This window comes from Ammodytes marinus (genome assembly GCF_949987685.1).
Source record: "Ammodytes marinus genome assembly, chromosome: 19".
NCBI lineage: Eukaryota > Metazoa > Chordata > Actinopteri > Uranoscopiformes > Ammodytidae > Ammodytes > Ammodytes marinus.
In genome coordinates, this window is record NC_137223.1 from 23,848,427 (window position 1) to 23,920,515 (window position 72,089).

A 72,089-nucleotide genomic window follows, 5' to 3' on the forward strand; every position below is an offset into this window, starting at 1 on the left:
ATTCACACATATAGTCTATGGTCAGATAAAGACATACACATTATGTTAGGTTGAGACCTTTCATATACAGTTTATGATAAAGACATGTTCTGTACATTCATGTTAGGGTGAGACCGAAATTTCAGTGTGCTGAATTTTCAGGATAAAAATAGCCAATATTTTATCGTAATCAATTCTGTATAATAGGTAGGTACACTTGAAAAAAAACAACCTTAATTTTAATTTATTGTTTTCTCCTGTGAGTTAAAAATTAAATGGTTAATTTTCTGTCATCTATGAACATGCCCCCGACTCCCCCTTGAGCACTTTATTGGCTTAAATATCAATTGAGGTCTCTTTACTTACTCAAAGTCCTTCAAGTCTCCATAACGTCTGTTTCTCTCTTTCAGCCCGAGTATAAGATAGCGGATCCCATCTGTACGTTCCTGTTCTCTGTGTTTGTCCTCTGCACCACCCTCACCATCCTGAAAGATGTCTTTAGGATACTCTTGGAAGGTACGAAACAGTTATCCCTTAAGATGTTTAGGTAAAGATCTAACAAGGGTGGAAATGTGATCTTCTGGTGGGATTTTGTTCATACTGACAGTGATACTTTGCCTGAGGGAAATGCAAAGATTAAAAAGTCCATAGCTTCCATTTAATCCCCAAAACAAAACTAGTTTCTAACTTGGGAAGAACAGAAACACAGAAGCACAGATATATGGTCAAATACTGGGGATCTCATTGTTTTTTTGGGACATGTATTTGTTCATTATTTAACTTGGATAAATGACTTGGAGGTAGCCTACCCTTTCAAAGAATTAAGTGACTACAAACACAAGATAATGGAATAAAGTTGTTATTTTTTAATCATTTTCATGCATTTCGAGCACACATTCTGGGATCTGTTGTGTGTATTAACCTGTGTCCCGTTGTTTTCCAGGCTCTCCTAAAGGAATAGACTTTAACTCGGTGAAGGAGGTTCTGCTGTCGGTGAAGGCTGTGAAGTCTATGCACGGTCTGCACCTCTGGGCTCTGACCCTGGGACAGTCACTGGTCTCTGTTCACCTGGCCATAGGTAACGTTACACACACATATATATTAACTACACTCACTAGAGTTTAGGGGTGGTAGAATGGCCTGCCCTGGAGGCAAAGAGGGGCCGACTGGTAACCATGAGGTCTCTGTTTGGACAGTTTGAACAGTAGTGATATAGTCTTATTATAAAAACTGACAGTATATATGGATAAAACGTTTAATAATTCAGCTCCGACTAACCTGTATTCTATATAAATTCAAAAGGCAGTGGATAAAAGTGAGTCTCTAGAAGCTTTCAACTGCATCAAAAATCACCTCCATTTGACACATTCTCCAGTCTGTCTGAGTATTCATTTCACACAGTTTGCCTCCTGCATTTCAGTTTCAATCTCTACCGGCAGTTAGTTCTGCTTGTGCGCTCAGGCAAGGAGAGAAGAATGTAGAAATTACATTCAAGATATTGCATATTTGTCATGTGCGCAACATTTACAGCAGCAGTTGGTGGCAATGCAATTCGTGTGAGTCTCAGGCTGCCTTCAACTATGCAATTTAAAAGAATAAAATGTATGAGAGAAACACACAAGTGAAGAGAGCAACCTGAGATCTAAATAAACACAAAATTAGTGCAAAGACAGAATGCAAATAAAATTTAAAGTCAGTGATTCGGGTCACCAAAATCACTTTGTCAAAATCTGTTGATTTCTCCAAACAATCCCGTTCCGTTCTGTGTGTTTTTTCATGTATCTTATATGTTATTTTGTATTGTATATTGCACAGCACTTTGGTCAACGGATGTTGTTTTTAAATGTGCTAAAGAAATAATTTTGACATTGACTTTTATAAATCAGACTGACTGTGTTGTGTGTTTCAGAGGAGGATGCCGACGCTCAGTCCGTTCTTCAAGAGGCGACTGATCTGCTAAACTCCAAGTTCGGTTTCTACAGCGTCACCATCCAGATAGAGAATTACTCTGAGGACATGAGCGTCTGTTCCCACTGCCAAGACCCCACCGACTGATAGTTACACTGGGACCAAAACCAGACCTAACTGTACCATACCGATCCGGACCCAATAGGACATGGATCGGCTTAGGCACATTCTCATTCTCTTTTTAAAGGTGAGCTGGACCAGTGAGCGCTAGTGTACTCACAAGGCAAGGCAAGTTTATTTAAATAGCACAATTCAGACACAAGGCCATTCACAGTGCAATGCAGTGTATTGCTAAATAGGAGTTTTTTTTGTTGGTAGATTTGTCGTATTTCGATAATAAAATCGCAAGTAATTCGACAGCGAGATCATCCATGTGTTGGTGGTAAGAGTGATGACGCTAGAGCTCCATGCTAACATGAAACGGACCAACTGAATTTGAAATTACTCTTTAAAAAAAGGGAGGGTGGTGTACTCCAGTCTAGTACAGAATTATTTTTTTTCTGAATATTGGGACAATTTTGCCAAAAGGTTGGTCTGGTGGTCTCAAAGAAATAATATGCAACAGAGCCATAAGACCTCTTCCATTTATTCTCTTCTCTTAAAATGTATAATGACTATCTATAGTGGTGAGCTAGTTGACAGTTTTTGCAAGGTTACAAACAAACCTGTTGCAGTTTAATCGATTGTAGATTGAGGGGAAAGCGTTTTACTTACACCTTTCTGGGTAAGAAGTTGCTGGCAAGAAGCTGCCATACAGTTTGCATTAATATAACCATGATTGATAGATGCAGGAGGTGCAGGAATAGGACATGGGGTTGTGGCAAGGAAAGGTATATGGTAACTGGATGATAGTATCCCACTAACACTATAGTACTGCATTGGATATAAAAGAATGTCAATGGTTTTCATCTCCTTCTTGATCTCAATAGTTAAAATAATCATGATAAAGGTTGACTTAATAAATGCAGCAAAGTTTATAATTATGCAACTTTTTCAGGAGACTTAAATAACACTGCCTGATTTATAGTATTTCCAGTAATTTATGGAAAACTGCCAGAAAAAGGACCACACTTTTTTTAGTTACTTTACAACCTGAAGGGCTACTCCCTGTATTCCAATCCACAGTAACTAATGTAGCATACAATCAGATAAAAAAATATGTGCTAATAAACCTAGCATGGAGCACCTGTTGGCTAATGCTCTACCAAATACACATGGATGACTTTTCTACCGCACACTCACTACCACAGCCCACTGCCATCTCTGTTCCATTGAGCTGCTTTCCACCCAAAGGCCAGACATTCAAGATTCACAGTGTTTATTGTCATATGCACAATAAGAAACATGTTCTCAGTCGTACAATGAAATTCTTCCTTTGTTTTCCACGGACTGAATGTCAAGAAAGAGATATGAAAATGTGCAATATACAAGTAAAATAGAAAAAAGCCGCAATGATAAACATGAATCTGATAAGACACCTCTCTCTAACATTTACCTGCAACGTTAGCTGGTCACATTAACGGACATTTTTTTTTAAAGGTTTTTACTTAACGAAAAAGTTTTTTTTCTACATAAAATCATCGTGATTATGGTAATATTTTTTCTCCACGCTGACAAAAGTCGTCTTTTGAGGATGATAAGCAGGAATAAAACCTCAGTAAAAAGAATATATGTATATATACTGTTGGTTGTTGCCTTAAGAGGATGACAGAGTGAGTGTGTAAGGGCTTTTAAAGCTGTGTATTGGTCAATGCCATGATAAACAAGTTAGAAAGCATGGTGAAGTATGGGATGATAGGCACTTTTTTAAGTCACTTCACAATTTGTTCCTAAATTGAACTAAAACAGTAGCCTTTTAAAAATTAAAAAACAATTGATAGTCAAGATATCTGGGTCCCTCACACCAGTCCTAAAACCTACATTTTCCTGACCTGAACTGTTCTAGTGAACTCCCTTTAAACATTATAATATATAATAAAACGGGTGGTTTAAATCAAGCGATCTGATTGGTTCCTGACTGTTGTATAATGGGCGTATACATAACTGCTATGACGTCCAATCATTTTGCAGAGTTCCATATCATATAACCTCGTTGCACCATGCTGGCTTAAGTGTCTGTGTTATATCTCATAATTCAAACACGTTTTGACTTGACCAATTGCTCTACTGTACTGTATTTTGTTTTATTTTATCACATCATGCCAAAGATTATAACATGTCTTACATTTAGTTAACGCTTTCATCCAAAATGACTTCCAATCAGTCGATGAGATGAGGTCATTTCTGTGTATATCTCAAATAGTAGTTTGACATAAACAGTATCAAGTTTGGAAGCCAATGGAAGTTCAGGAAAATGTAATGATTTCTACATTAGCGAACATCTAGATTTGAGCTTAAAAAAATGTAATGGAAAAATGATACCAATCAGCCTCAAAACTAATCAAGGGCTATTTTTCGATGGTACTTCGATGGTACCCGTCTCTAGTGTTTATCTTGGTGAGAAGTGTTTTACCCAGTAAGGCACTCTCTCTCTCTGTCTGTATTGATTGAGCCCAAGGTAAATGGTTAAGTGTCAGACTGAAGAAGCATTCGGCTATTTCCACTGTCAATGAGAATGAGAGCTGACATTCAGGTCTGAGGGCGAGAAAGGATTTAGTCCGGCAGTCGGACGATTAGTTTTAGCTTCAAGCCGTCATCCATTTCATCTATCTCTCATTTGTCCTGTAGCTTTATTGTTACACATCCATCCATCCATCCATCCATCCATCCATCCATCCATCCATCCATCCATCCATCCATCCATCCCTCCCTCCCTCCCTCCCTCCCTCCCTCCCTCCATCCCTCCATCCATCCACCTGAATGTCTGTCTGTAACACAAGCTTCTATCTATCTGTTTGCCCATCCATCCATCCATCCATCCCTCCCTCCCTCCCTCCATCCACAGCTCTGGAAAACGTTAAGGGACCACTCCAAACGATCAGTGTCTCTGGTTTTACTATTAATAGGTACTGTATGTCTTAGAGTTCATCGCGCTTTGTAAATAGATAACAACCCCTTAGATTTGATTTTAATTAATTTTTTTCCGATTGTGGTGCTAGGAGGAAGATCATGGTGTCATCATCCATATTTCTAGGGACCACGATTATCATTTCATTGAACTATATGGACAGTTTTGGTTGGTATTGGTTGAAGAGTAATTTTTTAAATAATTTTGCACCCATACGTTAAGCCAACAAACCAGCTGACATGCCTGTAATGTTTCGCCGACACCATTAAAATGTTGATGTTGCAATTTCTCTTTCAAAGAACTTAAGCCGAGTTGACATCCATTCTGATACAAATCCTTGCATGGTTGTTAGCTGTTATTCAATATCATATACGGTATGAATTCTCTTGTTCAACTGCCAATCATTATGTTGATGTACCAATGCGGAGGATAAAAAATAATAATAATAATTAAAAAAAAATCTTCTTTTAGAATTCTATATTTTCACTAATTTTTAAGGAGATCCTGTATATTTAAATACATTTCTTTCTTTAGAAATAATGCAAAAAAGAGAAAATATATAAAAAGAAAATATATGGGCCGGACGCTAAATCTGTGAAGTTAAAATAGAATGAATGTAATAAAAGACCAATGCATTTGACTGTACTAGTTCTGATATACATGAAGTTCTCCTATACATGTTAAACTGAAACCAAAATATGTATTTACAGTCTGATTAAAGATCTACTTCACCAGTGGGAATATGAAGGTGTATTGAACTCTGAGATCCTATGTAGTATAAATATGCAAACATTTTACATGTGATGTCACAACTGTGCAAAATGTAGGGTGAGACAGTGAGACCATAAAACACTCTTTCTGCCTTTTCTCAGGCTAGGATGAACCGATTTCTAAAATGTTTGCATATTTATACTACATAGGATCTTAAGAGTTCAATACACCTTCATTATTCCCACTGGTGAAGTAGGCATTTAAGGTAATTTCATGCGAGGAAAATGCGTTTTACCGTTCGTTCATTATGGAAGTGTAATGTTTGAGAATGCTCTGTATAGTGCTGTTGATGTCCGTTACCGATTCTACTTTGTGTGACTGTTGTAAATATGTCAAATATTGTGTATTTTCTGTGTATGAGTTTGTGTGTGTGTACATGACCGTGTGTAAATACATTTATCTCCCTTGTACAATCAAGTCTTTAAAAAAACAAAAGTCCTCTTTGTCTAAGTGTTCTGGTGATATTATCCACATGACAACATCTGTGGCATTTGATATTTCATTTGTATGTGTGGCAAGATGTTTTTTTAATGTGGAATAAATGATTGCTGAGGATGGAAAGAGTGTCTGCATTATTTTGGAGGTGTACATTGATGTGTACAACGTTTGCAGGTCAACTGTGTCAATGTATTGGTTTGGATTGGATTATTAATTGAATTGTTTTGAATTTTGATGATTTAAAAAATTTATTTATTGGAAAAACAATCCCACCAAATTGTCCATTAGTAGTTGTTCTTAGCCTTTCGATGCTATGAAGAATGAGTTTGCCTAGTTGACCTGGACTCGTACACATTAGAATGTTAAAACTCCGGTGGTGTAGTGGATAGAGTGCGTACCATATTGGCTCTGGCCTTCGTTGCAGTGGTTGCGGGTTCAAATCTGACCCATGGACCTTTACTGCAGGTCATCCCCCCTCTCTCTCTGTCTCCCCATTTCACCTATGTACTGTCTAATTAAGCTTGAAAATGCCAAAAAATTATCTTAAAAAGTTTTCTCAATACTTTGGCGAAAGTTTACAAAAGTGTTTAAACCCCATTAACTAAAGATGATCATGCGATATGAACGAAAGCTCCAGAACGTTTACTTACCTGTGATAAGATTATATTACAAAACTTTCAAACTTTACACAGTTATTAATTTTATTACAAAACATTTATTATATATAACATTTTCAAAAATATAAACAGAGAAAAACAAAACAAAAACACAGGTGCTGTACATTGTGAGGATTTGATGATAATTTGTCAGTTACGAAATATTCTTTTTATAACCGACAAAGCATTATCTTGGTATTTATTAAATATCATTCCAAAACTGTCAATGAGATTTTGTTTAAATTTCATAAAAAAAAATACTGAACACATTCGAAAACGGAAAACATGTCTTGAACAACCTCTAAAAATGTACACAGCTGCGTTTGTAAATAACTAACATATTATAATTTGTTTTGTAGACAGACACTTAAAGTTAAATCGAGTCATGTCACAGATCGCGGCTGTGTATAATGTAGAATTAAAATAAATGTATTAAATAATTAATCCAAACCTTTGAAGTAAGAGAATAACAACAGCAGGAAAAATAAGTTCAACAGATAAAGGAAAGAACATGGAAAAAAGACCTAAAATATTGTCATTCATACACATTACATCCGGCGGAATTACACTAAAAAAATTCAAGTATTTCCTCTCAGTAGTAGCCTGAGTTATTTGACATAATAGCAGAGAAAAAAATTTGCAATTACAAAAATACAGCAGCAAATATTTCGATACAATCTGATGTTTCCCGGCTTGCTTTTGATGTTTTGAAACTAACTACAGTTCACAGTTAAAATGAAAAAAAAAAAAATCAACAGCGCAACGGGAGTGTGTATTTTTTTTAAGGTATCTTTAAGGGTCTATAAAAAAAAAACGATATAAATAGCAAGTTGTCAAGAAAGCAACCATAGAGTACGTTTGATCGACCAACCGGCAAAGACATATTCGTGGCTGTACGCTCTTTGCTAATACAAATGTGAACGTAATCTAACGACAGAAACTCACATAAACTGCAGTGGAATGTCTTAAGTGATTATAAAATTAAACGTTAGACAAAATAATGTATTAGAAAGACTTTTTAAGGTTTTAGGTTTGACAAGTTTCCCCCCCCCCAAAATTTTTGCAACTCAGACTTTCATATCTCCCCATTTTGTGACCAGAAGCACTTTTTAATATGAATTTCTGCACAGACTACTAAAATATAGAACAATTCAAACTGAGGTCCGGGTTTGTAATGTATTGACAAAAGTGGGATTTTGAACAAATGCACTGTTTTAAAATAACTTAACACCATTCCTGTTGCAAGGTTTAGGTCTGTTTAACCGGCAAACACACCCATCAGTGTTGTGATAGCGTACTGTCACAACCTAAAGTTAGTTTCTGAATCACTATAGACAACTTTAACCACTCGAAGTCAGCAAAAAAACAAGATTTTTCAGCCGTTGTTATTGTTATTATCAACCATTTCAAATCGCCACATGTATTAATGACTATTCCTGAGAGTGCTTAGTTTTATAACATTCAATGCAACTGATTACTTTATATTTTTATTACTTTGGACTGCTGTCAAAAGTGGTTTTTCACTGCCATGTTTTAAGAGGCAAATAAAAGATTCTGGAGCAACTGATAAACTGGGCTGACCTCACTTGGAATCAATAACCATCAGGTGGAAACTGCTGAAGTGCTACGTTTAAAGCAAAAGGCACTTTAACTGCCAGCGGCTCAGACTTCTTGGCTGAAAATCAACTGTCACCGTTGGAACTTTTGATGATAATTCGGCGCAGTGACAACGAAACAGAAACATTTATTTTTCTATTTTGGGTGGGAAGTAAAATGGTGTTCAATATCTTTCTAGTTGTGGTTATAGTACGAAATGGTTGCGTAAGTTTTTCCCAAATAAAGTAAGATGTCCAAAGTTTATGAAAGAGTGAAATTGATGTTGAGAAAAATGCCACAAAACCTGCAAATCACTTTTTTACTGTAGATCGTTGCCGGCCTTTCCACACTTGAAACAGGATAAAAAACCCAACTGACAACCATCTAATTTATACAATACCCCTTCTGTACCATTGTAATATCAATATATCTCCTATAAATTCTTAAAAAAATACTATTTGCAAATATTTTTTTTTTGCATTTTTACACCCAAGTGTGATGCACCTTGTGATTGTGTAGTGGAGATCCTGCTATAGCTTCTTCCTCTGGTCAGTGGGTGAGTAGAGAGTGTTGAATTGTTCCTGGGTCTCACAGAGGATCTTGGTGGTTGTGGCGTTGACCAAACCCTTCAGACACATCAGTCTGACCAGACCCGACTGCCCACCGCACACAAACCACGTGTGGCAGCACATGTTGGGGTTGAAGCGCACCTGAGGAGAGGGAGGGATGGAGAGTTATTTTATTTTATTTTTTGGCATTTTCAAGCTTTTTTATTAGATAGTACAGAGTTGAAATGGGGAGACAGAGAGAGAGAGGGGGGGGGGGGGGTGACATGCAGTAAAGGTCCACGGGTTGGATTTGAACCCACGACCACTGCAACGAAGGCCGGAACCAATATGGTACACGCTCCATCCACTACACCACCGGAGCAGCACAAGGTAGGGGAGAGTATTAAAGAATGTTTGATATTTTGATTTGATATTTTTTTTTGTCTATCTCACATACTGGGTTTATTTAAATATATTTAAACAATACAGTGATTTATAAAAACAATGAAAATATACTTTGAACAGATAGGCTACCCATACTTTTTGTTATTTTCAGAGTTAATATTTTTTATCACGTACGTTTTTATTGAGTTTTCAACAAGATATAGACAAGACATAAAATAATAATATATTTTTTTACTTTATTTATCTTGTATGTTTCCTAATACTATATCAAGTGCGTCTATCTAATTTTCTTATGTCATTTTTCTCACAGTTTATAAGAGGACTCTATATTGAAAATCACTTTCAGCTGTCTTTCACGCGTCTTACGTTCCCATAAATTGTACCTTGGAATTAGTTTCTTTATGATATGACGTGTGAATAAACTAAACCAAAACTCAAGTTATTGTTACCATAACCTTATAGCACTTTTTATTCCAGTAGTAGTCTGTCTTACTCCAGCCTCTGTCAATGACTCAGCTGTAGCTCTCAGTGAGTGAATAGCATTGACTGACACACACACACACACACACACACACACACACACACACACACACACACACACACACACACACACACACACACACACACACACACACACACACACACACACACACACACACACACACACACACACACACACACACACACACACACACACACACACACACACACACACACACACACACACACACACACTCTGTTCATCACTATAAATCAACATAGTGTCCCTAGTCCCTCTTCTAGAATCACTGTCTTCCCCCTTTCTGATCCATTTATAGCCTTCAGCCAAATAAAACACACACACACACACACACACACACACACACACACAAACAGTGGGGTTTTGTTTTTGGAGATAATCCCATGATGTGCCCGTCCATCATGTCTTTCCTGAGGGCACATTGACACCCTCCACTTCTGCCTCACACACACACACACACACACACACACACACACACACACACACACACACACACACACACACACACACACACACACACACACACACACACACACACACACACACACACACACACACACACACACACACACACACACACACACACACACACACACACACACTCAAGAATTAAACACATCAAATCCTGGAATGGCCGCGTTCTATCTCCCCCTCCCTCACTACCGGTGATGGGTGACATTTTTCTAATTTTACACATCATTACATTGGGCTTGTCTTTATAGCTGCTCATCAGAGGAGGAGAAAGAGGGAGGGGAGAATAAGAGGCCATTCTTCCATAGCTCACTTCATTCTTTTCCATTCAGTCTAGTGTTTTTATCTATCTATTTTACTATTCTTTATGTTGGAGCTGTGGCAGGGACTGGTGTGTGTGTGTGTGTGTGTGTGCATTGGATAAGAGAGAGAGAGAGAGAGAGAGAGAGAGAGAGAGAGAGAGAGAGAGAGAGAGAGAGAGAGAGAGAGAGAGAGAGAGAGAAAACTTAAAGACTTAACTACTTAAATAGGATTATTTGAGGGTAAAGACTTGGTTTTAAGGTTCAGGTTGAAATTAGGTTTAGGTAATAGTGGAGAGTGTGTGTATACCTTGTGTAGTGCAGCCAGTGGCAAATCATCCATGCCGATCTCTGCGTTCAACTCTGTTCTTTGCATGCGCTTCCATGGAGTTCGCTTCATGTATCCTGTAAAGCTCCGCTGAAATTCAGAGGAGATGATTATTATATTTGTACATGTAGAATAAGGTGTGAGCTATTATTATTTTTTATTTTTTAACCTTAATTTATACAGGTAAATCCCATTGAGTCCGAAGACTCTTTTGCAAGGGAGACCTGTTCCCATTTACACGTTACCATTCACACACACATTCATACACCGATAGCAGCAGGCTAACTATCGACATTCACACGAGGCAAGGTGGGTGAAGGGTCATGCCCAAGGACACAACAACTATGACACAAGTGGCAGGGCGGGGATCGAACCTCCAACCCTTTGATCATCGGCCGACCCGCTCTACCAACCGAGCCACAGTCGCCCCAAAATAATATTAAATGACAGCTTGTTTTCATAAATCACTTAAGTCAATTCAGGGTTCCAACACTTTCTTAACCATCAAATTCAAAGACTTTGATTACTATGATAAGTTTGATTGGTCATTTAGGAGGAACTTTTATATATTTCTGAAACAGTCACATTTTTTCCTCCGATGATCATAAATGACATGTAACAGCAAAACGAGACCATCAGTGCAAAGAATGCTATTTTTCCTTAGTTTTTCCTAATGCCTTTGTCATGGGTATACGCTCACACAGGAACAAAGTAGTAAAAACACTACCGCTTTTGTCCAAAGGGGGCGCTAGAATGAACACAAGCTGAAAGTTCCTCAGAGCACCTATACATAAAACAACTCTTTTTTTTCTTGTGGGTGAAGCCATTAATAACTTGTGACAATTTTTATTTTTTTTGCCTGTACTCACCATATCACTGTCTACGTGTTGGAGGCTAGATGTCTTCGCCACCTCTTTGTATGTCTGTACCCGCAGAGCGATTCTTTTCTTCTTTCCACCCTTTCCTCCATTTATTCTGTTTTCGTTGATACCCTCATCCCCCGGTTCAGACGCAGCGTTGGGCGGTTGTTCTGTGTCTAGTCCGTCCTGCTCTTCAACAGCATCTCTCTCCTCCTCTTCTTTCTCTTCTTCCTCTCCTTCATTCTCTCCATTTTCAGCGTCACAAGGCCCCAGGTCTGTGAAGAAGACGGGCTGAAGATACAACAGAGCAAGGCAAGGAGAGTTTATTTCTATAGCACAATTTAGACATAAGGACATTCAAAGTGCTTTACAGGGGCATAAAATACATAAAAAATTAAGACATGCAGAAGACACATTTTTTAAATAAATTGCATTGCAAATTGCCAGCGGCCTCTTACCTACGACCGAATCACAGCAGTGCTGATATAGAGCGACAACATTCCTCCCTCTCATGTGATATTGCTTAATCACAGTTAACTATTAATATCTTAGAATAACCAGGAGTAAAACTGCAGGCTAAAACACAGTGGAAGCAAGAATAGAGAAAGAAAGTAAAAAGTAAAGAGTGAACTTACATAGCGCCTCTCTATGGTTCGTTTGAAGTATTGCGGAGTGTAGCAGACGTGAGGTAACAGCGCCAAGATGACCTCACCAAGGCTGTCTGATGTCATCACTCCATTCAACCAATCGGTGTACGATAAGGACTGTGCAATGAAACACAAAAATAAAATAAACATCAGTATTAAGATATCAGATTTCCTTCCTTCTTGAATTACTGACTTGTTTGGGACATATAATGCAAATGAAAGCACCATGTTTTATCAAGAAAAATTTAAATTAAAATGGGAAACTTTGATTCTTATGGCATTTATATTAGAAACAGATAGTAACTTAAAGATATAGTGCGTAACTTTTTCTTATAAATGAATGTCTGTTAGATTCAAGCCAGCGCCTAATGAGTCGACACACAGTTGAGTAAGCCTATCAGCTCCACAAAACTGTCTTTGTATTTCTCAGTATGGCAAACTGGACCATATACAAACTGGTGTCGCTGAAGGCTGGTCACACTCACCCACACGTTGCCCGTCCGAGGGATTGCGAAGATGGCGGTCATGCTGTGGTCAAAGTAGTGGACTCCATGGGAACCGTTCCTGAATTAAAACATTAAAAACAGATTTAACAGACAGGAAGGAAGGAAAATTATTTTACCCAAAATCCCCGATCTGTACATAATCTACAGTTTATGTAAGTATTAAGTATTAATATTGTCAATATTCTGAATAAAAAATTCAATATGAATGTATATTTAATTGAATCGGTATTATTGTGGTAAACAATCATTGTGTGGCAATAGCTACACTTTGAGTTAATAATAATAATAATAATAATAATAATAATAATAATAATAATAATAATAATAATAATAATAATAATAATAATAATAATAATAATGATAATAATAATAAGTACACTGAAAATACACATTACAGATTTCCTGAGATAGCGGTTTACTTCAAGGACATTTATGCCGATAAAGGGTTTTTTACTGGGAGTTTTTTCTCAGCCGAGCTAAGGGTCTAAGGGCAGATAGATAGATAGATAGATAGATAGATAGATAGATAGATAGATAGATAGATAGATAGATAGATAGATAGATAGATAGATAGATAGATAGATAGATAGAAAGGTATATAGATAAGGGCAGAGGGTGTATACTGTAGGGAATGTAAAGCCCACTGAGGAAAACGTCTTTTTGTCATATTGGGCTATACAAATAAAACTGATTTGATTTGATTTGATTTCTGGCCGTTGTAAACAGCAGAGTTCAGCTGTCTTACGCTGCGTAGGCGTTTTCCTGGGCAAACATGAGGCCTGGTGCGTTCAATGGCCAACAGACTTCTGTGGTCAGGTTGCGTTTCTGAATGGTGACGGGCGTGCAGAGCCTCCTGAGATCCCACGTCTTCACGTAGCGGTCTTCTCCTGCCGTCACCAACAGAAACCTGACAGAGAGAGAGAGAGAGAGATAGAGAAACATAAAGAGACAGAGAGAGAGACAGATAGAGAGACAGATAGAGAGAGAGAGTTATTCAGTGTCCATTTTGAATTTAAGGCATGTTATAGGTGCTACGAGGCACTTTCAGTTTGTGTTGATTCTTGCACCCCCTTTGGACAAAAGCGGTAGTGTTTTTACTTACGCCAGCTGTAGTTCTTGGGTGAGCGTATGGCATTTAGAAAAACTTTATAAAAATGGTCTCGATTGCTGTTACATGGAATTTATGATCATCAGAAGAAAAATTAGACTTTTTCAGAAATATTTCAAAATTCCTCATAGCACATTTAAATAAGTGGAAAAATGTTAAAAAATAAAAAAATTCTAGGCAAATACTAATATTGATATCAGGGTTGTTCAAGAAATATATAATAAAACAAACCAAGACAGAGCAATCTATACAACCAGATATTACTGTGACAAAAACTCAGTGGTGTATGAATGAAGAGAGAGCATAAAGAAAATATGAAGAAATGTAAAAGAAAGATAGAATAGGAACAGAGAGAGTGGTAGTTCCATCTTTTTCTCTGAACATTGCTATGTAATTAAAACGCAGTGATCCGTAGAGGATATGTGTCCTCTCTGCTACTGAAACGCTGACTTTCCCTGCGTTCCAAATCACATACTCTTTCTTTTTACTTCACTACATACTAAAGTACAGAAGAGTTTTAGATCCACAGGAGAGAGAAAAAAATCAGATAAGGAAGATTTATTTTTTCATTATGTCGAGAAATTTCAAGAATAAAGACGAATGCTCCAAAATGTTACTGGAGTTAGTGTGGAATTTATGTATGTTCAGCATACTACAATTGACGTGCATGTATTGGGACATCCTAAATATTTTTCTGGCATACTAAATAGTAGGGAAGTATGGGTATTGGAACGCTGACTCACTCTGGAGAAATAATCTTAATATTCAAATACACACCTTTGGTTCAACTACAGGTTAATAACTTCTACTAAAATATGTGACGCAGAAAAAAACAGTAATGATTAATAATAGGCAGAATCTGGCCGTTAGTCGTTAGTGTCACTGAGATTAAAGATGCCGCAGAGATGGTAATGGCAACATTTATTACCGCGAGAAATTAAAATATTAAATATGGGCCTCAAGCATGCAATGTGTTTACAAAGCTTAATCAGTGAGTGCTCGAGATAGGATTGTTTAGGAGGCTGTTAAATGGCCCCATTAGTGAGTCTGTAGTGGGCCACTGCTCCTTCTAAGGGGGATAATAAATAGAAATGTACTAAAACTTTACACATGCTGAGTGCTGCGAGAGTTTGTATGAGAACTTTTTTTTTTATTACTATTTTTAGAATGAAATTTGAATTAGATGATATAAAAAATAATCAGGACGGGAAATGTCCTGACAGAAGTCTTTCTGAGTATTATTATTATAATTTTTTTAATAGTTATTTTTTATTTTGAATATTCTTCAGATCTACTTTTTACAGCAATAACTTCCTCTTAGAAACAATATCCTTTATAAGGGGTCATAACATTCATACACTCTTACGTATCTAGTCAAGTCAACAGGAGAATATGTCCAAGAAAGAGAAGAAATAAAACATAAACAACATTCAAAATAAATAATGTGAACAGAACAAATATCAACTTAAACAAAACATGGGTACAAGTTCACCTGGCAGAGTATTTCTGGTTTAAAATGCACCAAATACAAGCCAACCGTTTCACAAAATAAATTGCGCTGTCACTGTTTAATCTAAAAATGATTGAAGAACGATTGTGCATCAAAGTGTTGTAGAGACGGGACATTTTCAGTTATAAAAGTCCTTGTTTGGTCATTCAAAGTTTTCAAACCCTGTTGAACGAATAAGTATTAAAAGTTTAAGGTCAAACTTGATGCTGGAGAGAACTGGCTGAGTCTGGCAGTTGATGCTGATATCTCATATTTTGAGCTGATGTTCAATACGCATTTAAAAAAAAAAAAAATCTTAAAAAATAGTTTTTCAGCATTTCTCCCAGGAATTCTAATCTCAGCATTTCTTCAAAAACTGTATTAATGTGAAGATAGAAAAAAGCCATTTGAAAGCAATTTACATTAAGTGCCACCAGAAGCCATATTCATCATTTTTTAGGGTTGGTTTTCTGCACCTTAGAAGTAGATATTGCAGATTTCTCCCTTATTGATTTGCAGACCACTACTGGAAAAGTTTTTGGGGAAAGAAGGAATTTCTCTCTATAACGTCAAAAGGGGGATGACTGGCCAATATCAGACTTTTAATAAAAAGCCCGTTTTGCCCCAGGGATATTGCTTCAGCCCTTTAGTGCTGACTTGCAGCAGACCTAGGTGATGTAAATGACCCCTCCGTCTATCTACACATACATCAGCAGAGTGACGGAGCAGGGAGACATTAAAGAGGGATGACACTGTCCCTATGGAGGATAAAAACCTAATGATGAGATATGACCTTTAATTACATAACCAATAATGGCCAGACAGTGTTCACCTCAGCCAAATGCAGAGTATGCATCAGATTTTGGGGTTGTACGAACTTACAGTCAAAACCGAAATTAGTGGAGAGATGCAAAAAATCTGGCCAGCAATTATAGGAAGCGTTTGATTGTTGTAATAGCCAATAAAGACTTTTCTATTGACTATTGAGAAGGGTATGAATAATTTTGGACATGCCACTTTTTGTTCAAATGTAAATGAAAGCTGAAAGAATTTTTTTTTCCCACAATGATGCCTCTTGTACATCGTCTTATTATCTTGTGGAAGAAGCCTGTGTCATTTACAATCAAGAAAAAGCTTGGTGGTTTCATAAAAGTAACTTTAATTAAAAATTTGCCAGGGCCCAGAATAGATTTGAAGATCCTGATGTTTGTTTTTAAAGTTTTAAATGGTATGGCCCCTGTGTACTTGGCGGAACTCATACAGGTCCATAGACCAAGCAGAGCTCTGAGGTCTGCAAATAGCTTATCTCTGGATGTGCCAAACAGCAGGCTTAAAACTAAAGGCATTCTCCGTAGTTGCCCCGAAACTTTGGAACAGCTTACCACACCATATTCGCTCATCTGAGTCTCTGGAAACCTTCAAGTCCACTCTTAAAACTCACCTTTTTCCACAGGCTTTTACGTTTTAATGAATTGTTTTGTGTCATTGCTGTAAGTGTTTTTTAATGTGTGCTGTTGTATTTTAATTTATGTATTTTATGTAAAGCACTTTGGTGAATTTAGGTTCTTATAAGGTGTTATATAAATAAAAGTGACCTTGACCTTGAATAATTTCGGTTTTGACTGTACATCAAGAAAGTTATAAGGATTTTATCTGAATTAAAGTAGAGTGTATCACCTAGTAGTTTGGTATGAACATCATTTAGTGCACATACCATTCCCCCATAAAGTAAAAGACAAAGTCAAGTGATGGTACACTTTAGTACACAACGGTACAGCCATAAATTTAATTATTAAAATAGCATAGATATCAGCTTATTTTTTCCAACCAAGCAAAGATTTGAATTTGAAATTTGCATGAACGTGCATGACTTTTTCAAACTTTCCTGAACAAAAAAGCTTCTTAACTCTATCAAGATGAAAATTAATAAGGTATTTACAGTTTTTGAGTTTTTTATTTGTCACAATATAAACTGAATAAAATGAAGAATAAAATTAAAAAATATAGAAGATTGTCTTACACAGATACACTTGCTTCCTCAAATGAATTATGTTTTATTTTCCTTTTTCAATACTATTTGGCTCTATCCTATGAAGGTCTTAACCCAGATACATATTCTAACAGTAGCAGGAGGCCCAAACGTTTGAGTAATTTCGGGGCAGCTTCCTCAAGGTTAATTTGATCCCAGAAAGACTGCAGACTAGTGGAGAGACAAGTGAGGCTACTTCACCTGAATGGTGATTGCTTAGAGAGAGGAGATGGCAGCACGCCAGACCTTGTACCCTACATTTTGAATTAGAGCCTGAATACACCGGGAGCAAGGGCTTGTCTGCCAAAGTACAGCACAAATTTCTGCCTCCAATATTTATTGTGCTGCCTTGAACAATCCTTTTAATTGGCTGTGAATAAAACTACCAGACAGAAGTGGTAGAGAAAAAATCCTGCAATCCATTTCTCTTCTTCACTCTTGTTTTCTCAAGGTTTTCCACAAATCAGTTTTTCTTTACCTGCATGGGGGCAGTTCATTGCTCTCCATATGAAAATACCGTAACAGCACTAATAGAGGGGGCATCAGAATCTAAGCGGCGAAAACAAGCACATTCCGAATGGGCACTGCAGTGGTTTTACAGAATGATTCAAGCTGTACAACTAAGGAGGGTACTAGAACGTTTTCTATTGATATTTTGTACACTTATTGGATAAACACATCAAGATCAATTTGAATGTCTAAAAAGTTCACAGTTGACCAATGAGGAAACATGTGACACAATAAAGAAAGTGAAATGTATTCATTCATCGATTCAGATCTTTTTTAAATGGGAATTTCATTTATTATTAGTAAAGTGGTTTCGGCTTGATCGTGGGTATTTCAATTTCTTAGCAGACAGCGCTGATAAGGAATCATTCGGTTTTTTGATTATTCACATTGTACTGAATTTGAACTGCTTTCATAGTTTAACATAAGAAACAAAAGTCATTGAAGGAACAGACTGAACGAAAAACAAAATGGCTTCCAAAATACAACAACAAATACAACACTTATCTAAATACAGCATCAGCATACAGTGGATATGAAGGTGAAAGTGTCTATACCTGGAGGCAGGACAGAAGGCCAGGGCCCGGACTGCGTGGTCGTGAGCTAGGAGGCATCGATATGGCAACAGGCTGAGAGAAGCGTCCGACTCTCGCACTCGCAACAGGGAAGACTTGGTGAAAAGATCCCATAGACCTACAATACCTGGAGAACAATCCAAAAAGGTTCATTTAGTCTTTCTTGATGGTAAATGGACTCCACTTATATAGCGTTTTTCCCTGGTTTTTCACAGACTCAAAGCGCTTTACATTGTTTTTTACACATTCACCCAATCACACACACATTCATACACCGATAGCAGCAGCAGCTACCACGCAGGGTGCAAGCTAATTATCGGGAGCAATTCGGGGTTCAGTGTCTCTTTGCCCAGGGACACTTGGACATGTGGCAGGGAGTAGGGAGTAGGGGAATTAAATGTAACTGACATTAATTTATATGAAAAAGTTACGCACTATAGCTTAAAAAGACAGCAGTACACAGATAAAGATGAAAACTCATTTTAAGCAACTAGTGTCTCGGAGACACATATCCAAATCGAAGGAGGGGAGTGCTATTTGTTAGAAAAAGGGTTAAATATTATTTTCACAGAAGACAAGAGTAACGATGCATTTCAAGATGAACCTCGGGCGGTTTTGACTGATCATTTGTTTGACACACACGCACACACACACACACACACACACACACACACACACACACACACACACACACACACACACACACACACACACACACACACACACACACACACACACACACACACACACACACACACACACACACACACACACACACACACACACACACACACACACACACACACACACACACACACACACACACACACACACTCTGACCAAACCAGTTAATCAAGAAGAGCATCTCCAAAAGAAATCAATTCATACCATCGTAGAATCCAATAGCTATTATATTGTGTGGTTTCTTAGGCAGCCAATCCATAGACAGCACTTGTCCACTCTTCTCATTGCGAGGGGCTTTGAAGGAGCCCAACTTCAGCGTCAACAATCCTTCTGCCTGAGGAAAACAACAAACAAATGTTAATTCGACAACAACGTAAACAACAGGGTTGGATATTACATTTTTATTAAAAAAAATTATCTAATTTTAATTTTTTCTGTACATTTACTGTACATTAAGTGTTACTACATCTACTATGGAGGTGGGTAGAATATATACAGTATCTCACAAAAGTGAGTACACCCCTCACATTTCTTCAAATATTTCATTATATCTTTTCATGGGACAACACTGAATAAATGACACTTTGATACAATGTAAAGTAGCGTGTGTACAGCTTATATAACAGTGTAAATTTACTGTCCCCTCAAAATAACTCGACACACAGCCATTAATGTCTAAACTGCCGGTTACAAAAGTGAGTACACCCCTGAGTTAAAATGTCCAAATTGGGCCCAAAGTGTCAATATTTTGTGTTGCCACCATTATTTTCCAGCACTACCTTAACCCTCATGGGCATGGAGTTCACCAGAGCTTCACAGGTTGCCACTGGAATCCTCTTCCACTCATTCATGACAACATCACGGAGCTGGTGGATACTGGAGACCTTGCGCTCCTCCATCTCCTGTTTTAAGAAGCCCCAAAAATGCTCAATAGGGTTTAGGTCTGGGGACATGCTTGGCCAGTCCATAACCTTTACCCTGAGCTTCTTTAGCAAGGCAGTGGTCGTCTTGGAGGTGTGTTTGGGGTCATTATCATGTTGCAGTACTGCCCTGCGGCCCAGTTTATGAAGGGAGGGGATCATGTTCTGCTTCAGTATGTCACAGTACATGTTAGCATTCAATGAACTGTAGTTCCCCACTGCTGGCAGCACTCATGCAGCCCCAGACCATGACACTCCAACCACCATGCTTGACTATAGGCAAGACACACTTGTCTTTGTACTCCTCACCTGGTTGCCACCACACACACTTGACACCATCTGAACCAAATAAGTTTATATTGGTCTCATCAGACCACAGGACATGGTTGCAGTGATCCATGTCCGTAGTCTGCTTGTCTTCAGCAAACTGTTTGTGGGCTTTCTTTTGCATCATCTTTAGAATAGGCTTCCTTCTGGAACGACAGCCATGCAGACCAGTATTATGCAGAGTGTGGCGTATGGTCTGAGCACTGACAGGCTGACCCCCCCACTCCTTCAAGACCTGCAGCAATGCTGGCAGTATTCATACGTCTATTTTCCAAAGCCAACCTCTTGGTATGACGCTGAAAACGTGCACTCAACCTTTTTAAACTGGGCCGCAGGGCAGTATTGCAACATGATAATGACCCTAAACTAGGGCTGCACAATATATCGAATTTTCATCGCGATGACGATATTGGCTTCCCACGATGACGTGTACATGAATGTGCGATATTTTAAATGTGTGCTCAGCTGCGAAGCAAATCAATCCCTCCCCAAACCACTCGCTGATCATGTGCCTGTTCATGCTCCAACCTGGCAACCCCAGGTTCCCCGAGAGCTGTCAATCAAAGTCCAGTGGCTCCGCCCCCAAAGTGTGAACAATTTTCTGCCCGCATAGACAGAAAGCACTCCAAGAGCCGCGCGAAGAAGCAAGCTGCTGCTGCTGCTTATCGCGCGAGCGAGAGCAGACATCTGCGCTTGTGAAATCACATACATCCCCTTGTTAGTCTCTTTTTTTGTGTGGGACCGGATTTATAACCCATTATTACATGACACTTTGCCAGGTCTGTTATCCAGCCAGACAGACCGCTGTCAAGAGTATAATGTATAGCGAACGGGTCACCTAAGGACCTACGTCATAGTTTTGATGGATAGACGTCCACAAACAGGGCTACTCGTTCAGAAAACAATGGAATACTTTTTCAACACGTATTTGCATGTATCAGGAGAGCAGGGAACACAGGAGTCATGGTTAATGTCCGACAGGACTCCAGCAAGACGACGTGAGTACGTTTGGCTTCAGGCTGCAGCCCGCCATGTAAATGTTCGGCAGTCATTTTCTCCGTGAATTGTTATAGATTTTGGGGAATAATGCTTTGTTAGCTAGATGGAGCTCTGGTTAAGCATGTTGGCCGATTACATTTAGGCCTACTGTTTGTACAGTGTGCGAGTCTTGAGTTGTGTTAGCAAAACAGTAGCTCTGTGGCTAACAGCTGAGCCGGAGCCTTCAGTCAGCTGAAGCAGTCTAGCTGGGCGAGTAGACTATTCCACCGTTGCTAGTTCGTATCCTTGGTCGTTCCTATTTGCTGGCGTATTGAACTACGTTTTCATTACATAAGAACCTAGTGGGTTTGCAATGACTATTCCAGTTATTAGACAAGCTCCCAGGGTTGCTAATAACTCCATACAGTCAGTGCCTCAGCGTACACACGACCTGAAGCGAAGATGAAACCTCGCGTTGGGAGTAAAGGCATGAGAGGCAGCAACATTTAACTAACGTGTTGCTGAGTGTTACCTGCCACTTCCCGTCTCCGTCCTTTCAAATTAAATTCCGACATAGTAGAGCCATATAGGTTGTGATTTATTTTGACAGGGCGCAGCTCATAATATACTTATTTTAGTTATACATTGTGGGCACAATTTTATTTAGTTCAAAATCAAGTTTTATACACATCCATCATGCAGGTACAATGAATGGAGTAAAATATTTTATATTTTTGCTTTTAGGAGATGCAATGAGGTCAGGTGAGGAAACAAAGATGTGTTATTCAACAGAAATGTAGCACAAGGAAAAGTTAAAGCAGTGCTCTGTTGATTTGATTTTGAGTAAAGTTTTGGTGCAATATTTTGATTTATATTTTCTTTGTGGAAATGCATTGACTTCAGGTAAATATTTATTATATTTATGCAAATATATGTACATTATCAGTAATATTGCATAGCCGATCACATGGATATGAAAGCGCTGTTATGTTTACGTGACAATCCAATAAAAATATTTTACTCACTACAATTACTGAATAATCGTGGTAAAATATCGTGATATCAATATTGACCAAAATAATCGTGATAATCATTTTGGGCAATATCGTGCAGCCCTACCCTAAACACACCTCCAAGACGACCAATGCCTTGCTAAAGAAGCTCAGGGTAAAGGTTATGGACTGGCCAAGCATGTCTCCAGCCATAAACCCTATTGAGCATCTTTGGGGCTTCTTAAAACGGGAGATGGAGGAGCGCAAGGTCTCTAATATCGACCAACTCTGTTATGTCGTCATGAATGGGTGGAAGAGGATTCCAGTGGGAACCTGTGAAGCTCTGGTGAACTCCATGCCCAAGAGGGTTAAGGTAGTGCTGGAAAATAATGGTGGCCACACAAAGTATTGACACTTTGGGCCCAATTTGGACATTTTTTCTTCGGGGTGTACTCACTTTTGTTGCCTTCAGTTTAGACATTAATGGCTGTGTGTCGAGTTATTTTGAGGCGACAGTAAATTTACACTGTTATTCAAGCTGTACACTGACTACTTTACATTATATCAAAGTGTCATTTCTTCAGTGTTGTCCCATGGAAAGATATAATGAAATATTTGAAGAAATGTGAGGGGTGTACTCACTTTTGTGAGATACTGTATATAACATGGTAAATAGTGTATTGTAAAAATGCATTTTTAATAGGAGCCTACCTTGTATATTGGCAACGGTTTGCCAGCTGCTCCTGCTGAGAGAAACACAAAACACACATGATGATGTTTAATGGAAAATTATTATATAAATTAAAACTTAGCATTGGAAATCTACAAAACAGTGAAGCTTTCATTGATGCAAACAACAACAACAAAAAATCTAATATTATGCAACTTCATCTTAAGAGAAGTATGTTCATGTCCATGTTTAGCCTACACGACCCAGCAATGACGCAGCATTAAACAATAGCGCAACATATAAAGCTGGGTGTGGCAACGCAATGCAGTAACAACTAAGTGACAACACTAGTTGCATTATTAATCTATCACATATATTTCAGTGTAACTGGCTTAATTATAGCATGATCTAATGGGGAGCATGAATCTCTGCATCAAGGTTAATACTATAGTAATCTATTCTAACCAATAGCTGTCTAGATGAGTCACTTTGGACCAAATTGTACCAACAGACACACAGCAACTGATCAACTGATATCCCCATCTCCTCAGCCTCTACCCCCCTTTAGTGGTTGAGAATTACTTGATGCTAAGCACCACTTTAAAGGTAATTCTGCCGTCTCTGCCCTGACAATCACTGTTGTGTTTAATAGATGTGAAATCCAATAATAATATATAAAAAAAGGCGTGGGACTGTTCCCCGTCATTAGTTTACTCTCCTCTCTCTTCCAGTTTAGATTACAGAGGGTTCAGATCGATACTGTGTCCCCTTTACTCTTACACACCTTCCATCAACTCGCCACGGACTCAGATAAAACACCACACTCATACTTTATATAAAAGGCTCTTAAGGCCTCTTAAAGTCCAGACCAATGTTCAGATGTGAACTCAGGCTGCCCGTAAATGAGAAAACATCAATTCACATTATCAAACACGGCCTCAAAACACTGAGCTAAGTGTGAGGCAGGTCTGTAAACGTTTGGCAACACAAATTACTATATAAACTACATAAATATAAAAAAAATTAAGAGGTAACTTACATTTTTGTTCTCGAATCTTCATTTGCATATTGTTAATAAAAATATTGTATAATTTTGTAGTGCAGCTAATATGTGTACATTACTATAACTGTATGAACTGTAGAAGTATTTGCTCGTGCCCAGCAGTATGGTAGAACTAATAATGGTAATTAGCCTGCCTCAAACACTGTCAGTGCGGTTACATGGCACAACTAGATTGGATTATCACATATATCGAACAAGACACTCGAACGGACCGTGTCACTTGTCTGAGTATACATGGCCTTTCAGAAATCGGATAAATGTCCGATGCATGGCTGTCTCCACTATGCTAGGTGGCGCTGTAGCCCTTTCAACCATGCTTTCAACAAGTGGTTTTAGAGCCACGTCCGCTTCTCTTCCGTCAATAACCCATGGTGTAGCCTATCACGCGCAGGCACACAAGCACAGAACGAGAAGTCCGATATGAGATGTCCGATCCCTGTTTACATGCAGAGAGAAAGCCGACAATGAACGAATTATCTAGGTGTTCTTATCCGACTTCTCTTGTCCGTTATTGTGCCGATTTGTGTCCGAAGTAGATCGGATAAAGGTGTTTACATGCAGGTTAAAAGTCCTGTTGAGGTCTTATTCGTTTAGTTACCCGATTATGAGTCTGCATGTAAACGCACTGAGTGTTTCCATGAGAAAACTATATAAAAAACACTTTAAATTGGCCTTCCTGTGACCCCCTACTTTCAAAACAAAGCCCTTCGATGATTGACAGAGTTGGGATACCAGAAGTGTCGGCTACTAGACCCAGAATTCATTGCTTCCAACACTAACAACGCGGCGCGGTGATGCATCTTCTTTGTCATTTCAATTATAGATCCTTGTCTGATGGAGAACGCCTCTGTAAGTTATGTGCTTTCTCTCGTTCTCTCACATTCTCTCTGTTTTTGTCTGTTTTTTTCTCTCTCTCTCTATCTCTCTCTCTACACCTCATCCTACCATCTCGGCTGCTCATTTGTTCTGGTGGCTGGACGCACAAAAAGCCATTTATAATTATCTGTCGCAGAAACAAAACGGGGCTGGTGTGGAGGGCTTAAGTGACACAAATCCATTCCCTGCGCCAACCTCAAAACTAAAACATGTTCGCGCTTTTTCAGTCATAGCCCCAACCCATATGGAATCAGCTTCCCCCATAAATCAAATCTGCACAATCTCTGGACTGTTTCAAAAAACACCCCGAAAAACAAAAACATTTTTATAGGCAAGCTTTTTTTTTAAATATATATATATATTTAGCCATTGTTTTGGTTTGTATTTTGTGTGTTTTGTTACTGCTTTTGCTCTTCAAATTTAGATTTTTTTTATTGCAAAGCATTTCATACTCTGTTTTGTCTCCTCCACTGTTTTATATTGTAATTAGTTTTGTATTGTTTTGAATATTATTATTTTTAATGTACACATTCATTTGAATATGCCTGACTGTGTACAATGTAATGCACTTTTTAATGGTGTGTTGTGTGCTAAATAAATAAAATGGTCTTTACTTACACCAAGCCAATTCCACCTCTAACCCTCTTCAGCATATACTGATCATCATGGACATTATTTCCACCCATGGTCAATGTAAGACATCTACTCTGCATTTCATTAGCGCCTATCATGGTTAAGGTCATAAGAGAAAGGAGAAGCTATCAAGTAATTCAATGGTCATTTTTCCACATGGTTAAATTCACCGTTACCATCTCCATCCCTTCCCCCACCTCCCAAGGGACCCAGCTACATATACATGTTCCAGGGCCCCACTAGCTCAGCTGGTAGAGTGCATACCATAGGGCCAAGTTCTTGTTGCAGTGGACCCAGGTTCAAATCCAGCCTTGGTAATTTGCTGTATGACTTCCCTGATTCTTATCCCTCTCTCTCCATTTCACAAGTCTCTACTGTCTAATAAAGCTTCAAAATTTGTAAAAAAAAAAAGTAAAGAAATTAAATTTCTGCTAATGTATTAGCTGTCATTTAACTCTGGATTTCTTTTAGGCATTTTAACTTTTGCTGACATGGTAACAAGCACTTAACACCAAGCATATTTGGTATTAAAAGTACCGGACAAATTTAAATTGTGACCGCTGGTGGCACTAAATAAAAAAAATTAAGGGGTCACAAAGTCTCTCTGGGGAAAATCATTGGCAGAGGGGCCTGTCAGGCTATATTCCTCTGGACCAAACATTACAGACACACCAAAAGAAAGCTATTTAAACAGATGAGTATTTTGATTACCGATATTGTGGAGGAAGCTTTGAGGCAGTGTATTAGGAGAACAAACACACACACACACACACACACTACATAACTTGACATTATTGAACAAATAAAAAATAGCTGGTTCATCGGTCAAACGTAACAACTCCTGGCTATTGCCCTGTTCAAACGCTCAGTATTGAGTATAAGTTCAAGTCTCTCTTCGCATCTCTTCCCAGTCATCTGTGTGTGTGTGTGTGTGTGTGTGTGTGTGTGTGTGTGTCTGTGTGTGTGTCTTCAAATGTGAGTGCTCTCTGCAACCTTTCCTTATCCAATAACTATAACCTATGGCTGGAAGCAGGGGGCTGATGGAGTAGGCCGTTGGAGGATGGACCCAATGACCCGTAGACACAGAATAAAATGGAAACCAGAAACCATGAAGCTATGAGGGGGAAATGCCAGGCTTTTTATGGCGTTTTATGTCTATACCGCATTGGATTTTTCTTGTTTTTTTCTTAATTGTAAAACCAAGCCAAGTGTAGCACATTGGAGTCTGTTGTATTGTCACCCAATACACTGCATTTAATTTGAATATTTACACATGAATAACTATGCATGAGTTTCTATCTTCTATAACAGCAGGTGCAGTCAGTGATTCTGGAGAACGCTTGTTGTCAAAATCACTTTGTCAAAATCAGTGAACATCTCCTCATGATCCGCTACCTGCCCGCACTGTGTGTTGTGAAAAAAAAATCCAGTGTTAATACACAGCCTAGGCTCTGTAGATGGGTATCTAAACAAAGAGTGGGCCCACTGTAGCTAGCAACATGCCCATTTCATCCACATAAAATGTTTAATAATAGCATTCTTCACTGAAAACATGGACCACGGAGAAGATATGCCCCATAATGCGTGGCTTAATGGGATGTGAGAAGGTTGTGTGGATTTTGATGTAGTGCAAAGTGTGTGAGCGTTTATTTTCAAGGTACTGAAATGCTTTTATCTTAGAGAGGTGAACTGTTCTAGTCAGATTAGCCTGTACCGCTAGGCAGACTCAAACAGAGAGAGAGAGAGAGAGACACACACACACACACACACACACACACACACACACACACACACACACACACACACACACACACACACACACACACACACACACACACACACACACACACACACACACACACACACACACACACACACACACACACACACACACACACACACACACACACACAGGGTTTCTGTGTATGATGGATGTGGCAGATAAACTGGCCATTAATCACATTCATACAGTCTTCCATCAGAGGAGCCCCGAAAGGCGGCTGTCGCAGTGATCTCAAGAGACTACAACCACAGGCTCCAGCATCCATGTAGTGTATGTTCACACTCCTGTAGGGCTGTGTGTGTGTGTGTGTGTGTGTGTGTGTGTGTGTGTGTGTGTGTGTGTGTGTGTGTGTGTGTGTGTGTGTGTGTGTGTGTGTGTGACAGTGCTTGTACTTGGCATCTTTGTGAAGACCAGTCTTAGCTTTTAACCATTGGAGTGAGGACATTTTGCTTGGTCCTCACTTCTTTAAAGGGCTGTTGAAGGGTTAACACTAGGTTTTAAGGTTCAGGTATGAATTAGGTTTATGTTAGGGTTAGTGTAAGGGTTGGGGTTAGGCATTTAGTTTGATGGTTAGGGTTATGGTAAAGGGCTAGGGAATGCATTTTGTCAACAAGTGTCCTGACAAAGCTAGAAGTACAAGAATGTGTGTGTGTGTGTGTGTGTGTGTGTGTGTGTGTGTGTGTGTGTGTGTGTGTGTGTGTTAACTACTGCCATTGTTAAAACTGCATTAGCCTGTTTGATAGACCTCCAGGCACTACATTTCTCTGGGCACTGAAGGAGACAGAGGACCATCATGGATACTGTCCTTTTACTGTCTATGAGCTGTGGTTCAGTTAATGACAGCAATGTCTGTCTGATATGATGGATAGGAACGGTGCTGTTTGAGTGATTATGGGCTTTACTGTGTAGACTTCATCAGGCTGTGTTATTGGACGTCATAGCAGTTATATATGATACGCCCATAATACAACAGTTAGGAACCAATCAGATCGCTTGATTTAAGCCACTAGTTTTGTAGAAGTCTGTAAAATGAAAATCCTTCTGAGATTAGAGCCTAAACAACAAAGTGATTTGACGATCAATAGATAAATGAATCAGTGAGTATTTTGATCATTAATTCATCTTTTAAAATGTATCAATATCAATTCCAGCTTCTCTATTGTGAGTATTTGCTGTTTTCTGTGTATTTCCAATCACAGTGTACACTGTATATTTTAAAACCTCTTATGATTTTAACTGTTGGTTGCAAATACAAAAGCATTTTGAAGATGATATCTTGCGCTTGAAGAAGTTGGATGCCCATTTTTTTACTATTTTCAGATTATAGACCAAATTAACCTGTTTATAGAATACCTGCCAATTAATTAATATACTAAAATATGAATTAGTTTCAACCCTAAATGAGACAATGCCTTACCATAAATATTTTGACAAGGTGAATGTGGTGATATGTCTGAAAACACTTCTTCTTCCTACTGTATATTTTTCCACCACCCTGGCTTCCAAATCAAATAATTTCTTTACAAGCAACCTATGTGAAGTATTGCAGAAATTGGATTTAACAGTTGTCCCCTATACATCTTCAAAATGAGTAGTTCCTCAAAAAAGTTCATTTAGTCTAACTTGATAAATTAACTTGTATGTTCATGTAAACAGACTAGTATTCATTTGTTTGTAGCTTGACATGTCTATAACATCAACTGACACTTCTGAAGAAGACTGCAGGAAGTAGTCGAAAAATGTCAAGGTACAAACAAATGAATACTAGTCTTTTTACATGAACATAAAAGTTAATGAGTAGTTCCTGCTGGTTTGGATATTTCTTTTGTGTTTTCGACACCTACTAAGGTGATTTGAGGCAGCTGGGTTTCATAACAGTTTCCTGGCAACTGCAAATGTCTCTGTCCCCAAATGGATCCACATCACACCAAATCATTTACAGAGGTTCTTCACAGTGACTATGGCGCCTGTTTAAAGCACCAATTCTGAACCTCTATCTCCATCATATAGTGGTCAAAATATAGATCGGAGTTATTAATTTAATATTTTATGCAGTCAGTTTAGGGTTTTCTAACTATTTGCTCTTAATTGAAAAAGTAAGAAATAAACTACAAATTTGCTATGGGTGACATTCTCCTAAGACAGGAGAAAAGGACGTGTCTGAGTTGAAAAAGCATTGAGGTGGAATTGTCCATATTTCTATAGTTATTTTCTTTTTTATCATATGTAATGTGTAATTTATTGTTGAGATAGAGTGAGGGAGTTGAATAGCATAAACCTGTAAAGCCAATGTCAAAATCATAAGTTGTATGGGGTTTTTAAAATGCTGCCTTGATCCAAAAACCACCACTATGGCACTACTTTACTGCAGTCCTGTATCTCACACACACACATACAGAGGGAATCAGCTGTCCAGCTAACTGACTTCTTCAGGCTTTAGAAAGGGAACACTGCTCTCTTGTGGACACTAGACACAATACATTTTATGTCAGACAGTTTACACTGAAGTATACAGAAGCAATGAAGAAAAAAAAAAAAAAAAAAAACTTCCATGCCGTTCGAAAAGACGCAATGCATTGTGAGGCTATTGAGTAGGAAAAGTAACCTATCGATCCATACACAAAATCTTCCCGGAACTAAGTACTCATCCGGGGCACTTCTCGCCTACACAAACTCGCATACACAACCACAACATACTCAAATTGACGTCAAAATTAGTATGAGTAGGACGTTAGTAAGGCTATTCCAACACAGCCTGTGTGTTTGAATCTGTTCAAGTCTGGGTTGTGTATCAGGAAAACTGTGATACAACTATATCATTGGCTTACACTTGAATTGTTATAAACATTGCATGAAAATTGAAGCAAGTTAATGTGTTGCTTGACACCATTCTAGAAAAGTATACATCAAGTTATTCCTGTTTATTCTGTATTTGTTTGGAATATATTGTATGTATGTAAATCCTTATGGTGGAAGCATGAACAAATTAGGTAAAAAGAATTATAAAGAGAAATTTAAGCCAGTTGTGTTTAATATATTGACAGTCTTACCAGAGTTGCTTAGTTTCTTGTTGGAGTGCAGAGCTTGTGGGTGGGGCAGGCTGTAGATGGTCACCACACTGGTGGAGTAGGCAACGGCCAGAAGACCCAGTCTGGGCAGGAAAGGAGCCTTTGGAAAGTAGGTTAAAATTAGTTAAACGTATTACATAGAGATAGGTAGATACTTGATTGATCCAGAGGGAAACATTGACTTCCAGGAGCAGCATATATACAGTACATACTAACAAACAACCCCCACCCCTGTCAAGTTTAAAGCATAAAAAAACTTTTAAAAAGTAATTAAATCTTGCAAAAAGAGAAATAAAAATTGTAAATGGCACCTATTAAAAAGATTGTGCAAACTGAAACATGTCAAAATATACTTAAATCATACCTCAGTCTGTCAGGAAACTAAATAATAATACTATTGGGAAACTAAATGAAAGTTGACTTTGAAAACCCTTACCTTTCGGGCAGAGTTTGGAGGCTCCCATCCTCCTGCGGGACACCACTTCAGATGCCAAACGAAGCCTTTGTCCTGGGCCAAGCCATAGGCCAGAGAGGGCTGGGAGTTCGGTCTGCAGAGACACAAAGAGATGAAAGAGAAAGAGCAAGATGTATTTAGACAAACAAACAACAATATGTTGCATAGACATTAACTGCAAGATGTGGTCGGATGACCTCGACTAAGAGTGGCTGACCAGTAACCATGAGGTCTCTGGTTGGATCCCTGGCACCGGACAGGAGGATGTAAGTAAAACTAGTGGTGGCTGCTATTACATCTAAGGTGCCCACAATCTCTACCATTGTGTCCTTGAGCAAGACACTTAACCCCAAACTGCTCCAGGGGCGCTGCACTACGGCTGACCCTGTGTTCTGACCCCCTCTGGAGTGTGGCAACTTAAGAGGGGATATGCGGAAAGACACATTTCTACATAACCATTGACTAATAAAGTAACTTAACCCTAACCCAGTCCATGTGTATACCTGCTGTTGTACTCCAGTTTGCCCATGTCCCACAGTTGAACCAGTGCAGAGCCGCTGTACGTCTTGTTGGCATAGTGTTGGTCGTCCATTCCTCTGTGGCAGGACAGAGCCATGTACTGGGAGGCCGGCGCTCCATCGGGCGTAGGACACCACTCCAACGCCCACACCGGTCCCCCTGTAAACACAACACTGTCCCAGCGCTCCTTGTGCGAAGACACTGCTGCAAACCTGGGCGGTGACATTAACAAAAAAGGCTTTAGAAACAGCAATAAGAGATTCAAGATTCAAAGTATTTATTGTCATGTGCACAATAAGAAACATGTTCTCAGTCATACAATGATATAATTCCTTTCCCTTCCCTTTTCCCCACAGACTGAATGCCAAGAAGGAAACATGAAAATATGCAATATACAAGTAAAATAGAAAAAAAGCAGCAATAATACAGAATATACAAGGCAAATAGCAAATAAATTAAAAAAATAATAGTTCTAACTTCTTTGAACAACAAAACTTAATTTTTATTTCAGCATTTGAAAGAACGCATAACCGATCACATCATGACAAGCAACTAAATATAGATTTTTTTAAAGGAAAAGTTATAAATGATAAAAAAATTAGGGATCATTATTGTTGGTGTGAAATAAATCCCCCAGAGAAACAATTCTCTAGAAAAGTGATTAAAAAAAAGATCTAGTTTGAAATGCTGAATTTTGTTTGTATCATATGAGATTTTAAAAGCTTGTTGCATGATGCTCAGTCTAACCTGTCTAGTCGTTGCAGAGGCGTCTGCTCCTTGCTCAGGCCTTCTCTGTTCACTCTGAAAGCAGCCGACTGGAGCTCCTGGGGAAGGTACTTCTCCAAATCACTGAAGAACACAAAGATACACACATAAAGAGATTTGATCATTTACTTTATTTATCTGTCGCTTGAATGACTCAAAGAATTAAGTCATAATGCTGCTGTCTAACCCAAGTCAAAGTGCAGTACGCTACCAGTCATACCTCTGGGGACATGGGTAGAAGTGCCTTTTATAATTGGTCTGAGTGTTTATATTCTTATTTATGTGTGTGTTGTCTATTTTTTGTATTGTTTTGTATGTCGTTTAAATGGACCTTGCGTCTAATAATAAAAGTTGATGATGACTTGTATGAGCGACTGTATATCAGAATTGCCAACATAACAAAAGCATACAGCAGACTCCACTCTACACCAAGGCAGGGTTGAAACAAAACCTAAAACGTCTACATGTTAAATTAAGATTAGGTGTGTAAGTATGTGGTTAATAACAACGCAACTGTGCTTCTAGTTGGCCAATTGGTTACACTGCTAAGATTGATATCTGTGGGCCCTCCGGTGGCGTAGTGGATAGAGCCCGTACCATATTGGCTCCGGCCTTCATTGCAGTGGTCGCGGGTTCAAATCCGACCTGTGGACCTATACTGAAGGTCATCCCCCCCCCCTGTCTCTGTGTCTCCCCATTTCAACTCTATACTATCTAATAAAGCTTGAAAATGCCAAAAAATAATCTTAGAAAAAAAATTATATATATATATATGATATGCCAGTGCTACAGTGATGAGAAATTGGCTTGCATGAATCATTTAAAATACATAAAATCAGAAACATTGATTTGTCAATACGTTTAGATATTTCGATTTGTTTGTAAGGTGCCTTTAAAGGGCATCATTAATAGCAGACAAACCTTTCTGGTACAGGGTGCCAGTGACTGGTGGAGGGGACCCACTCGGGGAACACCCAACTGCTGTGGTGCTCCTCCCGGCTGGAAAACACACACACACACACACACACACACACACACACACACACACACACACACACACACACACACACACACACACACACACACACACACACACACACACACACACACACACACACACACACACACACACACACACACACACACACACACACACACACACACACATTACATAATTTTTCTATTGATGATCATCAATTCAATATTCACTGTGTGGAGGTCGGGCCGAAACCAGAACATTTAACCGCAGTGGTGCATGGAGCTACTTACAATTTCTTGGTCACCTCAGCGGCTTCCCAAATAATTTTCATGACGTTCAAATTTAGACCGTTGGGGGTTATGATACTGGGACCCGTCTGCAGGAGAAAAAGGAGGATTACATTAGTTTAATTCAATCAAGCTCTGTGCTTTTTAAACTTGTTTTAATTGTGTTTTTGCCTTTTTTATGCATGTTAGGCGACCTTGAGTGCCTTGAAAGTCGCCATATAAAATAAATGTATTATTATTATTATTATTAATTTAATTGCAGTTTTGCAGAGATATACATTTGTTTTAAAAGCTATAATGCGTAACTTTTTTCATATAAATGAATGTCGCCTTTGCCAAACGAGTTGACACAAAGCTGATTAAGCCTATCAGCTCCACAAAACTCTCTCTGTATTTATGAGTATGGCAGCGCTTACAAACTGGTGCCGCCCCACCAACACTGGTGCAGGAGCTCAAGAAAAATTGCTTTTAGCTACGCACTATATCTTTAAAGAACACTACAAATGTTTTTAATAAATTATTTGGTTGTAGAGCCCAAGTTAGAATCCAGCCCGGGTTGTTCTCTGCATGTCATTCCCCTATCAACCACCCCATTTCATCACTTTCTCACCATTCTAACAAAGAAAGCTTGAGGAAAAAAAAAGAGAAAGACAGACAGACAGACAGACAGAAAGAAAGAAAGAAAGAAAGAAAGAAAGAAAGAAAGAAAGAAAGAAAGAAAGAAAGAAAGAAAGAAAGAAAGAAAGAAAGAAAGAAAGAAAGAAAGAAAGAAAGAAAGAAAGAAAGAAAGAAAGAAAGAAAGAAAGAAAGAAAGAAAGAAAGAAAAAGAAAATCTACTTACATTTCTCTTGGTGAGGTTAAAATACTTTTTTGTGCTTTTCCCATACTCAGCGTCAGAGTCATATTCCAAAGCCTCTCCTTCTCTTTCTCCGTCCATCTCCTCGTTTTGATCGTCGATGCTCGGTACAAAGTCCTCGTCTCCTGCGGCGTCACTGTCATGGTCCCGTTTCCTCTTCTGGCCTTTACGCACTACAGGAATAGAAACAAGCAAAATCTACATCAGAGCAGCTAGCAGATCCTCACTGCTTTAAGTGTAGCAAGATACATTTGATTATATTAAAAAGGTTCAATCTTCAATCTTCATCTCTACATTACTTAATGGAAATGCTCTAAATGACTATATTTTTATTGTGAATTTGGTAGAAATGTTGTCAGTAGTTTATATTACAAAATCAAAATGTTCATTTTACTCAAACATATGCCTCTAAATAGTAAAACAAGAGACACTGAATATTTGGAGTGGTCTCTTCATTTTTTTCCGGAGCTGTAGATACTGATTTTGTCTGTCATTATTCCCTTCAGAATCTACTAATATATGATATTGAGTGAGTGTGTGTGTGTGTGTGTGTGTGTGTGTGTGTGTGTGTGTGTGTGTGTGTGTGTGTGTGTGTGTGCATGCTTGTGTGTGGTGAAGCTAAAGTCTAAAGTCTAAAAGGCTACTATACCTTTGGCTGCTTTGGGACCTTTCTTCTCTTTGCTGGCTTCATCACTAGCTGCCTCTGGCTGGGAGCTCGAGTCGTCACCGAAGACTTCCTTTGACAGATTCTGGAGATACTTCAACGCCCTGGAGAAAGGTTTTCCTTTTAAATGATATACTTTTAAACAGTAAAAAATTACGGGATATTAAAAAAACAGCGTTTTCTTTTTCCCCCTTAGTGATTTCATTTTTGGTTTTTGGAAATAGAAAAATTAAATAAAAATATTATTTTCAGAACTTTTTTACACTGATAAAGATAAACAGCTTGTATTTCAATTTGAAGTGTGAAACGAAAATCAAATAACCACTTTTTTTTGTATTTTAACTGCTATTGTGAAAGGAAAAAGTCAGTGTCCAAACAATGCACTCACCAATTATAACACAACTAACTATGTTGTAGCTGTAAATCTATTGGGGCACTTGTGGGGTAGTGTAGTGCCACCCCTCACACCCCGCCCCCCCCCCCCCCCCCCCAAGTCTCAGTCGTCTTCACAGCAGACCCGGGATAGAATCCAGCACGGCTCTCTCTCTCTACATTTTATTCCCCTCTCTGCCTATCAATAAATCCAGAAAAGGCCCCAAAAAATAGATAGATAGATAGATAGATAGATAGATAGATAGATAGATAGATAGATAGATAGATAGATAGATAGATAGATAGATAGATAGATAGATAGATAGATAGATAGATAGATAGATAGATAGATAGATAGATAGATAGATAGATAGATAGATAGATAGATAGATAAGAATAGATGTAACTTACACTTTAGCCGCCCCTCTCCTGCGACGGCCTCCGGGTTCAATCTCCTCCTCAGGCTCTTCCGGTGGTGGTTCTGAGACCACTTCTACATACCCCTTCTTTATATACTTTTTCTTGGGCTTGGGTGTCCCGTTTTCTACAGCTCCATCGGCCTTATCCACAGCTGGGACGGCCCCATCCACAGTTGGCACAATCCCATCCGAAACGGGCGTTTTTCTAACATATTTTCTCTTAGGAGTCCTTTTAGCGGGAGACTTTTTTTTAGCGGGGGTTGTCCTCTTGGCTTTCACTACCTTTTTAGGAGTTTCCTCTGTGGCTGTCTCATCACAAATCTGAGGCGTTATGTCAGTGGCTTCCTTTCCCTCATCTGCGGTCTGTTGAAAGGAATTGTTAGCATTTTCAATTTCAATTTTTTCCGGTGGAGTCCTGTTAGTAGCTGCTGCTGCTCCCCTACCCCTACCTCTCCCTCTCCCTCTCCCTGTACCTCTCCCTGTACCTCTCCCTCTCTCTGAGCTCCTCCTCTGTCTCTTTGGCTGCACATCCTTCGTTTCATAGTCAAAGTATTTTGGGTTTTTCTTCCGTTCTCTTCCCCTGGAGCTGGGGCTTAGAGCGCAGTTCTGCTCGGACGTCTCCTCTTTCCCTGTAAAGAGAATCATGTTAATACTCATAGCATTTATATAGTGTAAATATATATTTATATTAATTCAAATGCAACTATCTTTTCATCCATCCTGTGGTGATGTCACAAAATGTAACTCTTACATGGTGCTAACTTGCAGATTTTAATATAATCACATTTTTTAAAAACTTCCTGCCAACAAGGGTGGCCTAGAGGAAAGAGGGCCCGACTGGTAACCATGAGGTCGCAGGTTCAATCCCCCGTCAAAACTTGTGGTGGCTGATAAAAAAAATCTACGATGCCCACCATCTCTACCATTGTGTCCTTGAGCAAGACACTTGACCCCCTCCGAAGTGTGGTAACTTGAGAGGGGATATGTGGAAAGTCACATTTCAACGTGGCATTAACTACTAAAGTAACTTAAATTGAATAATCTAATGTACTTAAATGTAAAAGCTGTTAGTGTGAACCTTGTCCAGAGTCAGAGGGATCCATAGGCCTTGGGTTTCTGGTACTGTGGTCTTCTTGTCAGAAGCCTCCTCATGTGGGGAGTGAGTTTCTCCTCACTCTAGTTTCAGAGAAGAAGCAGAAATAGACAAAGACAAAAATAGAAGCCGTTAAAATGTTGTTGTTGTTATTATGTACCTCAACCCAAACATCCGTGAAACATAACAACTGGACATATATAGCACATGAAGATTAATTCGATCTTTTTTATTCAGAAAAGGTATTAAAGGCCTAATTATAAGTCAAGATAATGAAATAACAAATAACAAAGTCATTATTTTGAGATAGAAAGTCAATATGTTGCCATATTTATATTTTATTTTAGATAAAAAGTCATTATTTCAAGATAAGAGAAAATTTTGAGAAATGTTCTCATTATTGGATGCTATACGTCAATATTTTGAAAGCTCCTTCATATTTTGAGATACTATGTCATTATTTTTAAGAAAGTTTCTCATTATTTTGGCAAAGTTTTTCATACTAAAAGACTTACAGAAGGTATTTTTTTGTCTTCTCAGTGATGGAAACGAGTTTTCAATTGAAACCATAACCGGACCTCATTTAGTAAAGTGACAGTTCAATGCTTCCTTCCCTTATTGTGAAGTGTCTATGGCTTTTAGACAGAAACAGACTGATCATTACTAATAGTTTTGAACATCTTATTAATTCGGCACATCTTTCGAACGCCACAAATATCATTTAGCGAGTTATATAGTGACATACTTTTTAGTTATTTGCTTGTTTTCCCCAGTTGACTCACATCTCCTTGTTGCCACGCTGTGGAGCTAACGTCACACAGGTAGCTAATGCTAACTGGCTAAAGTGACCGTTGAGAGCAGTTGAGAGTAACGTGTCTTTACTTTTGAACGGAAAATAGACGGTTATATTCTTTGAACCGGCCCCTTGACCCACACACGTTACCGGCAAATACTACCGGCACTGTTAAATTCTCACCCTGCGTCGTTTTGAAGCTTCCTTCTCGGTGGCGAAGGCTGTAGATCCGCGTACCAAACACTGGAAAGCTAGGAGTCTGGTCACTCGGGATCGAATCCCAATCTCTACACACGAGAAGTACAAAGTCTACGTTCACCAGAGCCGTTAAATCACACCGGAAACATAAATCCAGCCGTTTTTACTTATCGTAAGGGCGAAATATGAAACAATACACGCGGTGTTTTCCACATAGTCGGGCGGCTTAAACTGACATCCCGGTTACATCAGACCGCCATGTTACTGTAAGGGCAAGGCGAGCAACACCGCCGCCTATCAGCAAGAGGTGGAACTACACACAACAACCTACTGCAACCTATTTTAGATAGATAGATGGATGGATGGATGGATGGATGGATGGATGGATGGATGGATGGATGGATGGATGGATGGATGGATGGATGGATGGATGGATGGATGGATGGATGGATGGATGGATGGATGGATGGATGGATGGATGGATGGATGGATGGATGGATGGATGGATGGATGGATGGATGGATGGATGGATGGATGGATGGATGGATGGATAGATAGATAGATAGATAGATAGATAGATAGATAGATAGATAGATAGATAGATAGATAGATAGATAGATAGATAGATAGATAGATAGATAGATAGATAGATAGATAGATAGATAGATAGATAGATAGATAGATAGATAGATAGATAGATAGATAGATAGATAGATAGATAGATAGGTATAAAGTTGCACACTCCAGTAAAGCACAAGTAGACTTATCCCAGAAATGTACTCGATAGTAGAACTGCACAGTTAATTTAAATTAAATCAAAATTGCAATATGACTTACAAATTAATATAGACCTATGCATGCATCATTGTTACTGAAGACAAGAGCCCAAAATGACCATGAACTAAACGTTTAATCATCCGTAGTTATAACACCTCTGGTACTATGAAATAGCAGCACATAGCTTCTAAAAAACACTGGTTATAACATATTAAATGTACAGGTATTTTTAAAGGAGGTTTGGCTGAGAGCATAACTAAATATAAAGCCTATATTTTTTTTTTACATCGTTTGTTAAAGACGCATTAACAGTGGGCATTAAAGGGCACTCCTCTTTGGAAGGTTCAAACCAACACATGATAAATGAGTTATCCTTCATGAAAATAAGTGCACAACAGAGGGGAAACATAACCAAATACATTCATAAATGCAAAGAAAAAAAAGACGTATACAGAAAATCATATATATATATAAAAAAATAAGTGTTAAAACATCACAAACAAACTACATGACATCCATAACAAATACACCAAAGATTTTTAAGATACAAAATCGAGTACATAGAAACATTATGCTACATGCTATCTGTTAGATCTTCTGCAAGACAAAAAAAAAACATGTTTAAAATAAAAGGAAATCCAGAAAGTGAAAAAAGTGAAAGCTGCCACACATGAAACAATCTGTATTCAGTGTCAATGAAATGTAAAAAATAAAATAAAAATTGGATTATATTAATTTAGTCAAAACCTCCAGTGGGACAGAGTGAATAGGAACAGACATTTTTTTCTATTGAATTTCACCTGAAAAGCGACACAAAATTCGAAGTAAAATGGTTGACTACGAAGTTATACAAATCATACTTAAGAGGCACACCATCTTTTAAGAGATAGAGAGAGAGAGAGAGAGAGAGAGAGAGAGAGAGACAGAGAGAGAGAGAGAGAGACAGACAGACAGACAGAGAGTAAGAGAGAGAGAGACAGACAGACAGACAGAGAGTAAGAGAGAGAGAGACAGACAGACAGACAGAGAGTAAGAGAGAGAGAGACAACAACTATAGACAAGGCTAACAAAGTACAATACTTTTTATACCCTCTCTCAAGGTTGAATTAACATGAAAGACAAGGTTTATCAAAGTTATTAAAGGAATAATAGGACACATTTAAAGTTGGTAAAAAATAATATGTTACACATATATAAACACACACACAGATAAACAGTATATACTACATTTTCTCAAGGCTATACAATGACAACCATTTCAAGACAGCGAAACGGGCTCCGAACCAAATATGTGCTATAATCTTTCAATGTGTGACACAAGCGTGAAAATAGCCGCTCCACTAAAATGAAGTAATTTTCTTCTCGCAGCTTGTTCTCGACACATCGTCCGGGCCGAACTTTCTTCTCGCAGCTCTGTCACCGAGAACTTTGCTCTTTCTTCTCGTGGAGTATGTAACAGGCTTTACCCTAACAACTTGGAAGTTTATGTTTTTAGCTTCAAAATGTAAAACTTTATTGAGGACAGTTACCTTGTCACATTGAGTTTTTTACCTAACTTTAAAAAGAAAAAAAAAAAGAATCTTCAAGTGTTTCTCTGTCTCTTCGCAGCATCATGGGCCACTATGACCGACGAAAGCAAAGCAATCCTTCCTCTTCGCATGGGCCTTTCCCCTGTGCCCTTTCTCTCTCCTCTTCCCCTCCACCATAATCTCAATGTTGTCCTCTGCGGATTTCCCACCGCAATCCATTTCCAGCCCCGTCATTGGCTGATAAGTTCCAACAAACCCCGCCCCTTTTTGGTCCATGTCCAACCACAGTGGAGCCTCTAAAGGAGTGTATTGGAGAATCGTCGGATGCTGTTGCTGATGCTGTTGCTGGGCGACGGTTACCGGTACCTCTTGAGGGAAATTCTGGAACTCTGAATGGTTCTGGAACTCCGAATGATTCTGGAACTGTGTTTGGTGGTGATGCTGTTGTAGGTGATGCAGTGGCTGCAGGAGTTGTTGATGGTGTAAGTGGTGTTGATGGTGGTTGTGATGGTGGTGATGTTGGATATGGTTGTGTGGACACTGGTGCACTGATGTCTGCTTGCCCACGTTATGCACACTCTCTTTGGGCTGGTTCTTGAGGAATTTCTCAAACTTCTTGAAGGTTTTTTTGTTCGTCACAAACCATTCCTGTTAGGAGAAAGAGAGAGAGAGTAGGAGGGGGAATAGAAGATGGTGTCAACGCAAGTCAGTGACTATGTTTACATGCACAACATATTAATACTAAGGTCCAAATTCTGGTTAAAAAAATAATCCAAATAAGGTGTTTATATGCGCTTCAGCTACGGGAATATTGCTGTTTACAAAATTCAGAAAATATTCTGAATAAAACCAGAGACGTTCACTAGTAGTGGTACAAGCGGCATGACGTTTCTTTCATCATGATTATGAAACACCCTTAAAAGATACGTAAACTGAGGGGGCGCCCTTAGCTCAGTTGGTAGGGCGTCCCCCCCCCATGGGCCTTGGCCAGCAGCGGACCCGGGTTTGATTCCAGCCCGCGGCCGTTCTCTGCATGTCATTCCCCTCTCTGCCCCATTTCAACTCTGTCTCTACACTATCAATAAAGCATAAAAATGCCCAAAAAATATCATAAAGAAAAGAAAAAAAAAGATACGTAAACTGCGTCGTTACCTGTGAATGTACAGAGTTGATGTGGTATTTCACTCCGCTCTCAGAGTAAAACTCTTTAAGGCAGATCAGACATCTGTATTTTCCAGCCTGAAAGTCGCCCTGAAATCACATCAGAGCAAACAGAGGGAGTCTTGTCATGATTATCAAGCCCTGGACATTTTACTCATCATTTTAGAGCAATATGTTATTTAACTTAGACCAGACAGAAGAGTTAATTTGATAAATCCACAAAGAATCTTCAACCCTATATAGACTAGTGTGAGTATGTGTACTTAGTTTAAAGATCGTTTTGAGCCCATCTCTATCTGCCCTCTTAAGCGCTGCACTTCCACTCTCTTCGGCTATTCCCAACAGTAATCCCGTGATTAAGCACTCCCTTCGAATTTGGACCCAATTTAGGAAGAATTTTGGAATGCAGAATTTTTCACTTTTCAGCCCAATTGCAGCTAATCATTTATTTATCCCCTCGACGGTGGATGGTGCATTCAAGATCTGGCATAAAAAAGGCTTAAAATGCATCGGTGATTTATTTATTAATGATCTATTTGCTAGTTTTTCCCAATTGACAAAACATTTTGGTATCGAAAAGACACATTTTTTCCGATTTCTGCAAATCAGGCATTTTACGCAGAAGTTAATTCCCCAATTCCCTTATAAACCGCCAGCCAATCATGTTGATTTGTTTCTTTCTGTAAACCCCACATTAAAAGGCTCAATTTCTGTGTTTTTCAACCTTATTTCGAAGTTGCATAGCCCCTCATTAGCAGCTATAAGAACCCTGTGGGAGCAGGACCTAGGTTCTGCCTTCACAGATCACATGTGGGATTCAGTCCTGGATCGGATACACTCTACCTCCATGTGCTCCCGACATGCTCTTGTGCAATTTAAAGTAGTACATCGTATCCACATATCTAAAACCAAATTAGCTCGTATGTTCCCCGATGTAGACCCGACCTGTGATAGCTGTAAGAGTGCACCGGCATCACTCTTTCACATGTACTGGTTGTGTCCCACCTTGACTCAGTTCTGGACATCAGTTTTTCATACAATTTCTGAAGTACTTCAGCATCAAATTAAGCCGAACCCTTTCACTGCAATTTTTGGCATTGCACCAAATTCGGGCCTACCCAAAGTGAAGCTGAGAGTACTGGCCTTCACCTCATTACTCGCTCGCAGGACTATCCTACTCAAGTGGAAAGATCCTGCTCCTCCTTCCCACTCACATTGGATTAGAGACATTATGTCATGTATGAATCTGGAAAAAATTTGTTGCACTACCCAGGGATCTGAGACTAAATTTCATAAAATATGGCGCCCCTTCCTAGACTATTTTAAGAAACCGACCACATTAATTGAAGAGTAGCTTCCCCCTCCCCTTTTTTATTTGATTCAATTTTATTTCTTTGTGTTTTTTTTTTTTTTTTTTTTTTTCATATTGATTGTTTGTTTTTATTTCTTGTGGTGTGTGTTTTGTGTTGTTGGGTGTGAGGGTGGGATGTGGGTGGGGTATGTTCGGGAGAAAAAGGGGAAAAAAATGTGTACTCGCTGTGCTACAATTTTGTTGTTATTAACATTCAATAAAAAAACCTTTGAAAGAAAGAAAGATCGTTTTGAAATGCATATCAGAATCAATCAATATTTACTTAACTATGCATGGTTTCTTTTACTCTGCCACTTATCCCGATTGTCAATGGACACCATATTTTATTCCACAGATGCATAATACAGCTAACGTACCTGTGTGCAGAGCCCCAGGTGAGCTTTCAGTCCAGACACACTGGTGTAGGTGCTGCCACAACCCTGAGGACGACACGCATTAAGAAGCATTATAGAAAAACTCTTATTTAAGAGATTCGAGAAAAATGATTTTATCGCAAGAAAACCTCAACAGGTTAAAAGGAATATGTAAATGAAATACAACAAACACCAAATGTGAAGAATAAAACCTGATACTGATAAAAAATAATAAACTATAAGTATAAAATGATGAAGACACACACACACACACACACACACACACACACACACACACACACACACACACACACACACACACACACACACACACACACACACACACACACACACACACACACACACACACACACACACACACACACACACACACACACACACACACACACACACACAAATTCTTATGTAAACCATAACCCCAGCTGAAACTTAGTACTAAAAGTTACTGTCTGTTTACCTGGTTGGGACAGTGGACTTTCCTCTGTAGCTTCACCTCGTTCTTCCACTTCCTCAGAACTTCCTGACTGAAGGCAGGTAGCCCGGGACGCGTGTACTTCAACTGGAGAGGTAGGAGGGAACAAGAGGAGGTCAATCAAGGCGTAAAATGTCTGTAGTGCATTCTGACAGAAGAAAGAACTCCCGACTCCTTATTTTGGCACCATTTAGTGATGATATTCTAGATTGCAACGCTCCCTTGCTAACCCCTCCTGTTATGAGAATTTACAGAGGCAATGGTGGCCTTCAAGGACAAGAAGCTATAGTTACTAAAGATGGCATCATCCACCACTGCCTCAAGTCTTTCCACAACATCAAGTGATGAGGTGAAAATGTATTTAGTTATTTATTCTATAGTAATTCTTCTTCTTGGTCTTCCAACAGGTGCATTTCCCCAGGACGCCCACTACATATAAAAATGTGTAAGGCCTTTTAGTTTGTCCGTTCTGTGCTACTGTAGAAATATGGCAAAAAATAAGCAGACACCCCAGGGCTGTACAGTGCGACAGTTTTGATCGCATTTGCTACTGAAATTGATCACGTGCGATGATGAATACAAGTCCAGTCGCACCAGTGCTAATGAGCAGATGCTGTCTGTTTGAGACACAGAGGAGCGCTGCACAACACTGCTTAGAGGGCTCTACATTAAAACTCTCCAAATGCGGGTGAATGTAGTCTTAGGCAAGTAAGTTATTAAGTCTACCCTCCACTTTGGCTGGTGAAAGATGTGTGCTCGGGATCTGTGCTTGTGCGGCGAGATTATAGCGTCTAACTTCACCAACGGTTAAAAACAGGAAGGAGACGGCTATCTATCTTTACATTAAGGCAGTCAAGTTAGCGCGTGTGCAAACAGAACATTTCCTGTGCGCCTTCACAATAAAAGTCGGTTACTAGCCAAATGCGAGTTGACTTTTATTTTGAAGCAGGTAAGAACAGAAAGTTAGCGCTTCACAGCCCTACAGTCAACAGCAGTAACTATCTATGATAGTAACTGACAAAGATTGACACAACCTATTTAACTTGGCCTAAATTGTATAAATATGTTGACTAATTTATTTAATAGGCTATATGTTCAATGTTTTAAAGTATGGTTTTCATTAAAAGAATGAAATGTTCTAAAAATGTTTGTTATTATTAGCCTAATATAATAATGATATGTTTATAAAAATATATAGGTATAGACATTATTTTTATAGTTCTATGGGGGGGAAATAATTCTGAATCAGCAAAAAAATTGCCATTGGCAGGTTAGACTCTTTTGTCTAAATTGCAATCAGTGCACCCCTATTCATTTTTCTACAATTACTACTGCACACTAGGATATCATATTAATTGAGAATCTCAAATAAAACCAAGATGACATGCTCAAAGGTAATTAGAGCTAAATGCAAGGGTTAGGGTCATGCAAGTTTTCGATCATACTTTGTGTGCTACCAAATCTATTTTTGTGCTACTGAATTTTTTTGCTTGCTAGCACCAGTGCTACCACTTTAAAAAATAAGCGTACAGCCCTGTAATGTCCTCTTGCCTTCTTGTCATCGGGCACCAGGTCTGAGTTGAACTTTCTCTTGGGCCAGTCTTTGGGCAGGTCGTTGTGAGCGATCTCGGCCAGGTGGAAGTTAGCCACCTGGGCCGAAGCTCTCTGCACGCGCCCGCTGGCTGTCCGCTCCGGGTTGGCCTCTCTCTCAGCCTTCAAGGCCTCCTCTGCCTCACTCTTCTGGGGAATCTGGAGGAGAAAGATTAAAGGCAAGGCAAGTTTATTTATTGAATTTAATTTAATTGAAAATATGTTTTATTTCGAACAAGTAAAGAAATAGAAAAATAATAATAAACATTAATTAAAATAAAATTATGAAACAAGTGGACAGTTATAATTAAGTAATACTTACAAACAATGAAAACCACAAATGAAAGGAGACTATCTAACACTTTGCTTTACCCGTTCGAAAAGGGGTGCAAGTGGCCTGTGGTCGTTCTCTGCATGTCATTCCCCTCTCTCTGCCCCATTTCATCTCAGTCTCTCCAAAACTGTCTAATAAAGGCAAAAATGCCCCAAAAATAAAATAAAAATCAGCTCGTTTAGTGCATTAAATAAACTCACAGGCGCGTGCTCTGACTTGAGGTGGTATTCCAGACCAGCTTTAGACCTGTAAGCCTTCCCACAGTGAGAGCAGTTGAGCAGCATCTTCTCCAGCTCAGACTCCTCCTTCCCACACTTCTTCATGTGATACACGTAGCCCATGATGCTGGTGAACGCAGCACTACAGCCCTGGAAAGAGAGAAGAAGAAGAAGAAGAAGAAGACATTTTAGATTTATTTATTTAATTTAGTTTTTTTACCTTTTTTTTTTTAAATATTATTTTTTGGCATTTTCAAGCTCTATCAGACAATACAGAGTTGAAATGGGGAGACAGAGAAAGAGGGGGGATGACCTGCAGCAAAGGTCCACTCGAACCCGCGACCACTGCAACGAAGGCCGGAGCCAATATGGTACGCGCTCTATCCACTACACCACCGGTGCGCCCTATTTTTTTTTACCTTTATTCATACAGGTAAATCCCATTGAGTCCGGAGACTCTTTTGCAAGGGAGACCTGTTCCCATTCCCACAAACATTTATACATCGATAGCAGCAGGCTAACTATCGACATTCACACGAGGCAAGGTGGGTGAAGTGTCTTGCCCAAGGACACAACAACCATGACACAGGTGGCAGGGCGGGGATCGAACCGCCAACCCTTCGACCATTGGCCGACCCGCTCTACCACCTGAGCCACAGTCGCCCCAACTTAATGTTTATAGCACATACAAACAATATAAAAACACGTAGTGATAAAACATTAAAAGTCTGTGTTTGGGTGCGTCAGAAACCTGTTCTCGCTTGTATGAAAACCAAACCAAAAAAACATTTGAATATTAGAACACAACACAATTTTTTTAACAAACTATGCAAAACAATCTTAACAATTCTACAATCTTATCTTAATTTAAGTTAAAGGTGCAGTGTGTAATATGACATCATCAAGAAAGTTCTACAAAGTTCTAGAATGCAACGCTCCCTGGGTAACCCCACCCCTTTAGAATAATAACAGAAGCTACAGTGGCCTTCAAGGACAAGAACAATTCTAAATTTTAAACAATGCATCTGATGACATTCCAACTATGACACTTTCAAGATGGCAGCACTAGGCCTTGGTCCAAAATATGCAGGAATATGGACATAAATGAGACCCTTTCTAAGGGAAAAAATTATAATTGAAAAAAAATATTCAGCTATTATGCACTATATTAAAACATACTTATGGATATTATAATTACTTTCTACAAAATCTGCTAGGAAATAAAACCCAAAATTCTACACACTGCAGGTTTAAGTCTTTATTTTACCTTATCTTACGCATTTATAAATAAGTGATTTACCTCTTTGGAGCATTTTAACTTGCCGAGTCGCTTCAGGATTTTACGCAGTTTGTCTTTGATGACACGATCATCCAAGTTCAGGGCCTCCTCTGCTGAGGGCTAAAAACAGAGGAAAAAACACAATTGTTAAGATTTAAAAAGGTACAGTGTGTAATATTGAAGTATTTAGCGGCATCTTTTTTTGAGATTCTAGATTGCAACTCTCCTTCCGTCCTGTTCAGAAAATGTACAGAAGCTACGGTGGCTTTCAAGGAACATACTTATGATTATCACATTCCATTTCTACCAAGTCTGTTCTGAAAAATTCTAATAAATTCTACCCACTGAACCTTTAAACCTCATTAAGTGTGTGTTGTGTGTGTCATTATACACTACAGTATCTATGAACAAGACTCAAGCTTTATGTATGGTACAGTACATAGTGGAGCAAAGAAACACCTCTACTCCAATGAGATCAGGAAAAATCTGCAGCATTCATTACATTTACGCGGCAGAAATATCATCAGACATGTTATACGAAAATGTTTCTGAAATCGCTGACAAACTGAGTCAGAGGAAATAGTTCAAGTCGAACGTATTAACAATAGAAGCGGATTACAGCAGAATAAATGTTTTATCTGATCATTCTCACCATGTGACTGTGGTCGGCCATGATGTGATACTTCATCCCTGTTGAAGACTTCAGCTGCTTCCCACAGTGTGGACAGACAAACGGTTGCTACAACAACAACAGATCAAAGTTACGTCATGCATGGGCTGAGCTGTACAGTGTAAACGCTCTATACCGAGGAGTTTCACAGTTTAGATACACTTCAGTGTGGTTGGACTCTTACGAGTGGGTTCGTAAAAGAATAATAATCTTATTATGAGGATTGTTTAGTTTGTCAGAACAGGTTGGTGATTCTGTCTTACAACGTTGGCACTCAACCGTGAAGTAAAGTGTAAAAAAAAAACTGAGCAAAATAATATTATATAAGGAATGATAAGGAGGAACATTAAACTCAACTGTATTAGCTTCTTCAGATAGTTCATGTGAAGGGCTGTGTGCTGTGTGTGTTATCTGCTCACCAGTCTGCAGTTCTCCATGTGTTTCTTCAGTCCTTCCACTGTCTTCCGGCTCACACTCTTACACTTGGGACAGTTCACTCTTCCTTTGGCCACAATCTGGACCTGCCACCGCTCCTCTGGACTCCCTGGGGCAAGGCAACAAAAAAAAACATGTTAAAAGGTGCTACGAGGAACTTTAATTCTAGCACCCCCTTTGGACAAAAGTGGTAGTGTTTTTACTGCTCCATCTGTTGTTCCACTTATTCTGCATTTCTGTGCCAATTAAAGACAAAAGTATGGAGGCCAAGAATGTCCGTGCTTGCAATTATTTTTCAATGCCACTATGCTGTGGTAACAGGTTCATTAAATTCTTAATAAGAGATAACACGAAAATTAAACTGCAATCAGAAAGGGTTAGGGTTGTGATTGTGAGAAAACAATTCAATGTAAGCACGGCCATTTTCAGCTTCCTTCCAATTTAATATTACTAATTAAGTTTATCTACCTAGAAGGAATAATTACGTTAGGGCAGTATGGATAGATATTTGAAGGGGAAAGAGGTTTCTCCTCCTCAGATGACAGGGCGGAGGCGGGCTAAAAAGAAGGTACAATTAAATGTTAAAAGGGCAAAAGGACAACAGCGGTGGTTAACAGACTGTCTTACCTTCAGGGTAGACTGGAGGTTCCTTCTTAGATGAGATGAAGGAAGGTTTCTGCTCTGCATCACTGGGTTGAGCCGTCGAGACCTCACACACACTGGCTACATTTGAACCTGGAATATGTACAATAAATTAAATTAAAATCCACAATTTATTAATAACCAGAAACATATTTTAGTCTTTTTCTGTCTGGATTTCTTTAAAAAAATCATAATATTCATGTAAAAAGAAATCTGACAAAATGTCTCATTAATATTCATCAACCAAACTATCAAACTCCTGCTTATCGATTGTGTTAATTTTCATCTATAAATCAAGCCTAACTGTAGCAGGAGAGTTCAGACTAGATAGGTAGGCATAACACATCAGACTAGATATAAACTTACAGGATTCTCTGCCCTCTGGTGGCTGAGTGAAGGTACTAACAGGCGGGCTTCCCTCCATCTCAGATCTCTGGACTTTCTTCATGTTCAAGTCTTTAAAAAAACACACATAGGAAGTCACTCAAATCAGTCTCCAAAAAAAAAAAAAAAATTATAAATATAGTAAGCAAAGAAGTGCATGCAGGAAACACGGCAAAACACTTACACTATATGATGAATATAATTCTACTCTTCTCGAAGTGGTGTTAAAAAAAACCCTGAATTTATGAATGATGTAGTCTGTATGATGTAGTGTTTTTACGACACCGGCGCCTGCAGTCCTAAAGATCTTTGCTAGCAAGTGCCGTGTGCATGGCCATGTGGTAATGTATTTATATCTATAATTTATATGTGACTATGTCAGATTAATAATGGTTATATGACCATGGTGAAGTCAACTTTTGATTTGGCACCGTTAACAACATCATTTGTTGTGTAAACAAGTAATTTAAGGGTTGAAGCCACAATACAGATAAGTGAAATAACTGTCTACTGTCCATGTAATGTGTGTGTGTGACTTCTACCCACCAGGTCTCCAGACGTTGCTTCTCTCTGTCCCAGTGTTGCTCCACTCTTGGCCCTGGTTCTGCCCGCTCCCCCACGGCTGCTCCGGCCCCGTCACGGCTCGATCTCTCCCCGAATCCCTCACTCCGTTCCAGGCTTGATCCGGTCCACGGTCCCTACCCATCATCCAGGCCTGGTGCTCCTGTCCCGTGTGGGCTCTCTCCCTGCCTGCAATCCATATTCTGATGTCAATATTTGTACATATAACATATCTCATATCCTCTATGTAATATCCAGTGTGTACATATTGTAGTATAATATTCATACTTGTTTACTTCTTATTGTTAAGATTTGTATTGTTGGCTATACCCCAGGGCAGCTGTGGCTACTATGGTAGTTTACCACCACCAGTATGACTGTGTGTGAATGAATGAATGAATGAATGAATGAATGAATGAATGAATGGAACCTGGAACCCTGTGAAGCGTCTTTGAGTGCCTTGAAAAGCGCTATATAAATCCAATCCATTATTATTATTATACCTTGTGGCATTAAAGCTGCACTATGCAGTTTCAGGCGGGGTGGGATTTTCAAAGCCTGAAGCTAGCATGCAAACCTATTTACATAAAATTCTTAGTATTGAATAATTATATCTAGCTATGAGAATATACAGTAGCTTAGAAAATGTTCACTTCTCTGACACACCCAAAGTTACATAGTGCAGCATTAAGCACCAATTCCTAACACTTGTTTCTTTTCTACATGGGTTTCTATTCGATATTGGGGCAACTGTAACTGTAAACAAACCCAATTTCCCCCTGTATCAATAAAGAATGTCTGATTGTGATTCAGATGTCTGGTCCAATCTAGCGTGTCCCGTTCGCGTCCTACCAGAGTTCCAGACTTGTTGCTCCTGTGGTCTCTCTCGGTTCTGGGCCCAGGCATCAGTCCCTCTGTCCCTCCAGCTCTGGTCCTGAGGCCAGACGTCCTTCACCCCACCCGGCCTGGCAGTGGGAGGAGGGAGCCGGGTAGAGGGAGGGGCTAATGAGCCTGGAGCAACCCCATTGGTCAGCCCGACAGATGACATCATCACCGAACAGCTGGTGGTTGGGTAATCTACTGTTCCCATGGAAACATTCTGCAGGTCCTCATACCTGCACCAAAAAAGGAAAATGTTCTACAGTTATTATTTCAGAAATTGAAAGTTATTTAAAGGTGCAGTCAGCGATTTTGGAGAACGTTTGATGTTGTCAAAATCAGTGAATAACTCCTCAAGATTTGCTACCTGTCTGTACTGTGTGTGTGCTGGAGGAAAAAATCTGGTGTTAATGCACAGCCTAGGCTCTGTAAATAGGCATGTAAACAAAGGGGCTCGGACAGACCCACCGTAGCAACAATGCTATCAATATAGGCTAATCTACTAATCAGCTTTGACTTTGATAAGCATTTAGCTTTATCACTGGCTTATTTTCACTCTTGCTACACAGTACTACTAAATACAAAAGCTAACTGTATTTTCATAGCTATAAGCCTATATTGATAGCATTGTTGCTAGCTACGGTGGGTACAAGCCCCTTTGTTTACATACCCGTTTAGAGAGTATGTATTGAATGAGCAGGCAGTGTCTGTCACACAACAAGGCAAGGCAAGTTTATTTATTTAGCACAATTCAGACACAAGGCCATTCAAAGTGCTTTACAGGGGCAAGATTAAAATACATAATACACATTAGAAAAGCGAATGAATAAAACATTTAAAAGCGAATGAATAGAAACAGGCCAATGAGTCTCTTACCTTTTTCTTCCATAAGTTCTTTTCATCTTTAGATCATCTTGGGCTTCAGACTCGACATTCTAAAACATTAAAAAAATTAAAAATCAGAACTGTGAAGTAGAGATCTGATGGTGTGCATAGAGTTAACAGAAACGTGCATGAGACAGGATGCAAAGTGAATAAGTTCTTCTCACCTTCGGATATCCAACTGAATTCAACTGACAGGTTCTTTCAGGCAGTCGCTGAACAACTGTTAGAGAGGGGAACATTTAAATTATTTTAACGGTGCGGTAAGTGATTTTAGGGAATGTTTGTTGACAAATCGCTTTTTGTCAAAATCAGTGAATATCTCCTCACACTCCTCTAACTGTCTCTATACTGTTTGTGCGCTGGAAACAATGTGAATGTAAACAAAGTGTGGCCCTGTTGTTTACATACCAGTTTACAGATCCTAGGCTGTTTATTAACATTTGATTTTTTTTCACCGCACACAGTATGGACAGGTAGCAACATTGTGGGGAGATATTCACTGATTTTTCAACAAAAAGGGAGTTGTCAACAAACATTCTTTAGAATCACTTAGCCCGCCTTTAAAACTCAAAGAAAAAAAATGCACTGGCAGGTAAATTGTCCTGATATTCATCACTGCTAAAAAATGACCACACTGTCAGCTGTAGTATTGTTCCTAATGATTTGAATGAACAGTTGTTCTCTACCTGGACATGGGACTCCACCTTTAGCTTGTTGTGACTGGACAGACCTTTTCTTTCGTGGCACGTACAAAGGTGACATATCCCCTCCGCTATGTGCCCGGTCCATTCCCCTAAAAACACAGACACAAAAACACATGCTTTTTATTCTGGTGCAATATTATAACTGTTATATTACGCTTCCACCTGCTAAATGAAGTGTTCTGATTAACAATGATAGTTAGCAGTTACTTTGCAGATATAAAAAAAATTATATATAAACCAGCTGAATTTAAATGGGCCATTATGCATAATGAACACTTTTACTGTCTTATTCTAATGATAAGTTTAACCCTGTATTATTGCGACTCTATTACTGAAGTAGCCTATAAGATCTAAACATAAAACCTTAGAGTTTTCTGCAGTAACAGTTTAGTATTATAAATATTTGAGTATTGCTGTTGACATTAATGCTTGAGGATCGGTTGTGCAGCCGCAGTTGTGTTTACAGCGTGTGTTGCGTTTGCATGATGCTTTGACATTTGCACACTGTTTGTATTGTATCTGGATGTGTGTGTGTGTGTGTGTGTGTGTGTGTGTGTGTGTAGCCCCTCCTCACGTGTGTAGGTCTACCGTCTACACACATTAAAGGGCAATACATGCATGCTGCAAACATGCACCCAGCCCCGAAGAGGAAAAGATCCCAACAGGCAAAATAACATATAGGCTAGGTAAAGTGCACACTGTTTTTTTACGGTCTAATATAGCCAAATATCTCCCAAAACCAAAACAAAACAGCAAAGCAAATACAGTCTCGCTAGGCAAACAGACTTCAACCCGCACTGACTATAATCATTGACTGTGTGGATAGAATGATGGGCTAACACTAGCCTATATTGTGTATATAACATTTAGCTCTTGCCTTTGCTGACGACGACCGTTGAAAACAAACAGGTCCTAACGCCAGGCGGACACGGCAGAACCTTTCATTGTGTCTTCACGGAGCAAGACGACAGAGGAAGAGAGAGAGAGAGAGCGAGAGAGAGAGAGAGAGAGAGAGAGAGAGAGAGAAGAGAGAGAGAGAGAGAGCGAGAGCGAGAGAGAGAGAGAGAGAGCCTACCGTGCTATAGTAGCTCACTGTCTGGTGCAAGGACGCGTAGCCTCCATGTCTTCCTCTGAGCCTGGCCTCCTCCTCTGTCGCCTTTCCCCCGGCAGTGGAAGCCTTCCGCCGGGGAGGACGAGCATGAAGGGAGGGGGGCCTGATCCGGGTGGTTATAAACACGCAGAACAACAAGAGAATAGCCACCCACCTAAGCTCTGACAGCATGTAAATATAGGCTATTCCACCGGCATAATTCAGCCCAGTGTGACTGTATGTGTCTGTGTCTGTGTGTGTGTGTGTTTATGTGTGTATTCTTCAGAGGAACGCCCCTCCTGCTGCATCTCCTGCTGCTTTCACGGTCTGTCGTAAAATACTACGATCACTTCAATAGGAGAAGAAAAAAGCACACAGTACAGATAGGCTTTCCCTTTGCAATTGCTTAACATATTACAATACAGCTCATTTTAACTGCAGCCATTTAAAAAAATGTAAAGTCCAATTCAATTGTTTAGTTAACAGTTACATTTGTGCTGATATGGTTCAAGGGATTTTTAGTTATCTGAACGTTATCTAAAAATAACAGAAAAAAAACTGTTACTCAATTAAATTTTGGCTACATTTACTCATTAAAGCTGGGGTATGTGATTTCTGATTGGTCAAAGTTAACATGAGCTGTACACTTTGACCAATCAGAGCGAGGCTTCGATTCTCTGTTCTTATTGGCTGTTGGGACTGTCCATTCACTTTGGCACGACGTTGTTGGTGTAGAGCGTGTCAGGGAGGGACCATAGGGGAGGGACCAAAGAGAACAAGTGGAGCGGTTGAGGTATTTGGATTCGAATCTCTATCCCAACTGCCATTTTCTCCCCAAAATCCTCCACCCCAGCTTTAAACATTAAATAATTTCACAGGCACAGAGATCCGCCTCTTTAAAGCGCTCTGTCTCCTGATTGGATAAAACTAGCGGGATACTCGACATTTTAACTGGTCATTACTGCAATACTGAATGACTGGGAGACCTGTGTTATGAACTGCGCATACTGTTTAAGTGATTGCTGTATGCATATATATAGATTTAACATGTATTTTAACAAAACTATATCACTTACTTCTCCTTTAATTTACAAAGTGCTTTGAGAGGGGAGATGTTAAATTAACAAGTGATAGGGCAAATGCTCTGCAGCGTCTTCAACTTCCTCTTGCTGCATTCACATATCTGATCCTTTTCTGTTGACACACACACACACACACACACACACACACACACACACACACACACACACACACACACACACACACACACACACACACACACACACATCTCAACCAACCCTACATTTCCTGTTCAGTGGACAACTTGGGTACTTGTTTTTCTGTGAAACAAAAGTGAAAGTGCTCTACATACACTGGAAGAAAATAAGTCCAGTCCAGCATCTGACTTCTGCATACGTGAGGATAGAATCATAGAGAACATTCACACATATACAGATTGTTGAATAGTATACACAACCAGAGTATATACTGTATATTTATGGGTTAAACAATATATTAATTGAATTATAAATTGATTATAACAAAATTTACAGAAAAACCTCAACAGGTAAACTTGTTAGAGAGAGAGAGAGTGTGTGTGTGTGTGTGTGTGTGTGTGTGTGTGTGTGTGTGTGTGTGTGTGAGTCAACATTCTTCTTGAGGTTTTACATTGAGCAACATCCTGACTGCAACAGAGTTAGTTCCTCATTTACACTCTTAAAGGTACAGTGTGTAATAAAGGTGTATTTTGGCACCATCTAGTGATCCTTTTGTAGATATAAAAGGCTTGTTCTAAGATGCTAAACACTTACCCTGCATTCCAAATTACATACTCTTTCTTTTTACTACACTACATACTAAAGTACAGAAGAGTTTAAGGGTCACAGGAGAGAGAAAAAAATCATATAATGAAGATTTATTTTGTTCATCATGTCAAGAAAGACGAATTCTCCAAAATGCTATTGGAGTTAGTGGGGCATTTATGTATTTTCAGCGTACTATACAATTGACTTGCATGTATTGGGATATCCTAAATTTTTTCTGGCACACTAAATAGTATGGAAGTATGGGGATTGGAACGCAGGGTTGGATTTTCAAGCAATTGTAGGCTACACTTATTAAAACATACTTATAAATATTATATTCCATTTCTACCAAGTCCGTTCTGCTAAACGCCAATTCCATTTTGTTTTATATCTATATTTTGAGCAACTCTACTGACCCATAAACAAACAAAAGCTTGTGCCAACAGAGTATTTTAAAGATGATATATTCACATTAAAATATAGTGGTTTTTAGGTTAAGCATATTTAATAATTAATTAATAAGTAGTATATTTTGGAGATGTGTAAAAAAAAAAATTCAATTGCTTCTTAATCTAGCTCATGCTTTGTTTGACACAATTATATTCATTTATCTTTTTGCCATTGTAACATCCCAATAATATAATTCTTTTAATTATATAAATTAGATTTAATTTAAGAGATTATTCCCTGCACCACTGCCATTCTGATTTTCCATCTCTCTCTCGCTCTGTCTCTCTCTGTCTCTCTCTCTCTCTCTCTCTCTGTCTCTCTCTCACTCTGTCTCTCTCTCTCTCTCTCTCTCTCTCTCTCTGTCTCTCTCTCTCTCTCTCTCTCTCTCTCTCTCTCTCTCTCTCTCTGTCTCTGTCTCTCTCTCCACTTGATGACAGCTCTGCACCGAGCAGTTGGGGTCTGGACGGAGGAGGGGTGTGTGTGTGTGTGTGTGTGTGTGTATGTGTGTTAAGGTCACGCCTCTGGCCTAAAAAGGCGAAGCAGAATACCAGCTCTAAGAATAACTCCCGGCGGCCCAAGCCTCACACACACACATGGACTGAATGTAACAGCCACCAATACGGTCTACAGTTTTTACCAGATTAATATTTTTAAAAAATGCATACGAATCATTTTGGCTAATGGATTTTCTTGTATATTTAATTGTTGTTAAGTAGTGTGAACCCACTTGTCCACTCACTGTAATCACGTGACTACAGCATAGGGACATTGGCTACTGGTGTGGGATAAAGTTACCTTCAAGCTCCCCTCTCCCAAAATCTTTTTCTCTCTTTCTCCCTTCAGTCGTCCCGTCTGTCACTCCCTCTGTGGTCGATTCTAATTCTGTCAGAGCTGGTAAGAGTGGGGGGCAGGCCGCGCTATCTACAACCCCAGACCTCAAGCCCTATACCCAGCCAGCCAGCCAGCCAAAGAGCCAGCCAAAAGGGCCAAAAGACAGTGCCCACCTTAAACTAGGTATCTGTCTGTCTGCAAACTGAAGTCAACTCTCTCATTGGAAAAAACACCTCGCGATCATTGGGACCCATACAAACTTTTTTTGGAGTTTTTTTTTGGAGAAGTTTTTGCAAGTGGTGGACACTGGACAGAGGGTTCAAGTGGTCCACAATAATATCTCCATAGCACCGACCAGGCATTCACTGGATGACGTCGCCAGATTGGAATTAAAGCATTTTGGATTACATCGCGCAGAGAGGAGGGGGAGTTGAGGATCTAACCATAACATATTTTGCTTTCATGGCAACTTAATCTGCACCCAAGGATTTTACTTTTGATTTTTTGAAACTATGACTGAGACAGTTGAAGGTAAAGTATATCCCAACACATTGCTGCATAAAATAAGCATTTCATATTGTCATAAGGGATTTTTTTAAATACATTTTTATCTATTATGTATGTTTTGTTTTGCACTGTCCGGTGTGCAGGGGAATGTCATGATTTATCATATCTAAAAATATGGCGCTATCATGTATCAGCTGTTCGTAATGCAGCTGGGACACCTACAGTGCGGTATAAGATCAGTCAGTATCAACAGTGTGCGTTTTACAGCATGTAACCAACCCTACATCGACACTGTTGTTATGCCATTTATAAACAGATTTATTATGCATGTGCAATGAAATAAGGCCAAATAATGATAGAGAGGGTCCCACAATAGCTACAGACCTCCTTTTTTTCCCCAATAGAATACATTTTGACACAATTGGAAAATAATTATATTTTTAAAAGTTAGACCTCAGTATAGCTCTGCCCAGATCTGTACTGACAAGAAAACTGATCAACTCAAAAAACTGAAAACATTTAAAATTAAGAGATACAAGATGATGATCACCTTCAAGCATTTCTGGATTTCTTCTTGATATATTTTTTGCAGACTTAAAGTTATGTTATGTTAAATAATCTTAACACATTTTTCACAAGTTCTTCATCAATGAACTAAAATGCTCAAAATGTATTTTGTAATTTTGTTTATTTTCTAAGAAAGTTTTGCCAAATAACATGTCCAGTATTTATGTAATTATTTCAGAAATACCAATTATTGTCTCACGATAACCTTCTAATTCTCTCATTATTACAAAAAAAAACTAATGGTGGTATTTTATTCTGTAGGATTTGTCCTACCTCTCACATGGCCATGAAAGTGTGGAAGCCAAATATACTGACAGAAATATCATAATCACTCAATACTAATTTTATCATAGTTTGCTTAATAACACATACATATGGGAACTGTTAGGTGTCATGATGCAATACAAGATCACAAGATAATTTGATTGGCAGGTAGACCTTACCAATTTGTGTTTAGATTTTAAGAGAAAATGCTTTTGGCTTCTCAAGAAAGATCTGAGGAGTAAAATATTTGACAAACTTTATTATAACTTCTTTCTTTATTTTGCTATTAAATATGGGGATACTAAGTGTGTTTAGGAGTTATTGTATGGTGTATTACAGTTTATTGAATTCTTGCCAGGTCATTCAAAAGTGTTGAGAAAGCTTTTGCTATGAAAATTGTGCATACTTGGGTTTAGTGAATTGATATATGTGATGCAGACAGCAGAGTAAATATGAATTTGTAACTGTATGGAGAAAAAGCTATAGTGGAATACCGTGGGATAACTAATATTTGCCCAATTCTGGCATTTTTTTTATATCAGAGAATTGTTGTTTTGGAAGTGCAGATGTCATAAAATCTTTAAGGCATGGGCTTTGTGATACTGCATTATTTTTTTTTTACTGAAGTATAAGGTACGCAGGTAGGTTTCAGTGCAGTGCCAGTGTAGACAGTTACATAACTGCTGATTCACAACATTCATGCTAGTTAAAGCTACAGTGTGTAACTTCTGTTGACTTATTACAACAATACGGACAGCGCATGTTTCAGTGATCGGGCATGGATTTTATTCCATCTGCTCTACACTCTTCTTTGGATTTTTCTGAGCTCCTGCGCCATTGTCAGGGGGGGCTACACCAGTTTGTAAACGCTGCCATACTGAGAAATACAGAGAGAGTTTTGTGGAGCTGATCGGCTTTATCAAATTTGTGTCAACCTGTTTCGCGATGGCTTGAACGTAACCAACATTAATTTATATGAAAAAGTTACGCACCGTGGCTTTAAAGACACCGAAACAGTAAGCTGATTAACACCATTATGTGAATTCTGACTGAATAAGCGACTAACTGGCGCCTAATGACTGCTCTGAGATTAGCAGTCATGGATACGAGAGTAACAACAGAACATGTTATCCACAGTGTAGAAACGGGACAAGCCTTAAAAGGAAGATTGGTGCATGGATGAATGGTCAGTGTGTTTGAAAAGTCAACAGAGCCATTGCAGTGAAGGATAAATAAAAGATTTTGAGGGTTTTGGTAGAGGGGAAAAATGACAGAGTGACAGAAAAATTAAAATATAGATTTCGTGACATAAATTTGAACACTATGACTTTTGAAAATTGTGGGGCATAAGTGGATATTTTGGCCTGAGGAAAGGTCAAAGGGTCAAGTGGACTGGTGAGACCTTAGTGAATACCGTGGTTGAACTAGGAAGCATCCAATCAGTTTGAATGACAGTTTGGGCCCTTTTACTTGAAGTGAACCTTAAGCCTAGCAGATAGTGAGTAAGCCTTTTGTGTAGTTTGTATATTTTAGGTACTAATCAAGCTTATCATAAACTTGCAAGCTAGCAAGTAAACATATTAATCTTTAGTTGTATAGTGTATCTAACATGCAGTAGTTCCTCCTCCCATCTTAATTATTGCACATAAATTAGAAACAAAGTTTACAAAATAACATTAATGACACTAACTTAACTGTATTGCAGCCATTGTCCCACTGCAGAAACAGGAAGGTTTCGTATCACTCATAATTTGAACCTGTGTGCACCAGAGCAATGAGGTTAGACAGAGGTGTGTGTGTGTGTGTGTGTGTGTGTGTGTGTGTGTGTGTGTGTGCGTGTCAGTGTGTGTGTGTGTGTGTAAGAGAGTACAGAGTTCCGCTGAGCTGTTTGAGTCAGCAGTAAGAGAGTAGCCTACTGTAGCTGCCAGCAGTGAGCTGAAGAGAGCCAACAGGTGGCCGGTGCTTCCCAAAGCACACACAGTGACGTACGCAACTCTACAGTCACTGGGACTGAATTTACATGACAAAACTAATCCAGTATCTTGTAACTCTATGAACAAGAGTTACATGGTTAAAAGTACTCTATCCATCTATCTATCTATCTATCTATCTATCTATCTATCTATCTATCTATCCATCTATCTATCTATCTATCTATCTATCTATCTATCTATCTATCTATCTATCTATCTATCTATCTATCTATCTATCTATCTGTCTGTCTGTCTGTCTGTCTGTCTGTCTGTCTGTCTGTCTGTCTGTCTGTCTGTCTGTCTGTCTGTCTGTACATGGAAGACTTGTGCAGCTTTTCATTTCTGTGGTTATTTAAAGCAAGTGAAAATGACAAAACGTGGGTCAGCATAGATAATCTGTTGGGAACATATTTCAGTAAGCCCTATGTCAGTTTTGCTGAATTTAGCATTTGACCTTCTGACCGCAAATGGTTCTCAACTCAATCCACTTCCCACACAGCTTAAGACAGACACTTTGTCTCTTCCTTAGAAAGTTACGTTACATACGGGACATGTAAAGCACATATAGCACAATTCAGACAAAATGCCATTCAATTTGCTTTACAGTGTCATACAATTACATTGCATTACTGTCTAGCAAGGTGTACTAAATACCTCCACAATGTGTAACATTAACACATCCATTTGTTTAAAAAACTGTGATCATTTTACTCACACCACTAAATTGCACATAAGCCATCTCTCTCTCTCTCTTCATAATATTTTTATTGTACATTTTTCTATTTATATTCTTTGACTTTTAAGATCAGAGGTCTAGTGGACTCCGGGCCTCGGAGGGTTAGGGCAGGAAAAGGAACAACTACTCAATATAAGGCAGGTGGTCATCAATATGCTAATAATGTTGTGGCTAATCTGTGTATGTTTGTGTTTATTGTATGTTTATTGTTATGCAGCATCAGACCACTGCAAATTCCTTGTATGTGTGAATGTACCTGGCAACACACCTTGTCAAATTTCTGATTATGAATTCTGATAAACTGACAATTTAAAACAATGATCAGACCAGTACATGTCAATTTCAATTTGTGGTAAAAATGAATAAATAGAAAAAAGTTATAGGCAGCCATATTTGATCGACTGTATCCAACCACAGTGTCTTTGCTCCCAATGATCTTTCAAGACAAGTATGTCAACTTCCTAATGTGTGATTTAAAAAAAAAGTATTCAACAGGAAGCCATAGCTATTTGCGTCCCTGTATTGAAACACAATGCCTTTGCTCAAAGTATTAAATATGCTTATCTCTTTTCAGATGCTTTACTATGATTATTTTGTGGATTTGGGTTTACAGGGGCTTTAAAACAATGATCTTTCTAGACAAGTATATGTCACCAGCCTGATGTGTGATAGTAAAAAAAACACTGTATCTAAACCCAGTGTCTTTGCCCCCCCAGCGCGCCGGTCGTCCACTACCACCACCACCATGGTCATAGAGGGGAAGAACGGAGACGTCAAGCCCAAAAAGAGCTTCACAGAGGACCTCCACTCCACCTTCAGCTCCCCCCTGGCCTGGATCCTGGTGCTGGCTCTCATCATTACATGGTCTTGTGTGCTTGTCATCATGTTTGACCTTACCGACTACCAGACCATTTCAGGTAAGAGAGAGAGAGAGAGAGGTGTTTAAAGGCCTATTTCACAGGTGGGAATATGAAGGTGTATTGATTATTGAACTCTTAGATCCTGTGTAGTATAAATGTGCAAAAAGTTTAGAAATCGGTTCATCCTAGCCTGAGAAAAGGCAGAAAGAGTGTTGTATGGTCTCACTGTCTAACACTACATTTTACAGATGTGACATCACTTCAGTAAAAATGTAGGGTTAGGATTAATAGTACAGCTGGGCCAAGGGAAGACTGAGGGAAGAAAAACCTCATTCATTATTATTATAATAGCGATGTTATAATGATAGAACGCCGGTTCTGTGTGGGTGAAGTATTCCTTTAAGATCCATTTGCAATTCTGCTAAAGATACAGGTGTATGTTCAGTTGGAGCAGATGCTGAAGAACTACTAAGGAGTATATAGTTTTTGCTTTTTCTTGACAGATTTTTGGGAATTTATATATAAATGTAGAGTATATAATCCAGGGTGGAGTTCATAAATATACAACTTTTACTGAGCGAAACCAAGTCAAGCAGATTGAGTCACATAGGCGTAGGTTGTTTCAACATATGGGCGGGAAACTTTTTAAGCTGGGGGTGCTCCCTGAGAACAATTTGAATTGAATAACACTTCATATCCTGCATTCTGGTGAATTTATATGCACCAATTTGTGCCTTTTCTGCATCAATTTATGGTCAAAACCATAAATCTTTATTTATGCTAAGGAAAAGACATCATTCAGATACCATATGACACATTTAATTGAGAGCAGTGATCATACTTTGTAACTCACAAACTGACATGTCTTTCTCCTTTTCCATTTAACAAGGTTATATATTATTTATTTGTCTTATCACAACTGTTATCATTTTCATAGTATGATTTGTTATTTATGTACAGAACTCAGAACTCCCCTGGAATAAATTCTACTAATTTCACCCCTTCATAACAGTAACAGCGACAGTGATATAACTAAGTTCCCAGCATTTGGTTCCATTTACCCTCATAATTCCATTAAAACAAACAATGCTTCCAAAACTAAACATTAAAGGTGCAGTGTGTAATATGACATCATCAAGAAAGTTCTACAAAGTTCTAAAATGCAGCGCTCCCTGGGTAACCCCACCCCTTTAGAATAATAACAGAAGCTACAGTGGCCTTCAAGGACAAGAACAATTCTAAATTTTAAACAATGCACCTGATGACATTCCAACTATGACACTTTCAAGATGGCGGCACTAGGCCTTGGTCCAAAATATGCAGAAATATGGACATATATGAGACCCTTTCTAAGGGAAAAAATAATAATAAAAAAAAAAATTCAGCTATTATGCACTAAATGAAATGCACTTATGGATATTATAATTACTTTCTACAAAATCTGCTAGGAAATAAAACCCAAAATTCTACACACTGCAGGTTTAATATCAGTTGTGTTTAACTTTACTGAAACCCTAACATTGAAATCTTCCTTTATTGCTCCTCCATTTCTTAAATAATTAGTAGATTAATACATTATAAATGAGTAAATTCATAGAAAACATCATCAAAACCTAGAGATAGCACTTCATACATTTCCCCTAGACTACAATATTGCAAATTAATTATCAATGAAAAATCATTCCTATTCATACAGTAATTTCATCCTTAAAGAAAAGGACAAAAGAATAACATTGGACAGTATGTATTGATATTAATAGAAATATCAACTTCTCTTTTGTTCATTCTTACTCAGTTTTATCCAAATTAATATTCATATTTTGTTACCACGTTATGGGAAGTAGTCTGCGTGTTACAACTTTTTCATCATCATAGTCATCATAGTGTTATGAGCGACATTTTAACAGCACCACTTCTAAACAAAAGAATAACAATGGAAAGTATGGAGCGCCTTTAGCTCAGTTGGTAAGGCGTTTCCCCCCATGGGACTCGGCCAGCAGCGGACCCGGGTTCGATTTAGCCTAATTAATATTTATATTTTGTTAACACATCCCAGGTAGAAGTTTGCGTTAGAACCATTATTGTGTTAACAGCGACTTACTTCATTTTAACATCACCACCATAACTATATTTTTGCTTCACCCTTTTGCTAAATGTCTTTTGCTTACTGCCACTGTGTTTCTCGCCCACCCCAGGTCCCCCTGCTGTCAGGAAGGTTTTTAAGGATACAGCCCGTAGAGGCAAGGCACTTTACTAACTCCTCACAAACACAAGCTTCCTCTAAAAAAAAAAAACGCTGATAAAAAAAAAAACTACCAAGTCCCTAACATTGACTGCTATCAATGCTAGAACAGGCTTTTGTAGCCAAGTCAGTGCAAGCTGCTTTATGGCTTAACATCTCCTTTTAGGCTTGATATTGACTGTAGTCTAATATGGAGATAGATGTTATGGATCGTTTTGTAGTTCAGTTTCTGTAGAAGAGATGTTTCTGATGTGTATAGTTTCTTTAGCATGTTAGTAGCGTTTTTTTGTGTCTCTTTATTATGTGTGTAAGTAAGATAGATGTTAGAATATTAAAATCAAGTAGATTATTTTTTGTTTTATTTTTTACAACCAGTCATAAAGAAAAGTGAATATTTAAGAACTACTTCAGGTGATATTGATTTACCAAAGCGGTCCAAATAAATCCACAATTCGCAACAGTTCAACAATCTCATCTGAGTTTTCTGCCTTTAAAATTCACTCTACTGCATTTTTTTAGGTTCTTTTCCTATGTTTTTCAGTGTATAGTATGTTGCCCGTTTGCTGTTTGCACAGATGTGGTTGCATTCCGGGCGAAGAAAACTATGAAATATACAACACTGTTACGATGGACAATACATTGAATACAGGGATTAAAGGCGGAGTCAGCGATTCTGGAGAATACTTGTTGTCAAAATCAGTGAATATCTCCTCAAATATCCAGTGTTATGTTAATATGCAGCAAAGGTCCTGTAAATAGGTATGTTTCTAGCTAAAGTGGGCCCCACTGTCTAGACAGGTAGTGGATTGTGAGGAGAAATTATCTGATTTTGACGAAAAGCATTATCCAGAATTGCTGACTCCACCTTTAATACTAAATTAAAGTAGTTATGGTATTCAAAGATGTCTAGAGAAAGAAAATATTGGATCAAATATTAGTATTATTTCTCATATTCTCAACAATGATTGGTTTAACTGCCCTGATTCAAAGTGAACCATGTTTCAAAAGTGCCTGCACCGGGGGACGTTGGCCCTCCTTCATCAAACTGTTAAAATAATTTAATATTCAAGCAACATTACCTTTGTGTAGTGTGTAGAAAGTGACATATTTAAACTTAAATTTGATGATATTTGATGATATGTCTAAAGGCAGATTAGAACCCCTGAAAAACGACTTGATGAAAGAGGGTCAACGTTTTGCCCAAATGCTTTTTGCACAACCATGTCATGACAAAGGCCTTTTTGCAGTGGTTAAACTGGTCGGTGGGTAATCAATGCATATTACAGAATATTCATAAGAATCCTGAAAACTGGATTTTTTTAACTTGTATAGCCCCACCCCAGTTTAACCCTTTCGCTGTAGAGTTGTAAAGTTTTTGGGACATTTTCCTCAATGCAGGGGAATGCGAGCTTTGTCTGCACTGAGGGAAAGTGTATAAGGAAGTGCTCAGAAACGGATGCTGAAATTATATGTTGTATGCATTACGTACATAACTAAACCAGCTGGTGTGTTTCCATCAGGAGGCCTCACTAAGATCGGCTCAGATCCCATGAAGGCCGTGAACGATGTTGTGGACGAATCGGCGAACCTGATCGGTGTTATATTCAAATTTGCTGCGAGCTTGATCGCTCCTGAAGAAGATGAAGGTACCTTTACTTTACACGCCAATCACAAAAAACATGCATGCATCCCAAAAAAACTACAAAGAGGGATTTCATGAGCATTTTGGATTTTGTTTAAAGGTGCACTGTGTAACTTTGGGGGCATCAGAGAAGTGACATTGAAAAATATATATTCTCATAACCAAGCAAAAAAATTTACTCATAGGAAAATTGGATCCCTGGAGCACCGTTTGATGTTAGAAAGCTACATGAAAACCTATTGTTACACTCTTGTCTATAGCTCCTCCATTTTTTTTGGATTTATGATAGAATTATCCAATACTAAGAATGACATGTAGAGAAAATGTTTTTCAAACTAACAGCAGGCTCTGCAAATGTAAATAACCCCCTACCCCGTCCCCTGAAACTACATAGTGCACCTTTTAGTTTTAATTTAAGTTAAAGGCCTACTTCACCGGTTTGAATATGAAGGTGTATTGAATTCTGAGATCCTATGTAGTATAAATGTGCGAAAAATGTTTAAATCGGTTCATCCTAGCCTGAGAAAAAAACGTACTTTGTAAATATTACTGTGATGTCTTTTACTGTGACATCACAGTAATATTTACAAAGTACGTTTTTTTTAACCCTATATTTCTCTTTCTGTGATGTCACGAGAAAGAGAAATATAGGGTTAAAAAAAACACTCTTTCTGCCTTTTCTCAGGCTAGGATTAAACCGATTTTAATTTTTTTTGCACATTTATACTACATAGGATCTCAGAAGTCAATACACCTTCATATTCAAACCGGTGAAGTAGGCCTTTAACTGAACATTACTGAGATTATAGTTCATCTGATCAAACATTAACAGAGCATTTAATTATTTCCCTGTTGTCTCCTGTAGGAGGTCTATACGCAGTGAGAAAAAAAGGTTTGTATTGATTGACACAATGTTTATAAAGTCATAAAGAGCTTGCTGCTATGTTGTCTGTCTTGTTCACGTTACTCTGGATTAAATGGGCTTTTATTTAGGTTACATTGTTTTTGTCTGGGGAGTTCTGTTACTTATTTTCCGCTTTTCTTTCTGTGTTCTAGGGGAATTTCTACCATCCCGGAGTAAAGGTATGCACCTCTAGTTTGGCAAGTTCGTAGTGTTTAGAGACTGTGTTAGTATCCTCTTACTTTTCAGGGATTACTTCAAATACTTCATCCATTACTCCTTTGTTTACTACTTAAAACTGGATTAAGTAATATTTATAATTTATAATATAAATTGACCAATATACCTTTCTGAAAACCTATGATCAAAAACCTGTCAGGCCCCTCATTACTATCTTAAATTAGCACTATCTCCACCTGTGATAAGCACACCCCCAGATACCCTGGAATTTAACTTGCAGTTTGATTCAAACAGGCTAGATTAGATTAGATGGCCAATCAGAGCAGACTAGGCATTTTTTCATCATTGGCAGATTGTGGCTGAAAAGAGGAGCTTGAGCAAGTTTTTTTTTGGCCGCTACACCATGAAAACATTGTCTAGTAGAAACCAAAATTATAATTTCGAACCTATAAAACGAGCATTATGTGACCTTAAAACATTTTTCAAGTGATAATTTTCAATAAAATCAACACGTCTTCTTACTGGGAGGTTTTTAAGGGGTCTAAGGGCAGAGGGTGTCATACTGTATGGAATGTGAAGCCCACTGAGGCAAAATGTCCATTTGTCATATTGGTTCTATACAAATACAATTGATTTGATTTGAAACAGTTTCTAGTATAAACCACAATTACCATTTCGAACCTATAAAATTAGCATTATATGTCATGTCACCTTTACAACATTATTCAAGTGATAATTTGAATAAAATCAACACGTGTCTTATAGTTATAGAGATGCAAGCACAGACGAAACCCTCGTCTTCCCCTCTTTGCCCCATTTCAACTCTCTCCATATCTGTCTAATAAAAATAAAAAAAACATAAAATTACAATTTCGAACCTATAAAATTAGCATTATATTTCACCTATACAACATTATTCAAGTGATAATTTGAATAACACCAACCCTAATCTTATCAGTTATAGGCATGCAAGCACAGACGAAACCTCCAGCAGTTGAAGTGGTGGAAGATGATGATGAAGATGACGCGGTGGCGGAGGAGAAAGCTGAGGAAGAAGTAGTGGAGGAGACTGCTGCTGCTGCTGGGGAGGAAGAGGAGGGTGAGGTTACTTTATTGTTACCATGTAGCCTAAACATCTGATCAACGATCAAACTCCTTCGTGAATTTTCTCTACTTGTGACATCTATTGCAGTCAATTTTTAAATCCCGGTAAAGGTTTTTTTTACTGGGAGTTTTTTCTCAGCCGAGCTAAGGGTGTAAGGGCAGGGTGTCATATTGTATGGAATGTAAAGCCCACTGAGGCAAATGTCTATTTGTGATATTGGGCTAAACAAATAAAACTGATTTGATTTTTGATTTGAAGAGTCTGTAGAAGAACCAGAGGAGGAAGAGGAGGAAGACCTAGAAAACTACTATGAGGATGAGGAGGAATACTATGACGACGAATATGATGATTACTATGACGACGATGACGAGTATGATGATGAAGAGTATGAAGAATATGAAGAGGAGGAAGAGGAAGCTGTTGCCGAGGAGACGGAAGAAGACACAACAGAAACTGATGGTGGTGATGAGAATTTTTTATTGTATTTATTAATTAATTAGTATTTTTATCATGTAGTTTGTTTGTTTTCCGTTGACTTTTTTGGAATAATGTTCCACCAATGTTTTTGAGGAATGTGAACTGAAGCTAATGATAGTGATGAGAATTTTAATTAATAACTATTTTTTTTCTTCCTTTTTTTAAATTAGATGTTTATCTTTGGATATATGATTGCTAATGTTTTTTTTTTTTTTTTTTTTTACGTGGTTTGTTTTGGGTTGGTGGAATAATAAAAAAAAAAAATATTTTTTTTAACAGAAGAAGAGGCAACAGCAGAAGCCGAAGATGATGGAGGAGAAGTTGAAGAACAAGAAGAGGAGGAGGAGACAATTACCATAGAGACCGAAGAAACAACAGACGCTTCTGAAGATGACGATGATGATGATGACGAGGAGGAAGAGGCCGCAGCAGTGGAGGAAGCAGCAGAAACAGAATCTGTGGAGGAAGATGATGCAGATGTTGAATCAGCAGCTGTTGAGGAAAAGGCAGAAGAAGAGACGAAGGAAGAAGAAGAGGAGGAAGAGGGAGATGATGCTGCTGCTGATGAAGATGAGGGTAAGGACAAGACTTCGCTAAGCCCTTCATATTTCTGCTCTATTTTATCCCCTTTTTAAATTATTGTCAAGGACTGTATTGTTCATTTACTGTCTATTTTGATTTGAAGCTTGTAACACATGTAATTTTATCATTGTATATTAAAAAAAAAAAAAAAAAAAAAAAAATTCTACCGACTCGAAACCAAGTTCCTAGCTGTTTCAACTCATGCTAGAGAGCCACAAAACAAATAACTGGTTCCCTATTGGGCCCCTGCTCTGAACTGGCCCCCAAAATGCCTTGGCAGTAATAGGGGGTATTTGAGCTGTATTTCTTGTATGAAAACGTTCTGTACTAATAAAGTTTATTATTGTTATTTAAGACGAGGAGGATGACGAGGAACCAGCCGCAGCAGCAGTAGAGGCTGACGAAGATGGCGACGATGAGACAGAAGAAGAAGCGAAGGCGGATTCTGCTGTTGAAGATTCCACTGAAGAACCTGCAGCGGCCGATACTGAGGATGATGAAGAGGAAGCAGCAGCAGCAGTAGAAGCCGAAAAAGATGATGATGGTGAGGACAAAGAATACAAAACATAAACATTTCATATTTTCTGTCTATTTTAATGTTAAGCTTGTAATGCATTGTAAAGCACTTTGAGCTGCATGTCTTGTATGAAAGGTTCTACACTAATAAAGTTTATTATGATATTTCAGATGATGAAGATGAACCAGCAGCAGCCGCAGTAGCAGTAGAGGCTGACGAAGATGGCGGCGATGAGACAGAAGAAGAAGTGAAGGCGGATTCTGCTGTTGAAGATTCCGCAGAAGAACCTGAAGCTGCCGATACTGAGGAGGATGACGATGATGAAGAGGAAGTGGCAGCAGCAGTAGAGGCCGAAAAAGATGATGATGATGATGGTGAGGACAAAGACTGTTAGCCTGGTCTTACCAGAACATCGTACTTAATTTCATTTGTACAGAAGGTCTGGAATCGCTCAATTGACAAACTCACTTGAAGGCGGGTGTCTGTTGAAGTTTAAAACTATTGGATCTGCCAACCAATCGCATAACGTTTGGTCGTGACGTATGTCATGCGCCGGCTTCTCAGCCACTCCTTCTGTTTGCCGATTGGACCGGCAGAAATCTGGCTGAGAAAACCCACTAATATACCCGACTACTGAAGGGAAATGAAAATTGAGCGGGTATGAAGTATGAAGGCGGGCGGTGCCAGGCTACAAGACTGTACTAACAATTTCATATTTTCTACTCTAATGTTATCCTATTTTTCCAATTATTGACATCTTAAGTAATTTTCTGTCTATTTTAATGTGAAGCTTGTTATGCATTGTAAAGCACTTTGAGCTGCGTTTCTTGTGTGAAAGTTCTACACTAATAAAGTTTATTATGTTATTTCAGATGAAGAAGAAGAACCAGCAGCAGCAGCAGTAGCAGTAGAGGCTGACAAAGATGGAGACGATGAGACAGAAGAAGAAGTGAAGGCAGATGCTGCTGTTGAAGATTCCGCAGAGGAACCTGAAGCAGCCGCCACTGATTCTACAGATGAAGGAGAAGTTGTTTCTCCTGAACCGATCTCCACTTCTGAAGACGAAGAGTCGGCCGGGACTCCGGAATCAGAGTCTGACGAACCGGTTGACATTAAAGACAGCGAAGAAGACGAAGTATCTCTGCCAGACACAGACAAAGACAAAGAAGAAGAAGAAGAAGAAATTGGCGAAGATGACACCAGTGACGATGCATTCACGGACACCTCCGACGTCAGTGAATCTGCACTCCTTTCAAGCGATGAGTTAGAGGAGACAGACGATGACTCAGATGACCTGGACGACAGATTAGCCGAGGGTGTCACAACAACGTCCGAGAGCGACGCCGTCATAGCAGAAGACTCGGATGATGATAAGAAGGATGACCTGGAGCTTGATCTTCTTCCTATTCCTACTGCCACTGATGATGAAGATGACGACGAAATTAAACCTGTTGTTGACGAAGATATTCCTGCTTTACCTGTTGAACAAGAAGTAGATTTGGAAGCAGAGGTCAAAGTTGCCGTAGAAACAGATGAGGATGATGATCTGGACCAATCGGACGAGGACATGTCCGTTGCCTCGTCTGAGAACTTCGCAGACGATGAAGATGAAGATGATGATGAAGACAATGACCTCAAAGACATTGATGTTGAGATAGACGTCCATGTCGACCTAACCGTCGATGATCAAGTAGAAACCGAAGATGTCACACAAGAGGACATCCTTGATCAAGAGGATACTAAAGAGGACTCTGAAACTGTCCCTCCCGTTGAGACCACAGACACTGGGGTCTTAGGCGACGAAGACGATGATGATGACACTGCCCTAGAAACTGATGAAGAATCGGTCGGAGAGACTGTTTTCAGCGATGAGATCTCCTTCGACACATCCGACTATGACGATAATAAAGACGAAGACCTGGACAGCAGCTCGTTCGAGTTCTTTGACATTGACCTGGAAGACGAAAAGGACGTCGCGGAAACAGTCGTAGACGCAGAAAAAGCTGAAGATGAGCTCACACCGGAGTCCGTAGCTAGTGAGGATGATGACGGAGACACTAAGGAAGAAGATTTGGAAGATGACGATCTTGAGGTCCTCTTAGCAGCAGGTAAGTTAGAAAAGACTGGTAGATTTGTAGGGCCCTATGATTTCCGCGATAACGAAAACACGGACGGAATCACGGAATCGGGCAATAAAAACGGAATCTACTGTTTAACACGGAATGTCACGGAATTCGCCATTATTTTGGTGAAATTAAATTTCCAAGGCAAAGGGAAACAACACGGTTGAAATTAAAGCAGAACTAGGGAGGAATTTTGGTTTGGCGACATCTAAAGACCAAACTACTGCCGTGAAAAGTAGAGCCTGGCTGCAGGATCGCTAATGTCGGCGCCAAACCCCTTTCACAAATCTGTCTATTCAATGTTTACTTATGAATGTATCCATGTACGTAACTCTGACATGTACATAACTTAATTTATTGTTAATAATATGGTCTGTTTATAAATTCGGCATATAATTAAAGCATCTAAAAGCCCGTAATCATGTTAAACGTTTACTGTTTTTAAGTTATTAATGCCACTCGCTCCCGCAGATACACAGCACAGGGAGGTCTTATATTCAGCCATTGCTAAAGGGAGTGTTGTATTATGGAACGGCCGCTGTGGTACGAAATTCCAGTCTCAACAATGTTTCCTACACGCAATTATAACTCTAGCGTCTACAGCCCGTTGTTTTCATGTAGTGTAACTTGTGTAATGTGTTACATTATTCAGCTGTTGCCGTGATGTCGGCTAACGCTGATGCTAATGATAACTAGCTCTCCGTTGCACAATAGACTGTAGGTTGGTGTTGCAGCCAGCTGTTAGGTGAAGCGCTGTCCCACAGGTAAAAGCCATGGACCTATAAAGCCTGTCCAATATTCACTCTAGTCCAGCTTCTTGAAAAGTTTATAAGGACTTTATTATTTATGTAAAAATAATATTTAATGTTTC

The 72,089-nt window shown here is 38.9% G+C and overlaps 3 protein-coding genes across 3 annotated transcripts in view; 1 reads left to right on the forward strand and 2 right to left on the reverse strand.

The window, feature by feature from the left end:
* slc30a2 (solute carrier family 30 member 2) overlaps window positions 1–2,034 on the forward strand; it is a gene marked incomplete at both ends in the record, with an annotated part of 24,162 nt that extends 22,128 nt beyond the window's left edge. The window contains 3 exons of the mRNA XM_080047646.1: window positions 390–495; window positions 923–1,057; window positions 1,889–2,034. Coding sequence (XP_079903772.1) covers window positions 390–495; window positions 923–1,057; window positions 1,889–2,034 — 387 coding nt within the window. The remainder of the gene's footprint in view (window positions 1–389; window positions 496–922; window positions 1,058–1,888) is intronic.
* A 4,936-nt stretch (window positions 2,035–6,970) lies between these two features.
* gtf3c2 (general transcription factor IIIC, polypeptide 2, beta) lies at window positions 6,971–38,330 on the reverse strand. The gene is made up of 21 exons (XM_080047514.1): window positions 38,086–38,330; window positions 37,095–37,192; window positions 36,502–36,645; window positions 36,009–36,447; window positions 35,211–35,329; window positions 34,547–34,734; window positions 33,709–33,794; window positions 33,361–33,438; window positions 32,422–32,523; window positions 31,659–31,886; window positions 31,138–31,249; window positions 30,684–30,801; window positions 23,320–23,354; window positions 19,596–19,725; window positions 18,690–18,834; window positions 13,745–13,906; window positions 12,979–13,057; window positions 12,482–12,610; window positions 11,856–12,137; window positions 10,969–11,076; window positions 6,971–9,125 (listed from the first exon to the last, which is right to left on the reverse strand). The coding sequence occupies exons 2-21, from the start codon at window positions 37,117–37,119 to the stop codon at window positions 8,946–8,948; spliced, it is 2,889 nt and encodes a 962-aa protein (XP_079903640.1). The 5' UTR covers window positions 37,120–37,192; window positions 38,086–38,330; the 3' UTR covers window positions 6,971–8,945.
* A 1,840-nt stretch (window positions 38,331–40,170) lies between these two features.
* znf512 (zinc finger protein 512) lies at window positions 40,171–53,642 on the reverse strand. Its single transcript, XM_080047647.1, has 17 exons — window positions 53,442–53,642; window positions 52,349–52,455; window positions 51,827–51,882; window positions 51,654–51,712; window positions 50,751–51,013; window positions 49,884–50,087; window positions 49,320–49,409; window positions 48,939–49,046; window positions 48,296–48,420; window positions 47,859–47,945; window positions 47,228–47,326; window positions 45,910–46,077; window positions 45,337–45,534; window positions 43,771–43,872; window positions 43,296–43,358; window positions 41,559–41,657; window positions 40,171–41,054 (listed from the first exon to the last, which is right to left on the reverse strand). The coding sequence occupies exons 2-17, from the start codon at window positions 52,449–52,451 to the stop codon at window positions 40,488–40,490; spliced, it is 2,391 nt and encodes a 796-aa protein (XP_079903773.1). The 5' UTR covers window positions 52,452–52,455; window positions 53,442–53,642; the 3' UTR covers window positions 40,171–40,487.
* Between the last annotated feature and the right edge of the window lie 18,447 nt (window positions 53,643–72,089).

Bases quoted from the DNA above. Each gene is read 5' to 3' on its own strand.
- gtf3c2 (XM_080047514.1), bottom strand. From the start codon at position 37,119: ATGGATCCCTCTGACTCTGGACAAG. The intron at 35,330-36,008 runs GTAAGTTACATC...ACCTTTCTCCAG, and splicing joins AGGAGAGGGGCGGCTAAAGT to GGCGTTGAAGTATCTCCAGA. The intron at 23,355-30,683 runs GTAAGACTGTCA...TGTTTCTCTCAG, and splicing joins CAAGAAACTAAGCAACTCTG to CAGGAGCAGCTGGCAAACCG.
- znf512 (XM_080047647.1), bottom strand. From the start codon at position 52,451: ATGGACCGGGCACATAGCGGAGGGGATATGTCACCTTTGTACGTGCCA. The intron at 47,946-48,295 runs GTGAGCAGATAA...TTGTTGTTGTAG, and splicing joins ACATGGAGAACTGCAGACTG to CAACCGTTTGTCTGTCCACA. The intron at 43,359-43,770 runs GTAAACAGACAG...TGTCGTCCTCAG, and splicing joins AAGTCCACTGTCCCAACCAG to GGTTGTGGCAGCACCTACAC.